General features: G+C 48.7%; 1 protein-coding gene across 9 annotated transcripts; it reads left to right on the top strand.

Annotated features, from left to right (window-relative positions):
- Window positions 1–16,497: 16,497 nt before the first annotated feature.
- On the top strand, window positions 16,498–46,140 carry TNK2 (tyrosine kinase non receptor 2; the record flags this gene model as incomplete). 9 transcript variants are annotated; one of them, XM_080696666.1, is made up of 15 exons in its annotated part: window positions 16,498–16,612; window positions 25,346–25,526; window positions 26,538–26,608; window positions 28,410–28,631; window positions 30,993–31,145; window positions 31,626–31,903; window positions 33,478–33,604; window positions 33,994–34,140; window positions 34,238–34,332; window positions 39,027–39,221; window positions 42,946–43,037; window positions 43,597–43,641; window positions 44,335–45,680; window positions 45,770–45,865; window positions 46,009–46,140. In XM_080696666.1, 14 exons carry the CDS (start codon window positions 25,364–25,366, stop codon window positions 46,138–46,140), a joined length of 3,162 nt encoding a protein of 1,053 aa, XP_080552792.1. The 9 variants fall into 9 exon arrangements, with proteins under 9 accessions (XP_080552792.1, XP_080552794.1, XP_080552796.1 ...); XM_080696668.1 differs by lacking the exon at window positions 16,498–16,612 and adding an exon at window positions 18,493–18,543; XM_080696667.1 differs by lacking the exon at window positions 16,498–16,612 and adding an exon at window positions 21,079–21,156.
- Window positions 46,141–58,653: the final 12,513 nt, after the last annotated feature.

The raw sequence follows: 58,653 nt of genomic DNA, 5'->3' as shown, positions 1-58,653 counted from the left end.
ATTTAACTTTTTTTTATTTTGTGGTACTGGGGATGGAATCCAGGGGCATTCAACCTCTGAGCTACACCCCCTGCCCTATTTTTATTCTTTATTTTGAAACAGGGTCTCACTAAGTTGCAGAGGGCCTCACTAAGTATCTGAGGCTGTCTGCAAACCACAATCCTCTGGTCTCAGCCTCCCGAATGCTGGGATTACAAGCATGCACCATTATGCCCAGCAACATTTAACTTTTAAGAAATTGTCATACTGATCATGTTAGCTTGTTAATTTTTATGAACCAGTTAAAATTTTATTTAAAAAGTTTTTTTCCCTTTGTTATTGGAGGATTGAACCTAGGAGTACCCTATCTCTGAACTGTACCCTGCACGTGGCTTAATTTTTTTTTTTTTTTGTCTTTGTTCAATCTGGTAGAAAAAAAAAGAAGAAGAAAAAGCTAAGTGTGGTGGCACACATTTGTGATCCTAGTACTTGGGAGGCTGAGACAGGAGGATTGCAGGTTTGAAGCCAGCCTCAGCAACTTAGTGAGACCCTGTTTCTGAATAAGAAATAAAATAGGTTGAGGGGTGCAGCCCAGAGGTAGAAGGCTTCTGGGTTCCAGCCTCAGTATCACAAAAGAAAAAAGAAAAGAAAAAAAGAAAAAATAGAGCCTGGCATGGTGGTACATGCTTGTGATCCCCAGTACTTGGGAGGCTGAGACAGGAGGATATGCAGGTTCGAGGACAGTCTCAGCAAATAGGGAGACTGAGACTGTCATTAATGTAGCAAGACCTCGTTTCAGTCCTCTGAGTTCAGTCCCCAGTACCCCCCATCAGATGACGTAGCATGTGCCTGTAGTTCAAGCTCTCAGGGGGCTGAGTCAGAAGGGTGGTTTGTGCCCAGGAGCTCAGAGCCAGCCTGAACAACATAGAAAAACCCCTGCTTGAACAACAACCATGAAAACCCAAAACTGTTTACCAGAATGGTTGAACAAAAGTCCGATACGGTGGCACGCCACTTGGGAGACTGGGACAGGAGGATCACAGGTTTGTGGCCATCCTGGCAACATAGTGAGGTCCTTAACAACTTAACAAGACCCTGTTTAAAAATAAAAAGGGCTGAGGGTATAGCTCAGAGGTAGAGTGCCCTTGAGTTCAATCCCCAGTACCAGAACAACACTAACAAAACCAAAGTGTGAACAATTTTATATACCTACCAACACTTTCTACAGTTAGTTTCCTTGATTTTGGATATTCTAATATATCAGTAGTGGAATCTGATTATGATTTAATTCATATTTTCATAGTGACTAATGTTGAATATCTTTTCATGTACTTATTTGCTTTATCTATGTCTTTGTTGACTTGTCTATTCAGATTGCTTTCCCAGTTTTAGTTGAGTGAGGTTTTTTTCACATTGAGTTTTGATAAGGTGTCTATATATTCTAGATATATACAATTTGCAAATCTTCCAGTTTGCATTTTAATTCTCTTAACAGTGTCTTTTGGAAGGGAAAATTTGAATTTTAATGAACTCCAATTTACCATTTTATGCTTTTATGAAATATACATTCCTTGTCATGTCTAAGGAATCTTTGCCTAATCCAGATTCACAGTTTTTTTCCTCCTGTGTTATCTTGTAACATTTTTATAGTTTTGAGTTTTGCAGTTAGGTGTACAGTTCATTTTGGGTTAACTTTTGCATGTGGTATAAGATATGACTCTTAAGTTCCTTTTTTTGCATTTGGAACACTAAATAGTTCCAACACCATTTGTTGAAAAGACTTGTCTCCACTGTTGCCTTGGAGTCTTTGTCAAGAATCTTTGTCAAAAATCCGTCATAGCTGGGTGTGGTAGCACATACATGTGGGAGGCAGAGACAGAAAGATAACAGGTTCAAAGCCATCCTCAGCAATTTAGTGAGACCCTGCTTCAGAATGTCTCTGGGTTTAATCCTCAGCTGTCCCCTACCCCAAATCAATTCTATATGTGTGGGCCTAATTTTGGGCTCTGGTTTCATTTATCTATTGGTCGATATCCCAACATCACACTGTCTGGATTACTATCGGTTTATAGTAAGTATTGAAATCAGGGTAAGATCTATTTTATTTTATCTTATTTTATTTTGTAGAACCCAGGGGCAGTCCACCTCCAAGCTACACCCCAGCCCTGTGTTTTATTTTTATTTTGAAACAGGGTCTTACTGAGTTGCAAAAGGGCCTCACTAAGTAGCTGAGGCTGTCCTCGAACCGCGATCCTCCTGTCTCAGCCTCCCACATGCTGGGATTACAAGCATGTGCCACCACACCTGGCTTGTTCTTTAATGTTTAAAAGCATTGTTTTTATGTGTGTATGTGTGATACTGAGGGTTGAACCAAGGGGCACTCTACCACTGGGCTATATCCTTCACCCTTTTTATTTAGAGACAGATGTCTCTAAATTGCCTGAGCTAAACTGGGCGTGATGGCGCACGCTTGTAATCCCAGAATTTGGGAGGCTGAGACAGGAGGATTGTGGTTTGCAGACAGCCTCAGCTACTTAGTGGGGCCATTTGCAACTCAGTTAGACCCTGTTTCAAAATTAAGGTTAAAAAATAGGACTGGGGGTGTAGCTCAGAGTCAAAATGCCCCTGGGTTCCATTCCCAGTAACACACACACACACACACACACACACACACACACACACACACACACGATTGCCTGAGCTAGCCTTGAACTTGGGATTTTAGTGTCTAAACCTCCCAAGTATGTTGGATTACAAGTGTGTGCCACTGTGCTCAGCCTTAAAAACGATTTTAATTTTGGTAATTATATGTCTGTCTATATCTATCTATCTATCTATCTATCTATCTATAAAACATGAAATTTTAACTTTTTTTTTTTTTGGTGGTACTGGGAATGGAACCCTTCTACCTCCAGGCTATATTCCCAGACCTATTTTATATCTTATTTGGAAACAGGGTCTCTTAAGCCAGCGAGGCTGGTTTTGAACCTGCGTGATCCTCCTGTGCTCCTGTGTCTGCCTCCCAAGGGCAGGGATTAGGGATTACAAGTGTGTGCCACCACGCCCAGTGAAATTTTAACCTTTTTAAAGTGTACAGTTCATATCGAAGTCAACCACTAAGCCAAGCATGGGAAGGAGAGATGGGGAGGGAATGGTGTGGGGATTGGGTAGGGGCTAACTGGGTGGTGTGTGCATGTAAGTCTACACAATTTTTTTACCCCATTATGATGTATGAATACAATGCACCAATAAAAAATTAAAAATAAATAAAAAATAAAAACAACTAAAAATAAAGTGTACAGTTCAGTAGTATTAAATACATTTATAATATCTTGCTATTATTAAATTTATAATATCATGCAACCATTGCCACCATCCATCTCAATTTTGTGCCTTTATTTTTTTAATGTACTGGGGATTGAACCCAGGGACATTCTGCATCTGAACTACATTCCCCTCCAGCCCCATTCTATTTTTAAATTTTGAAACAGGCTCTCAATAAGTTGCAGAGGATCTCACTAAGTTTCTAAGGCTGACCATGAACCTGTGATCCTCTTGTCTCAACCTCCCAAGTACTGAGATTACAGGTGTGCACCACCATGCTAGGCTAATTTTGTACCAATTAAGCAATAACTACCTCTTTCCTTCTTGTGAGCTCCTGACTACACAATTCTACTTGCTGTCTTTATGAATTTGCCTAATCTAGGTGCCTCACAGGCGTAGAATCAAACAGCATTTCGCATATATTTTGTGACTGGTTTGTTTAATTTAGCATTAGTTCATCTATGTTGTAGCATGTCAGAATTTTCTTCTTTTTAGAGGATGAATAAGCTGGGTGCAGTATATATGCCCGAAATCCCATTACTGGAAGACTGAGCCAGGATTGCAGATTCACAGCTTGCTTCAGCAACTTAGCATGGCCCTCTGCAATTTACTGAGACTCTGTTTCAAAATAATGTAAAATAAAATAAATAGGGCTGTGGGATGTATATCTTGGAGATAGAATGCCTCTGTACTCAATCCCCAGTACCACAAAAATAAAAATAAGAAACAGATGTGTTGCATGCCTGTAATCCTAGTATTTGGGATGATCAGACAGGAGGATTACAAGTTCAAGGACAGCCTCAGCAAGTGGTGAGAGTCTCATCAACTTAACAAGACCCTGTTTCAAAATAAAAAGCCAGGCATGGTGGCAAACGCTTGTAATCCCAGCGCTTGGGAGGCTGAGACAGGATTGCACAGGTTCGAGGCCAGCCTCAGCTACTTAGTGAGGTTCTCAGCAACTTAATGAGATCCTGTTTCCAAATAAAGTATAAAATAGGTCTGGGAGTATAGTCCAGAGGTAGAAAAGCCCCTGGGTTCTACTCTCAGTACTACAAAAAAAATTTTTTTAAATAAAATAAGGTAGGGCTGGGGGTATAGCTCAGAGGTAGAATGCCCCAGGTTCAATCCCTAGTACCACCAAACAAAACAGGCTGAATAATTAATTAAATTCTATGAATATACCCACTTCAGTTGTTCCCACCTTTTAGCTATTGCCAGTAATGCTGCTATAAGAAAAAAAATATAGATACATGTGTGTGTATATGTGTGTGTGTGTGTGTGTGTGTGTGTGTGTGTGTGTGTATTTGTGGTACTGGGGGATGGAACCCAGGGGCATTCTACCTCTGAGCTACACCCCTAGCCCTATTTTTTTTATTTTTTATTTTTTGGTGGTACTGGGGGTGGAACCTAGGGGCTTTTTACCTCCAGGCTATACTCCCAAACCTATTTTGTATTTTATTTGGAAACAGGGTCTCATTAAGTTGCTGAGAACCTCAGTAAGTAGTTGAGGCTGGCTTCGAACCTGTGTGATCCTCCTGTCTCAGCCTCCCAAGTGCTGGGATTACAAGCCTGCACCGCCATGCCCAGCCCGAGCCCTATTTTTTATTCGATATTTTGAAACAGGGTCTCACTGTGTTGCAAAGACCTCACTAAGTAGCTGAGGCTGTCCTTGAACCACGATTCTCCTGTTTCAGGCTCCTAAATGCTGGGATTACAAGCATGCACCACATGCTGGCTAAGATTATATTATTTTTAACATTTTAATTATCTTTTTTTTTTGTGGTACTGGGGATGGAATCCAAGGGCCTTCTACTTCCAAGCTACACCTCCAGACCTATTTAATAATTTATTTGGAATCAGGGTCTCACTAGTTTGCCGACAGCCTCACTAAGCTGCTAAGGCTGGCTTTGAACCGGGATCCTCCTGCCATGGCCTCCCAAGTACTGGGATTACAACCATGCACCACCATTCCTGTGTTAAGTTTCAATTTTCAGTTGTTTACTCCTAATGTGTATGTACTACTGATTTTTTTATATGGTGCTTGAATTCTGCAGCCTTGCTAAACTGACTTCAGCTCTTTTGTAGCTTCTATCAGATGTTCTACACAGATCTTATGTCATCTACTAATAAAGACAACTTTTTCTTATCTTTATGCCTATTATTTTTATTTCTTGTCTGGTTGTGTTGGCTAGGTCTTCTGGTACAATGTCAAATAGCAGAACAGATACCTTGTTCCTCATCTCTGGGAAGAGCATTAAGCCTACTGTTAGCTCTAGGTTTTTCTCCTTTTCCTACTTTGCTGAGTCTTTTGATGTTGGATTTCATCAAATGCTTTTTCTGTGTCTTTTGAAATAATTACTAAGTTTTTTCTTTTATTTCGTTTAAATGGTGAATTAAGTCAGTGTGGTGGCACATGCCCTAATAATCCCAGTTATTTAGGAGACTTAGACAGGAGAATCACAGATTTAAGGCCAGCCTCAGCAACACAAGAAGACTCTCAGCAAACAGCGACACCCTGTTTCAAAAACAAAAATAAAAAGGACTGAGGGTGAGCCGGGCATGGTGGCACACGCTTGTAATCCTAGCATTTGGGAGGCTGAGACAAGAGGATCTGGGTTCACAGCAGCTACTTAGTGAGACCCTTTGCAACTCAGTGAGACCTTGTTTCAAAATAAAGAATAAAAAACAGGGCTAGGGGTAGCTCAGAGGTAGAATGCACCTCAGTTCCATCCCCAGTACAAAAAAAAAAAAAAAAAAGACTGGGGGCAGAGGTAGAATGTTTTGGTTCAATCCCCAGTACTTAATAATAAAGGTGAATTACATAATTTTTCTTTTTTTTCAGAACTGGGAATTGAACACAGAGGCATTCTACCTCCAAGCTATACCCTCCAGCCCTATTTTTTATTCTTTATTTTGAAACAGGGTCTCACTAAGTTGTAGAGGGCCTCACTAAGTAGCTGAGGCTGGCTGCAAACCTGTAATTCTCCTGTCTCAGCCTCCCAAGTACTGGGATTACAAGCATGAGCCACCACATCCAGATCTGTACTTTGTTTTCTTTCTTTCTTTCTTTCTTTCTTTCTTTCTTTCTTTCTTTCTTTCTTTCTTTCTTTCTTTCTCTTTCTTCTCTCTCTCTCTCTCTCTCTCCTTCTTTCTCTCTTTCTTCATCATTTTTTCTTTTTTTTTTTGTGGTACAGGGGATGGAACCCAGAGACTTTCTACCTCTGGGCTACACTCCCAGACCTACTTTATATTTTACTTGGAAACAGGTCTTACTAAGTTGCTGAGAGCCTCACTAAGTAGCTGAGGCTGGCTTTGAACCTGAGCAATCCTCCTGTCTCAGCCTCCCAAGCGCCGGGAATACAAGCATGTGCTACCACACCTGGCTCTACTTGGTTTTCTTAATATAAAAAATAAACACTTTTTAAAATGTCTTACTCCTATGAAGACACTTTGGACCACCCCTGAAAACTGTAATGGGACCCTATAACTAATGGGAGGACATGGCACCTGCTTGGACTGATAGAGGTGGCCACCACACAGAGACGGCAGATGTAACAAATCAACTTAGATGTGTAATATGATGCCAAGAAAAATATCATATTTGTAGAATTAATCATGTTTTAAAGTTCATATGCAAATATTTAAAAATTAAGCAGTAAGTACCACAGCTGGGCATAGTGTTTCATGCCTGTAATCCAGTACTTAGGAGGCTGAGACAGGAGGATCACAGATAGGAGGGTTCAAGGACAGCCTCAGCAAGTAGTGAGACCCTCATTAACCTAGCAAGACCTTGTTTCAAAAAAAGGGGGGGGGCTGCAGGTGTAGCTCAGAGGTAGAATGCCCCTGGGTTTAATCCCCAGTACCACACAAAAAAGAAAATAAGCACCATGTAGGATCAATAAGGGAGTAATCTTTGTAACTACAAATGTGATGTAGGTATTATGAATAGTTAAACAGATCTCTGGAAATGAATGGAAAATTCTACCCTTTTTTTTTTTTTTTTTTTTTGGTATTGGGAGTAAAAACCCAGGGGCCTTCTACCTTCTATCTCTGGGCTACACTCCCAGACCTATTTTATACTTTTTTTTTTTTGGTGGTACTGGGGTTCCTGGAAACCCTTCTACCTCCGGGCTACACTCCCAGACCATATATATATATATATATATATATATATATATATATATTTTTTTTTTTTTTTTTTTTTTTTTTTAATTTGGAAACAGGGTCTCTTAAACCAGCAAGGCTGGCTTAGAACCTGTGTGATCCTCCTGTCTCCGCCTCCCAAGCGCTGGGATTACAAGTGTGCACCACCCTGGCTATTTTATACTTTTATTTGGAAACAGGCTCTCGCTAAGTTGCTGAGAGCCTCACTCAGTTGCTGAGGCTGGCTTTGAACCTGTGCAATCTTCCATTCTCAGCCTCCCAAGCGCTGGGATTATAAGTGTGTATTACCACATCTGGCTCTACCTGACTTTGATGTATTATTCTACAAGAGAGGGTAAAAGAGAGATCAGACATCTTTCCCTTTTATCTGCTTATCACTGGTTTTGAGCAATTTGATTATGATGTGCCTTGGTGAAGTTTTCATGTTTTTTGGGGGGTGGGGTTCTGGGGATGGAACCCAAGGGCACTTGACCTCCAAGCTACATCCCGTGCCCTATTTTTTTATTCATCATATTTGTCTGTGCTGGGGTTCATTGATCTTCAATCTGTGGGCTTACTTACACAGCTTTGACCCATTTTGAAAAAAATTTCAGCTATTATTTTTTCTGTTCCCAACTATCTCAAGAACCCCAGTTATACTTTTATTAGGTCACCTAAAGTTTTCTTGTTCATGGATACCCCCACCTTTCTTTCCCTCCCTCCTGTTACTGGGGATCGGCCAGTAACACATAGTTACTATGTGATTGGCCACACACATAGTAGGCAAGTCCTCTACCAGTGAGCTACATCCCCAGCACTTTTTATTTGGGGACAGGCTCTCACTGAGTTGCCCGGGCTGGCCTTGAATTTGGGACCCTCCTGGCCCATACTTTCAAATTGCAAGGATTTCAGGCATGTGCTACCATGCCCTGTTGCTTTGGTCATTTTTAAATTGCTTCTTTTCTCTCTTGTTTTAGTTTCTATTGTAGTGCCTTTATATTTCCAAGTTTTTCATCTGCAATCTTATCTGCTTTTCATTCCTTCCAGTGTATTTTTTAAACTTCATACATCATCTTTTTTTTTTTTTTTTTTTGCAGTACTGGGGATGGAACCCAGGGCCATCCTACCTCCAAGCTACACCCCCAGCCCTACTTTTTATTCTCTGTTCTGAAACAGGGTCTCAATAAGTTGTGGAGGGCCTCACTAAGTAGCTGAGGCTGGCTGTGAACCCACGATCCTCCTGCCTCAGGCTCTCTGGTTTTACAGGTGTGTGCCACAAGACTGCAGCTCATCATTTTTATTTTAGAAGTTTGATTTGAAGCTTAAAAAAATAATTGTTTCAATTTTTGACCATATGGAACATCATTATAGTAACAGTTTTAATCAAACTCAGGACCTGGCACATGCTAGGAAGTGTTCTATCCCTGAACCATACCCCCAGCCCATGTTTACTAATTCTAATATCTTGCTGATTTTAGATTGGTTTTGATTGATTACTTCATTTCCTTGTTATGAGCCATAGTTTCTTACTTTATTGCATGCCTGGCAATTTTTTTATTGGATGCCAGACAATGTGAATTTTACCTAATTTAATATTTTTGGGTTTCTGTCAATATTTTTGAGCTTTGTTCTGGAATGCATTTGAGTGGGTTGTATGTTATGATCTTTTTAGGTCTGTTTATAAGTTTTGTTAGGTGGAATTAGAACCATACTCAGACTAGGGCTAATCATTCCCTGCTGCACTTTTCCCAGCCTCTGAGTGTCAGGCATTGTTAACTTTTTTTTTGGTACTAGGGATGGAACACAGGGGCCTTCTACCTCCGGGCTATACCCCCAGACCTATTTGGTACTTTATTTGGAAACAAGGTCTCACAAAGGTACTGAGAGTCTCACTAAATAGCTGAGGCTGGTTTCAAACCTGCGCTATCCTCCTGTCTCAGCTTCCCAAGTACTGGGATCACAAGCGTGCACCACCACGCCTGGCCCCTTTCACTTCTAATTGGTTGGATGGTTCCTTTTCTCAGGATAGTTTCTTCATATTCATATCATAATCAGTGTTCCTCTGATCCTCAAGGAGAACCTTTTGCAGACCTCTGTTGTGCTCTATCTCTGACGCAGTGTTCTGTGAACTCTATTCACCTGAGTCTCCCTGGGCTCTTAACTCCATCTCCTCTGCTCAGGGGTGGGTTCAGCTGGGTTCTCTTCTCTGCGCCATAGTCTGTAATCTCACAGGTGTAGAGATCACTGGCCATTATTTCTCTCTTTCTCTGTGTACTGGGATTGAACATAGGGGCATTCTATCTCTGAGCTACATACACTTCACTTCCAGCCTGCCTGCCTGCCTGCCTTTTTTTTTTTTTTTTTTTTTTTTGTAGTACTGGAGATAGAACCCAGGGGCATTCTACCTCTGAGCTACACCCCAGCCCTAATTTTTATTCTTTATTTTGAAACTGGGTCTCACTGAGTTGCAGAGGACCTCACTAAGTTGCTGAGGCTGTCTGCGAACTGTAATCCTCCTGTCTCAGCCTCTCAAATGCTGGGATTATAAGCGTGTACCACCACGCCCAGCTCAGCTTTTTATTCTTTGTTTTGAAACGGGGCTTCACTAAGTTGCTGAGGCTGGCAGTGAACCTGCGATCCTCTGCCTCAGTCTCCCGAGTACTGGGAATCCAAGCATGAACCACCACACCCAGCTTTTTTGTTTCCCCTATACTTTTACTGGTGCATTATAGTCTCACACCATAACATTATTTTCTGATACCTGGTGTCCTCGAAACTATTTCTTGTATTTTGTCCATTTTTTTTGTTGTTGTTATGTTTCAGTCAGGAGGAGAAAGCTGATCCCTATTATTCCATCTTGGCCAGTAAATGAGGATTTGACTTTTCATTCCCTCATTCCCACTCCTTCCCATCTTTCATCCATCCACTCTTGTTTTACTAGGGATTGAACCCAGGGGCATTCAACTTCTTACCTATTGCCTATTTATTTGTTTGTTTGTTTGTTTATGTGGTACTGGGATTGAACCCAGAGGCATTTACATCTCAGTTATGTTCCTAGCCCCTTTTTAATTTTATTTCAAAACAGGGTCTCACTAGGTTATGAGAGTCCCACTATTGCTAATGCTGTTCTCAAACCTTCAATCCTCCTGTCCTAGCCTCCTGAGTACTGGGATTATAGGTATGCACCACCACACCCATCTTAAATTTATTTATTTATTCATTTTTTTGGTGGTACTGGGGATGGAACCCTGGGGCCTTCTACCTCTGGGCTATACTCCCAGGCCTATTTTATATTTATTGGAAATAGGGTCTCTTAAGCCAACTGAAGCTGGCTTCGAACCTGTGTGATCCTCCTGTCTCAGCCTCTCAAGCGCAGGGATTACAAGCATGTGCCACCATGCCTGGCCTTAAATTTTATTTTAATTAATTAATTAATATTTTTGGTGGTATTGGGGTTCCTGGAAACCCTTCTACCTCCAGGCTACACTCCCAGACCTATTTTGTATATTTTTATTTGGAAACAGCATCTCTTAAGCCAGCGCGGCTGGCTTTAAATCTGCACAATCCTCCTGTCTCTGCCTCCCAAGCGCGGGGATTACAAGTGTGCGCCACCACGCCTGGCCTTAAATTTTATAATTTTATTTTTTATTTTTGTGGTACTGTGAATTGAACCCAGAGTATTCTACCTCCGAGCTACACCCCCAGCTCTATTTTTATTTATTTATTTTATTTTTATTTTTATTTTTATTTTTATTTTTATTTTTATTTTTATTTTTTGGTGTGTGTGTGGGTCTGGGGATGGAACCCAGGGGCATTCAACCTCCGAGCTACACCCCCTGCCCTATTTTTTATTCTTTATTTTGAAACCAGGTCTCACTGAGTTGCAGAGGGCCTCACTAAGTAGCTGAGGCTGTCCGTGAACCGTGATCCTGGTCTCAGCCTCCCAAATGCTGGGATTACAAGTGTGCGCCACCACGCCCGGCTATTTATTTTTTAATTTGAAACAGGGTTTCACTAGGTTGAGAGAGTCTCACTACTTGCTGAGGCTGCCCTTGAACTTGCTATCTCCTTTCTCAGCCTCCCAATTACTGGGATTACAGAGGTGTATGTCACTATGCCCAGCTTTTATTGCAGGTTTTTTTTTTTTTTTTTTTTTGTACTGGGGATGGAACCCAGAGGCATTCTAGGTCTAAGCTATACCCATAGCCCTGTTTTTATTTATTTATTTATTTATTTATTTATTTATTTATTTATTTATTTATTTGGTAGTACTGGGGATGGAACCCTTCTACCTCCGGGCTACACTCCCAGACAATTTTATATTTTATTTGGAAACAGGGTCTCCTAAGCCAGCGTGGCTGACTTCGAACCTGCGCGATCCTCCTGTCTCTGCCCCCCAAATGCGGGGATTTACAAGCGTGTGCCACCACGCCCAGCTGTTTTATTTTATTTTTGAAACAGAGCCTCACTAAGTTGATGAGTCTCACTACTTGCTGAGTCTGACTTCAAACCTGTGATCCTTCCATCTCAGCCTTCCAAGTACTGAGGTTACAGCCAAGTACTACAATACCCGGTTAATTTTTAAATTTGAAACAGGGTCTCACTAGCTGGATGGGTGTGGTGGCTCACACTTGTAATCTCAGTATTTGAGAGGCTGAGATGGGAGGATCCCAGGTTTTTGGACAGCCTCAACAACTTAGTAAGGCCCTGTTTCAAAATAAAGAATAAACTGGAGTGATGATGCATGCTTGTAATCCTAGCATTTGGGAGGCTGAGACAGGAGGATCCGGGTTCATGGTCAGCCTCAGCTACTTAGTGAGGCCCTTTGCAACTCAGTGAGACCCTGTTTCAAAATAGAGGATAAAAAATAGGGCTGGGGATATAGCTCAGAGGTAGAATGCCCCTGGGTTCTATCCCCAGTACTGCCAAAAATAAATAAATAAATAAATAAATAAATAAATAAATAAATAAATAAATAGTAAAATAATGATGGAAGTATAGCTTAGAGGTAGAATCCCCCTGGGTTCAATCACAGAAAAAGATGACTTTTTTTTTGTGGTACTAGGGGTGGAACCCAGGAGCTTTTCTACCCCTGGGCTATAGTCCCAGACCTATTTTATACTTTATTTGGAAACAGGGTCTCACTAAGTTGCTGAGAGCCTCATTAAGTAGCTGAAGCTGGCTTTGAACCTGTGCGATCCTCCTGTCTCAGCCTCCCAAGTGCTGGGATTACAAATTTGTGCCACCACGTCTGGCTGTGACTCATGTTTTTAGCCCGGCATAGTGGCGCTTGCTTGTAATTCCAGTACTTGGGAGGCTGAGACAGGATTGTAGGTTTGAGAATAGCCTCAGCAAATAATGAGACCCTCATTAATCTAGTGAGATCTTATTTCCAAATAAAAATAAAATAGGCTTGGGGGTGTGGCTCAGAGGTAGAATGCCTCTGAGTTCAGTCCCTAGTAAACCACACACAAAATGATCATAATAATAATTAGATTAAGTGTGAGAATCTAATGAGTAAAAAATTCTTAGAATAATTTTCTTGCAATATTGGTATGTTTTCTGTATCCACTGACATTAATCAGACCTGGACAACCTTGAGAATTATCCTCTGAATAATAATACCCATAAAATGAAGCATCATGATCAACTTGAAGAGCAGATGTCCTACAACTCAGGGTTCTGGTGTCTCCTCACCACTGTTCTTTCCCCACTCCATCTCCAGGGCCCAACAATGGGCCCCTTCAGCTCTGGGCTCTTGCTGAGGGGGTGGGGGCAGGGTGAAGCCTGAGCCACTAGGACAGGGTGACCAGCTGGACAATCCCTGCCTAGTCCTAGAAGTGCTCTGGGAGTGCCTGGCTGCTGGGAGCCAGACTGCATCCTTCCTCTCACCTGCCTTCCTCCCTTCCCTGGATCCACTGCTCGGCCCTGTTGCCCTGATGGTGCCTGGGCAGGATGATGGGTGAGGGGCATTCTCTGCAGCTTGCCATCCCATCCCTGGCACCCTGCCACACATGGTGAACATGGACACGAGACCCAGATCGTGTGCGTGTGTGTGTGTTTGGGGATATTCCGGGAGCATGTTAAGTCTCTGTGTCTTAAATCTAGGTGCAGGGTGGGTATGCTGCTCTTTAGCTTTTGGAACATGAAAAGAGCTTTATACTGTTGAGATCAACTTGGTATAGGTAGGGGGTTCAGTACCAGTTATGCCATGTTGTTCTATCAGTCTTTCCCCTCCTCTGTAAAGTGACATCTTTTCCTCCAGTGGAGTTGGAGGAGGTCTAAGAGGGCCCTTCTGTCTGGTGTGTCTGTTCCTGCTTCTACACCTTGCTTTCTTACTGGGACACCCCCAGCCCACTCCTCCCTCTCAATAAGGCTCGGATGCCTGACAAACCCAGGGACTGATGCTGTCAATTCATGTGGCACCGTGTCCTAGCTATCTTCCTCTGCAGTTTGATGAAAAGGCTCCTTCTTAAAGGCTGGTTCAGAGCTCTCCTTCTGTCTGAGCAACTGGCTGAGTCATTCTAGGGTCTGAAATAGTTTTGTGGGAGAAAAGTAGCTTAGTGGGTCTGGCATTGGAGTGGCTGTAATGAGATTGACGGTCCCTTTTTCCATGAAGGTGCTAGCTTCTCTGGATTAGAAAGACTGGAAGACAGCTAGGCATGCTGGCACATGCTTGTAATCCCAGCAACTTTGGAGGCTGAGACATTAGGATCACAGGTTTGACACTAGCATGTAGTAACTTAGTGAGGCCCTGCTTCAAAATAGAAAATAAAATAGGAAATAGGGCTGCCATGTGCCTAAGAGGCAGAGCACCCCCAGGTTCAATCCCCAGCATCACCACCCAAAGAAAAGGGGGGGGGTGGTGAGGGCCAAAGCTAGGGCAGGGGGAGAGTAACTGGTTCCTGGTATCCTCTGGGGCAGTAAGGTGGAAGCGGGTCTCAGAAGAGGGAACACCTCTCTCCACTGTCTGTTGGTAAGCTGAAGGCTTTTCATCACTCTCATCCAGGTCCCTTGCCTGATTCTGGTTACGCTCTAGTGTACAACCCACAATAGAGGTGTGTACAAAGGGCTCCCTCAATAGAATTATGTGTTAATACAAGGGATTTCAGGAATGTTGACCTTTAAGGATTGGAGCATGGAAGGTAATTTAATTTTAAAAGTACTTTTGGCCATTTTCACTTGTACTATTATGTGCTTATACTATTTTTGATTATAAGTGTTAAGTAAAATAAAAAATTATGTGAGTAAAATAAAAAATATGTGAGTACGGCAGAGTGTGAAAATATACGAGAGAAGTCTGGTGCACGTGGCATGTAAAGTTTTAATGGCACGGCTCTCCAGGGGATCAGGGCGAGGCAACGTGGGGCCGGTGCACGTGTCTGAAGCTAGAGGACGTGGGCTCTCCTTTTCAAGGTACGCATCTCGCGAGATGGGGGTTTACTCGCAGGAACGCCCAATTCTCGCGGGGGTTTCGCCCCCCCCAGCCCTTGCAGAGGTCATGTGATGCAAAGTCACAGGAGTGCAGGACCCAACTTATCAATAAGCAGTCCTTTAGTTGGGCATGGTGGCACATTTGTAAGCCCAGTACTTGTGAGGCGGAGACAGGAGGATTTCAGGTTCAAAGCCAGCCTCAGCAACTTAGTGAGACCCTGTTTCCAAGTAAGAAATAAAATAGAAGGTATACCTCGGAGGCAGAAGGCCTCTCTCTGGGTGCCATCCTCAATACCACAAAAAATAAAAATAAAAAATATACACATTCCTGCCGGGCGTGGTGGCGCATGCTTGTAATCCCTGCACTTGGGAGGCAGAAACAGGAGGATTGCGCAGGTTCGAACCCAGTGGCGCGCACTGGCTTAGGAGACCCTGTTTCCAAATAAAAATGTAAAAATAGGTCTAGGAGTGTAGCCCGGAGGTAGAAGGGCTTCCAGGAGCCCCAGTACCACCAAAAAAAAACAAAAAAAAACAAACAAACAAAAAAACACATTCCTTTAACAAAACATCGGAATATGGTACAAATAATCATTTGGGGATAGGAAATGGAAAAGTACAGAAGAGATGACATTTGATTGGGGTCTTGGATGGTATGTAGGAGTTCATCTTGTAAACAGAGAGGTGTGTCAGACAGAGAATAGCTCTGAGACATTAAAATTACAGTGTATGTCTAGGGAAGGGCAAGCATTTGACTTGGCTGAGGTATAGAGACCTTCAAAATGAATGACGAGAGGTGGAGGTGGGGAAATAGGCAAGGAAGACCCTGAAGAGCCTTGTGTGGCCATGGAGTTTGGCTCAGCAGAGTTACTGAGCTGTGAGCAAGGAGGGACCTCGGGTCTGTGTTCAGATGACAGTAACAACAGCAGACAGCCATGTGCCCGATGCTGTGCGGAGTGAGCTTGTCATCATTCTCATTGACTCTTCATGGTAGCTCTGTGAAGGAGGTTCTGTTTATCCATGCTCTGCAGATGAGGAAATTGAGGCTTACAGGTTAAATGATTTGCCCAGATGTTGCCCAGCTAGAAAGTGACGAAGGAGGAGGAGTCACAGTTGGGAGTAGGGAGTGTGGCTTCTGGCCAGGTTGGGTTCATCTTGGTACAGGAGCCGGATTAGCAGAGTAGAAGGGGCGGTGAGCTCAGTTTGGACTGCAGGTGGTGGTACCTGTGCAGCCTCCTGATGGGGCTGCCCTGTAAATGTCTGTAAGGTGAATAGAGGACTGCAGGAGCTCTGGAATGGAGATAGAAAGAGGGGCCCCAGGAGGAGAGGGGTGGCCTGCAGGAAGTAGAACATCCTTCAGGAAGAGAAGGAAGGGGGAGGTCAAAAGCTTTAGAAATACCAACAGTTAAAAGGCAGGTTGAAGAGGCTTCAGGGCTGGACTCAGCCTGTGAGCCCGCACTGCCAACAAACAGCTCGGCCTTGCCTGCCCTCGGTGCTCAGCTGCCAAGCTCTCCTGGGAGGGAGTGGGCTCTGTGTCCTGGCGATGGAGAGGGTGTGGACAGCCCTGGTGTTTGTCTGAATCACTTGGCCCCTGTCCAGCCTCCTCCTCAGACCAGTGTGATGTCAGACCAGGCTGACCTGAAGGTGCGGGGTTGCCTGGTACAGTTCCCTCTGGGATGAGGTCCCGAGGGAAACCAGCCTGGCCTTGATCCAGAAGTTTGGGCCCTGCATAAAGAGAGGTGAGTTGAGGCTGACCTGATTTGGTGAGGCTGACATGGGGAGGCAGGATAATTCTCTGGTGCGGGAGGGAGCTATAAGCCCTCCTCTTTTCTCCAGTAATGTTATTCCTCTTGGCTTAGAGACCAGGGAGGCAGAGGTAGAAGGAAGCCAGCTTGGAGGTTGGGTTGGCATACATTCCCAAGAATACGGTAGATTGTTTTGGAAAAATCCTCTTTGCCGGAAATCACATGTCATGTTTGCTCCTCAGTATGAATCTGTCACTTCAGTAATGCTGTTGGAGAGGGGACTGGACAGCAGCGGTAGGCTGTCCCCAGCCACTCCTGACTCCCTTTGCTTAGCTCTTTGCTGCGGAGACAGAAAGGAGCAAGTGAAGACCACAGTGTGTGTGTACATGTGGGGTGGATTCCCCAACTCCTGTCATGCCACAACAGGAGGGTGTTGGGAGTAGGATTTCTGGTGGGCTGAGGCAGGGAGAAAGCAAGAAAGAGGAGTGGTTTAGATTGGATCCTTTATCTAACCAGAGCAAGAAGGGGTGGGTCTGGCCTTTTCCACCATTCTCAAGAACTTGAGGTTCTTGCAGTTGCTCCCAAGACTAGTTTCTGCTGTCGCTGTGGTTAAGATGCCAAGGAGCTTCAGCATGGTGTCCTGGACTCCCTGCCTGACAGCCCTCCCCCTCTCCCAAAGTGCTTTAGGGTGGAGAAGGGGCTGTGAGGAATGAGCCTGATGGGAACTCACCCATACCCTAATGGGGCCTCTGAGCCCTGAAGCTGAGTGGAGAGCAGGTGTCTCAGCATCCCTCCTTCCTCTGCCCCAACCCAGGGAAGGGAGAGGGTGCCTTGACCTCAGCTCTAAATACCTGGTAGGAGGGAGTCGGTGGCTGCTTCAGATGCCATTAGAGTGAGTTCGTGTGTGGCACCTTGGGCCCCGGGGGCTCTACAGTGGAACTTCCTGCCCTGGCTGGCGCTTTACCCCAGGGCTGGGCGAGGACCCCTGCGTGGGCGCGCGTTGGTGCAGCTCTTCCAACAGAGTCTGGGCTCCAGTCACTCTGAAGTCACAGAGATCAGTACGAGGCCTCCTGCACTCCAGGCGCATAACTTGTGCAGCCTTGAGGGGAGGGAGAGGTCCAGGCCAGTTGAGATGAAGCGGGCCAGGTGGGTGAGCTAGAGTCTCCTCCTCCATGGTGCAGGAGGCGTGGCTTCAGTGGATGAGTGAGGGGTGGGCTGGGGCGTGTTGGAGAGGAGCTGCGTGAGAGCCTGGCAGGTGGGCACCTGGCGTTTAGAAGCTGAGACAGGTGGAGGAATAGGTTTCAGGCCCCGGAATATCTAGAAGAAGGGGTCTCAGGTCAAGTCGACAGAGGCTAATTTCTGATTTTTTAAATGGACACCCTTCTGGAATATGGAGGTGCTTGGATCCTCGAGGACCCACTGGCGGCATAAGCCGTGGAGGGCGGCGGTGGACTGAGAGGAACTGTGGTTCTGTTTCTGTGATTAGTGAGAGGAACCTCTGCTCTGAGGGTCGTGGCTGGCACTGCTTGCTTGCCGGTTTGCCTTTTGCTGGCTGCGGGGGAGCATCCCTGCGGAGAAGCTGAGAGGCGTATTGGAGGCTGGGGACAGGATTGGGGGAGGGGACCGCTGCAGGCCCAGCAGGAGAAGCCGCTACCTCTCAGCTGAAGTGGACCTGAAGCTGTGGGATGAGGGCGTAGACTGGAGCGATTCCCTGCTGAGGCGCGTTAGCAGTCTGCCCTCTTGGTAGATGCTCAAGGCCCAGCCCCCTGGACGCAGGGCAGTGACGCTGCGCGGCTGGTGCTGCTGGAGGGGCGGGGGCTTCGGCGGGCGCTGGCTTCCCTCCCTGGAAGAACGCCGGGCTTTGGGCTCAATGGGAGAGAAATCTGCTTACCAGCGCCTGGCTGGGGGTGAAGGACAGGAGGTAATGGGGTCAGTTATGGGAGAGCCAGGTATCTGGGGCTTAGGCCCGAGACGCCCTGAATTCTGCAGCAGCCTCCCAGGAATAAGGAGTGTCTGTGATCCTGGGTACTAGGAGGCTGGGTAAAGATTGGTGTGTGTGTGTGTGTGTGTGTGTGTGTGTGTGTGTGTGTGTGTAAGGGGGGAGGTGTCAGTGGTGGTGAATTACTAATAATGGCATCAGCTTTTGTATGCAAAGGTCCCCTGGAACTCAAGCTGCTCTTTGGGTTTTCTGCAATGCCCCCTATAGAAACCTAGAAAGCACTGATGGGATTTGGGTTCAGTCTTTTTATGGGAACTGAGTCTATGTGTTCTGGACATTACTGTTTACTGGCCTTTTAAGTGTGCATGCATCTCAAGCCAAATATCTTTGTATGCTTTAGAAAATATGGTCACTGTGTTTATGGGGCTGCTTTCCTTCCCCTTGAGATCAAACACTTTTTTTCCTAGCCAGCAGAGGGCAGTAGCTGACAGGGGAAAGGGAATATGCTGGGGAGTTTTGAGGCGAATGGTTGGGGCTATTTTCCAGGGCTGGAATTAGGGTCCAGGAAGTGACCTGGCTCTGACCCCCACTGCTTCTCACAGCTTCCCAAGCTGAATTTTTGGGCAAGCTGCTAGGGCATGTTCTTGTTAGATACCCAAGGGAAGGGTCAGGCATGGGGTTCTGGTGGATTTGGGCTCATATTTCTGGGATGGCTAGAGTTTTTAATCTGACCATTCTGATCCAATGGCCCCATCTTGCAGTAAAAAAATAAATAAATAAATAACATTGCTCAAGTTGTCCCCTAACCCTAGGTCTCTGGATCTGATTCAGGGTGGTGCATGATGGAAGGCAGGCTATAGGCTTCTTGGTCCTGAGGGCATGTTCTCAGCCTTGTGGGGGAAAGTCAGTGTCCATGTCACTTCAGCCTGACCTTGTACTATCCATTAGCTCTGACCTGGCCCTCAGACTGGCTATTCATTGGGGCCTGAGGGAGGCTGCACCTGGCCGTCTCCACAGCTTTGTGGTAGATGACAGGGCAGTGGGAAGAAGGACTGATTGCTGCCACCTCTTCCTGTGCTTGTAAGAATAGGAAATGACTATCCCTGCAGGCACCCCCAGGGATCTCAAATCCTGGAAGAGTCCTCGGAAAGGGAGCCTGAGATGCTGACTCCCCCAAATTCTCTTAACTCCAGCTGCCTACCCTGCCAGCCAGCTGGGGTTCCCTGAGCTGGTGGCCAGCTGATGAGGGACAAGAGAGTAGTGTGTAAGAAACAGGGGCTTCTTAGGCATGGTGGGGAGGGGGGCTGGGGAGCAGAAGAGAACTTCCTGCAGCTGTCAGGTGTGTCTGGGGGCTGTAGTGAGGGGGGTGTAGGAGCAGCTGGTGCCCTTTGAGAAGGGGCAGAGGGACCATTTGTCAGCTCTAGGAACGTGGGGGGCCCACGGGGGCTTGGTGGAGCGTCTGCAGTCCTCTTAAGCTGAGTCTGTTGTCTGTGTAGGGAGTGTTATACAAGAGACATCCTGCAGCCTGGGATCCTGCATTGTTGGATGGGGTATCCAGCAGAAGTCTTGGGGTACATTTGTTTGAGGGGCTTTGGACCTTTGCCTTCTGGTCTGTGGAGGAGACACCCTGCATGTTTTGGTCAGTAAACAAGGCAATCCCCGGGTATGGGGCAGAGATCCTTATCCCCTCACACACACACCCCACCCTTGCTCTTGGATGGACTGCCCCATTCTGGCAGGCCGCCGGCCTCCTATTTCCGTCGGGCACCAGGGTAACAGGGCCACATTAGGGTCTGAGCCAGGAGACGCCCAGCCAAGGCTGGAACTTGGATGGGGGAGGGTCCCTGAAAGATCTATCTGCAGGGTCCAGAAAAGACCCTTAGGGCTCTAAATCCCCAATTCAAGATATATTCTAGCCCCGCAGCTCCAGACAAGGCTGTATGAGGGCATGTAGCCCCTCATCCATACTTGCTGTTTGAGTCACATAACCCCCCCCCCTCGAAATCTCAGGAGTTGTCTGCAACTGTAAGGGCAGCCTTGGAAGCCAGAGACAGGGGGCCTTGTGTACAGGGAGGCAGGGGGGCCAGCGCGGGTGGCTGGGAGGAAGAGTCCCCCCATTCCTGCCGTCCTCTTGGCAGTGATTCAGAAAGGTCCTTTTTCAGCCTGCTCAGCTGGGGAGGGAGCGAGGAGGGAGGGCGGGAGGGCGGGCAGGCAGGCAGTCGGGTGGGGGAGCCAGGGAGTTGGGTTGGAGCTGTGACCACTGCACTGGAGAGAAGACAAACAGGATAGAGGACCCAGGCTGTAGCCATCTGTGGAAATAGCCTGGTGTGCAAAAGGGTCACCCTGTTCTTCTGTCCCATTTCCTGTCCCCAAGTGTGGGGCTTGGGGGACTCCTAGAACAGGCCTCTGGCCAATATCCCATCTAGGCAGAGCATAAAACTCTGGAGCTGAGGCCCTTGTGCACCCACTTCCCTGGCCACAGCCCCAGTAATCTGCTCGGGGTTCAGCTCTGTGGAGATGCCGGCAGCTCGTCGGTTCCCTGGCCTAGAGCTCTCCTTTCCTCTCTTGGCCAGACTACGGCGACGTCTGTACACAGTGAGTGGGGCTGGGTGCCGGGTTTGACTGGCTGGGACGGGTCAGCTCCTTAATGCTGGCACTTCTACTAAGGGGTAGAGAGCAGGGCTGGGGGCGGCTGACGGGGCTGGGCTGAGTGGCCTTCCTTTCTTGGATTCGTTCTTGCCAGAATGTGTGTTAGGAAAGTATATGCAGGAGCCAGCTCAGTTGTGTGCTTACACACCACCCATGAAGCTGCATGTGTTAGACACAGGTGTACAGACTCTGCTAGGGCCCAGGCATATGCAGAACTGGAGACTGAGCCGGGGGAAGCTGCCGCAATGCTCTGAGCTTCACAGAGAAACTCGAGCTGGAGGGTCAGGCGGGGAGGGTGACCCATCCAGGGCTACCCTGGGCTTAGTAAGACGGGACTGGGACCTTGACTCCTTTCTCTTCACTGGGATCCCAGCGTTCTTCCCAGTCTTCCCACATACCCCCTACACAGTCACCCTGTTCCTGGGTTTGGGGAGTGTCCAGCTGAGCAGGGAAGTTTTTTAGCTTTGTTTCAGAGAAGAACAGGCCAGGCTGTGCTTTCTAAGTTGCTTCAGGAGGGGAGCCTCTGGATTCCCCCCAGCCCTGACCACTCAGGACATGGCTTTGAGCTGTTTTCAAGAGCCCAGAGGAGAGTAGGAATGGGGAGCCTGGAGCCCTGGACTAGTGGAGGGCTACAGGCTACTTGTTCTTGTGGAGGTAGGAGTCCCCAAGTTGAGGCTGAGCTCTGTAGCCAGTGGGATAATCATTTTGCTCCAGAGACCAGGTGGTGATGGTGGAAGTGCCGGCTGGCTCTGCCTGGCTGGGGTGCAGGAGAAGCTGCTCAGGCCTGTGATTTTCACACCATACCTCTGGGCTTTGTTCTGGGAAGCAGTAATGCCCCATCCAATTAAATCTCACACTCTCTTTTTTGTAAGCAGATGATTTTATTGAGGATAATGAATTAATACAGCTAAAATTTAAAACTGGCATATAGTAAGTATAGTTTTGAAATGTTGAGTTTTTATTATAACTCTCTTTAAAATTAATAAAAATATAATTCGTCAATGGTGTAAACAGTGAACATAATGCCAACCATAATATATAGGAGAAATGAAGAGAGACAGCGTAGTGTTCTGAATTCTAACGTAGCCATGTACTGGGTGCATAAGGAGGTACAGTGGCCTCCAGTAGGCCACTGTCAAGGCCACCTCTGCAGCGCTGACTGAGGGATGCTGCAGTAGAGGTGGGTTGCCTGCACTGGTGCTTTCCAAACAGTGGGCTTTTACTGTGTTCTGAGCAAAATAAAGTCCCGTTTTCCTTCTTATATAGTAGGTCCATTCCAGGATAATTCAGTGCATGTTAAAGCTACATATATAGTTTATAGGGTTTTTTTGGTGGCACTGGGGATTAAACCCAGGTGCATTCTACCTCTGAGCTATGCCCCAGCCCTATTTTATTTATTTGTTTATTTATTATTATTATTTTTTTTGTGGTACTGGGGGTGGAACCCAGGGGCTTTTCTACCTCCGGGCTATACTCCCAAACCTATTTTTTATACTTTATTTGGAAACAGGCTCTACTCCCAGACCTATTTTTTTTTTTATATATATACTTTATTTGGAAACAGGGTCTCACTTAGTTGCTGAGAGCCTCACTAAGTAGCTGAGGCTGACTTCGAACCTGTGCGATTCTCCTGTCTCAGCCCCCCTAGGGCTGGGATTACAAGCGTGCGCCACCACACATGGCTTATTTTATTTTATTTTATTTATTTATTTTTTTATTGGTGCATTATATTCTTACAACTTATTGGGGTAAAAAACTTGTGTGTACAAACATGTACTCATCGCTGATTTAACCCCTACCCAAATTTATTTTATTTTAAAAACCAGGTCTTGCTAGGTTGATGAGAGTCTCACTACTTGCTGGGGCTGTCCTTAAACCTGTGGTCCTGCTGTCTTAGCCTCCCAAGTACTGGGACTACAAGCATGTGCTACCACACTTGGACTTAAAAATATTTTCTTTCTTTTTTTTTTTTTTTTGTGGTGGTACTGGGGTTCCTGGAAGCCCTCCTACCTCCGGGCTACATTCCCAGACCCATTTTATACTTTTTATTTGGAAACAGGGTCTCTTAAGCCAGCATGGCTGGCTTCGAACCTGCGCGATCCTCCTGTCTCCACCTCCCAAGCGTGGGGATTACATGCATGCGCCACCATGCCCGGCTAAAAGTATTTTCTTATACATATATAAGATGGAATTAAGAATCTGGGTTTGGGCCAGGTGTGGTGGTGCATACTTGTAATCCCAGCATTTGGGAGGCTAAGACAGGAGGATCGTGGTTGGTGACCAACCTCAGCTACTTAGTGAGGCCCTTTGCAACTCAGCAAGACCCTGTTTCAAATTAAAGAATAAAAAATAGGGCTGGGGGTGGAGCTTGGAGGTAGAATGCCTCTGCATTCCATCCCCAGTACTGCCAAAAAAAAAAAAAAAAGAGTCTGGGTCTGGATGAATATAGACGTTTTCTACCTACATGAGTTGTGTGAGATTTGGGTCTGTGTTTGAAACAGTCACATGCATTGCAAGATAACTCATAATTTTGTCTACTGGCCACCCACTAAATGTCACTAGTGCCCCCAACAGTGTGATAATTAAAAAATGTCCCCTAGAGAGAAATAGGACAACCTTTCGAATAAAGGGTTACAGCTTTAGGTTTGGAAACCACCACTGGCCCCACTGCCTGGCCCTGTTGCTGTGGTGGAAGAGCCAGGGCTTGAACTGAGGCTGCTCTTTCCCATTTATCTCTCTTTGTACGGCCCTGCTGCCTGAGAAAGTCTGAGCTCCTGGCTCTGTGTTGGCAGGACCAAGGGGACCGTGGGGGCAGGACGCTCATGCTGGGCTGGCCGAGAGTGCCTGTTTCTCCCAGTGCATCTTACTGTGTTGAGAGACGGAGGTGAGACCACCTCTGTGTGGTGGCAGGAGGGGTAGCTTGGCCCCTAGCCAGACAGCTGCCTTTTGCTCTCGTCTGGCCTGGCTGAGCTGTCTTACTTGGACAGGAACGGGCTCGCTCTCCAGTTGGTCAAGCTGCTTATTTGAAGGTGCCACTTGCCCTTTTCTCTGGGCCTAAGAGTATAGGCCAGAGGTCACTCACTGGTACCCATTGGCAGATTATGGCTTGATGATATGTTTTGTTTTGGTAGCATTGTGGGTTGTGTGTATGTGTGTAGTGTGTGTGTATTTCACACTTGTACTAGTTGATATGATTTAGAAGAAGGATATAATGTTACATGAAAAAGAAGAGCAGAATAGTATGGGTAATGGTGAATATTTGTGTGTGGGTGGGGGGAAAGCAGTCTCAAAGGACACGTAAAGCATTAGTTGTAGCTGGCATTGGGGAAGAGGAGATAGGTGGCTATGCAGTAGGGGAGAGAACAAGACTCCAGTGTGCCTTTGAAACGTTTTACCTTTTCCAAAGAATTTAATGGCAAGATTTTATATATGAGTCTGGTATTGAAGAAATGGAAAGTTTTGGCAACACAGAGCCATAGTATCTTGTGAGAACCATTAGGAGTAGTTGAGCTCCCCCTCAACTGGGGTGTCTGAAGGCCCACCAGCACCCTCACCTTCCCTCTGTCTTACACTGGTGCCCTATAGGTACCCGGTGGTGGCCTGTGGAGTGGTCTTGGGATTGGTGGTAAAAGCTTGGGTGAGGTCAGGTACTTGAAGAAACTTTGTTTAGATCTTTCTGTGACGACGTTCTCTGATCTGAGGAGCCCATGAATGGGTCTCAGAGGACATTGTAGCCCCTGTAAATTTTTAAATTAAAATTTAAGAATAGGAGTATATATAGTTTCCCAAAGAGAAAATAGATAGGCTTATAACTCCCGGAGACTAAAGAGCAGGCAAGGAACCTGAGAGGGCAGAGAGGCTGATCACAGATGACTAGGCCTTTCATCAGATATTTGGGAGTAAGACCCTGACTCCTGACTGCTCCAGGGCTAGGGCTGCATCTCAGCTCTCCAAATTCTACCCTTGCTTCTGGCAGGAATAGGGGAAAGAAGTGGATATTGCTGTTTGGAGGAGCAAGAACATGGGTTCAGTCTTTCCAGGTGGCAGGATGCGGGTGACTTGGGGCATTGAGAGGCAGGTCCCCTGCCACCTCCCTGCATTCCTTGGTCCCTGAGCCATTCTTTCTTTCCCACAGCGGCTGGGGAGCAGCAGCATGCAGCCAGAGGAGGGCACAGGCTGGCTGCTGGAGCTACTGTCTGAGGTGCAGCTACAGCAGTACTTCCTTCGGCTCCGCGATGACCTCAATGTCACCCGTCTGTCCCATTTTGAGTATGTTAAGAACGAGGACTTGGAGAAGATTGGCATGGGCCGGCCTGGTATGTGGGACATTGGTCTTGCTTGTCTTTCCCCTCTGACCATTTCCCTTCTCTATCCTCAAGATGGCTGAGCACGTTAGAACCCCTTCCCATGATTCCGTGGGGCGGCAGCTGGGAAGGCTCTTTGCCAGAGGCCTTGAGGTGGGGCAGGAGGGACGTGAGTAGATGCTGTACACAGGATGCTGTAGGGACAACTTGCAGTTGTAATGATGAATCCAAATTGGATTCCAAATAATGAAATCCAGATCCATTTAAGGTGAATGGAGTCTTACTTAAAGCTCTGGGTACTCAAGATTAAATACACACCATTTTTGTTCGATCGGCTATTTATATTTCCGCCATCTCCCCCTCTTTTATAAGCATAGAATTGAGTCTGTTCTGTTTACTATTCTGAACACTAGTGGGATCAGTGCCCAGAGAGCTCTAGGAAGAATAGAAGATTAAAAGCACTCAGATGGTTTGCTAGTTCTCTTCATCTCTGTCTGTCTGTCTGTCTCTAGCTCTAACTTGAACCCATTTCTCTATATTTATCCTGAAAGTAGTGATTATAGCATCTAGAAGTCATGATGTTCTTCATAGAGCATTAGAAAGCTATCAACACATTTAACTTAAAATAGTTAGGGTAATAACGTACTAAATTAGACACCAACTTACGCTACTTTTGTCCTGGATGGTTGGTGTCTGGTGCCAGTAGCCTAAGAAAATTTTATAGAAATAAAACTCAAAATTGAGAAAATTCTCTTTGACCTTGATTTTTCTTGAGAGGTAGAGAAGATCACTACTCTTCAGTTTTGGTGGTTAAAGGCTCCATCTGTTTGAGAACCCTGCTAGAAGTAGAATGCAATGACTGCCTGGTTAATCAAAGCTCCGGTCCTGGGATTGGTTCGTTTCATCCTGCAGGGCAGTGTCTGGTGTTCTGCCCACCCCAGGGAAGTCTGTGGGGGGCAGCTGCCTCTCTGGGGATGGAAGCATGGCCATCTGATCGTACCAGGCTCTCCTCCCTCCATGCAGGCCAGCGGCGGCTGTGGGAGGCTGTGAAGAGAAGGAAGGCCATGTGTAAACGCAAGTCCTGGATGAGCAAGGTGGGTTCGTGAGTGGCAGGGGCAGGCAGCCTCAAAGGCCCCTTTCTGGGCAGGCGGAGAAACCTTTCCCTTCCCCAGCAGGCATAATCTCACTGTGTCCCCTCGTACTTTGTACAGACCTCCCTCCTCCGGCCCCTTATCAGGCAGAGCACTTGTGGAGCTGCCAGGCTAAGTGTCTGTCTCCACCAGAGACGGACACGTGAGCAGCCTGTGTGCAGCGAGGACTTCACAGCCCCTCTGGGTATGCCCAGAACAGGAACTCACAGACAAGTGCTGCTTGAGCCTGGCTCTGGCTGAGTGTTGGGGCCAGTGACCAGCCTGGGGTGGGGATGTGTCTGGACATCTTGCCTCGCTTCCTCTTCCCCACCCTTTCTGGTCTCTAGGTATCTTTGGTCATCTGGCTCTGCTAACAGCTTCCTTCCCCATAGCCTCCCCCACCACCTTGTCCTAATTTGGGTCTGTGGTGTGTGAGTCCTGGTCTGACTCAGTGGAACTTTGCCCATTGTCTGGAAGACAATGTGAAAGGAAGTGAGCCAGCCAGGGGCCTCCCTCCCCACTTCTGGCCTCAGGGCCCGTGGGGGTGGGCAGGGCAGAGCAGCTGGACTGGGATTGGGCAGGAGGGACTTCCTGGCTGCAGTCCTGCAGAGGGGCTGCCTCTTGGGATCCTGTGGCCTTTTCTGGGGACACAGTTCTGGTCCCTTGCCCAGGTTTCAGGAAAGGATGAGTGTATTGGGGCCCGTGAAGGCCAGGGAGTAGGCCAGTGTGGTGTGCCAGGATTCAGGGATTTTGGATTTCCCACCAGTTCACAATAGGTCTACGGGTGGTCAGTGACCCTCCAGACTTCAGTTGCATCTTCACAGTGCTAGCCCCATTGCCCAGCTCACCTTGCAGGCTGTGGGAGGGTTTCACTTGTATATAATGGCTTTGTAAGCTGAACATTGCTTGCTCGTAAGGAAGGCTAGTAACTGGGAAGAAGAATGTTGCAGAGGCTAAAAGAGGCCCTCAGATTTGAGATATCCCCTGACATGTAGATACAGTCCTGCCAGCTCTTAGGGGATGAGAAGAGTCTGCAGCCTGGAGCCAGGATTTTGGATGCCCCAGTAAAGGTGGCCAAGTTTACAGCCTTCTTCCTGTCCCTTGACCTGTGGCCCCTCCATCTCCAGAGTCTCCTTCAGTCTTCTTTTTTTCCCAACCTTCTCTCTCCTCCCCTCTCCCCCCTCTCCCTCCCCCTCCCTCTCTCTCTCTCTCTTGCTCCCCCCCCCCCCTTGGTTCAACCTCAGACTAAAATTATCCTCTCCCCTGGGCAGGATGAAGGGCAGCCGGCTCCCTAGGGAGGGTGGAGACAGACAGCACCAAATGGTCAACCCAGAGAAGGGGCCAGGGCTAAAAATGGACAGAGGTGTTTGTGGAGGGCCCCTCAGGCTCCTGCCCCATCTTGGAGGGTTAGGGCAGGAGTCTGCTGGGTAGGGGATACAGGAAGGGAGGGGTGGAGCAGGAGGACAGGGAGGAGACTCAGACCTGGGAGGCAAGGTGCCTGTCCCAACAGCTGGGGGCAACACTGCCATAGACTACATGCCAGTCAGTGTGTGTCACCCACCCTAAGGCGACTTTGAGGCCATGGGTCCTGGTTGGGGGTGTGCTCTGGAGGGAGTGTGGACTCCAGTCCAGCTGCGCTCTAGCAGTTTGGCAAAGCCAGGACCCATTTTCAGTGCAGCAGAAGACCTCCGGGTAGACTAGTGGGGTGGGACTGAACAATTGGTTCTGAGGCCCTAGGTTCCATCTCCTGGCTGCCTTTTAACAGGTGTTCAGTGGAAAACGGCTGGAGGCTGACTTCCCTCCTCATCACTCTCAGAGCACCTTCCGGAAGCCCTCGCCCACCCTGGGGGGCTCAGTGGGCGAGGGGCCCCTGCAGAGCCTCACCTGTCTCATCGGGGAGAAGGACCTGCGCCTCCTGGAGAAGCTGGGAGATGGCTCCTTTGGTGTGGTGCGCAGGGGCGAGTGGGATGCCCCTGCTGGGAAGACGGTGAGCTCTGCATCCCATGGGCAGCTGCGGGCGGGTGGCCTCCTTGAGACTGGTGGAGGATCCCCTCCCCTCTGCTGGGGTGTGAATGCAGCTGGGGACAGGTTGTTAAGTGGCTTATCCTGGAATCCATGCTCAGGTTTAAATAAGCATACTTGTTTTTTCAACTGTAAAAATTATTTATTTACTGTAAAAGTTTGACAACTGTGTGTGTGTGTGTGTGTGTGTGTGTGTGTGTGTGTGTGTGTGTGTGTGTGTGTGTGACTGGGGGTGGAACCTAGGAGCTTTTCTACCTCCTTCGGGCTACACTCCCAGACCTATTTTATACTTTATTTGGAAAAAGGGTCTCACTAAGTTGCTGAGAGCCTCACTCAGTAGCTGAGGCTGGCTTTAAACCCATGCGATCCTCCTGTCTTAGCCTCCCAAGCACTGGGATCACAAGCAGACGCCACCACACCCGGCAAGTTTGACAACTGACAAAAATTTTTAAAAATTGCCTGAAGCCAGGTGTGGTGGCACACACTTATAATTCTAGTACTTGGGAAGCTGAGACAGAAGGATTGAAGGTTCAAGGGCAGCCTTAGCAACTTAGCAAGACCCTGTTTGTTTGTTTGTTTGTTTTTTTTAAAAAGGGCCAGGCTTGATCATGCATGCTTGTAATCCCAGTACTTAGAAGGCTGAAATAGGAGGATTGTATAGGTTCGAGGCCAGCCTTAGCTACTTAGTGAGGCCCTCCACAATTTAATGAGACCCTGTTTCCAAATAAAATATAAAAATAGGTCTGGGAGTGTAACCCAGAGGTAGAAGGCCCCTGGGTACCATCCCTAGTACCATGAATAAAAAATAGAGGGGGGCCGGCTAGGGTTGTAGCGTGGAGGTAGAATGCCCCTGATTCAATCCCCAGGGGCATTCTACACACACACACACACACACACACACACACGCACACACACATTGCCTGTAATCCCATTACTCAGAGAAAGCAGAGTCAGCATTTCTGCCTCCTCCCTTCAGGTATATTGTTGGATTTAGTTAAAATTTAGTTGTTGTTGTTATTATTATTATTATTATTATTGTTATTGGTACTGGGAATGGAACCCAGGGACTTCCTACCTCTAGGCTACACTCCCAGACCTATTTTATATTTTGTTTGGAAACAGGGTCTCACTAAGTTGCTGGGAGCCTCACTAAGTAGCTGAGGCTGGCTTCGAACTTGTGATCCTCCTGTCTCAGCCTCCCAAGTACTGGGATTACAGGCGTGCGCCACCACACCTGGCTCTAGTTAAAATTTTGAAGATAAGCCAGGGGTGGTGAACACTTGTAATCCCAGTACACAGGAGGTTTTGAGACAGGAGGAGGATCGTAGGTTCAAGGACATCCTCAGCAAGTGGTAAGACTCTCATCAACCTAGTGAGACCCTGTTTCAAAATTAAAAATAATCCAGGTGTGGTCGTTTAACCATGTTTTACATATGCATAGAAGCATGAGAGCACCGTCTAGATGAGATGTGAGCATTGCCAGCGCCCCAGGAGGCTCCCCGAGGCCCCTACCACTCAGCATCCCTTTCCTCCACAGGAGGGCACTATTCCACTTCCAGCGCCTTAGATTAGTCTTTGGTGTTACACTTAAAGCATTTTCTTTCTGTACCAAAAACTTTTTTTTTCTGGTGCTGAGTATTGAACCCAGGGGCATTCTATCTCTGAGCTACCCCCCCACCCCTATTTTACTTTTTATATTGAAATGAGGTCTTGCTAAGTTGCAGAGGTGCCTCACTGAAGTTGCTGACGCTGGCAGAGAATCTGCACTCCTGTCTCAGCCTCCGGAATACTGGGATTACAAGTATATGCTACCATGCCCAGCTCCAAAAACACCTTTTTTTTTTTTTTTTTTTTGGTGGTACTGGGGTTCCTGGAAACCCTTCTACCTCCGGGCTACACTCCCAGACCTATTTTATGTTTTTTAAATTTTTATTTGGAAACAGGGTCTCTTAAGCCAGCACGGCTGGCTTTGAACCTGTGTGATCCTCCTGTCTCCGCCTCCCAAGCACAGGGATTACAAGCGTGCGCCACCATGCCCGGCTCTCCAAAAACACTTTTAATGTTCTGTCATAATATGTTAGTGTTTATCATACTGGTCATCTCATGCCTATGGTTGCTAATTAACCTGGGAATTCCCCCAGGAAGGGGAGGCCAGCTGTCTCCCCCTTCAGGTCACAGAGTGTGTAAGCCCAGGCCCTGGCCCTGAGCTCAGCCACCCCGATGAGCAGATCTGAGGCAGGGATCTTTGAGCTGAGTTGGAGGGAAGAGCAGGTTAACTCAGTGTTGGGACCAGGTGAGTCCTGACTCCAAATCCTGTTCTGGGCAGGTGAGTGTAGCTGTGAAGTGCCTGAAACCTGATGTGCTGAGCCAGCCGGAGGCCATGGATGACTTCATCCGGGAGGTCAATGCCATGCATTCACTTGACCACCGCAACCTCATTCGCCTCTACGGTGTGGTGCTCACACCGCCCATGAAGATGGTGAGTGCTGTTGGCAGGAGGATGCTAGGGGAAGGGAGCCGCCTGCAGATCTGGGTGTTCCCTTCCTTCTGCCTGTGTGTCATTGCTGTCCATCCTGACAGCGATCCAGCTGTGGTCCCTACCTGATGTGGTGAAGGGGCTCACAAGGGCCCAGGCCAGTGCTGTCTTCTTTGGATTTTGCTGGTCCTCATTGGCAGAAAGTTGTATCCATGGGAGATGCTGGCCCTTGGGTTAATTTTAGGAACTTCTAGCCTGAGCCTCTGTGCTGCTTCTCTTTGGGGCTGGGTTTCCCACATTGCCTGGAGGGAATGGCTTGAGAGACTGAAGGCCTCCTGGAGGTTCCCAGAGGACAGGTCAAGGGAAACATTGACTGTGGCTGTGACAGGCCTTCAGGAGAGGGACTGGGAGCCCAGCCTAGGTTGCTCCGGAAGGGGCAGGACTCTTTCAGACTTATTTCTTCCACCTTCTCTGTGGCCTCAGGTGACAGAGCTGGCACCCCTGGGATCCTTGTTGGACCGACTACGTAAGCACCAGGGGCACTTCCTCCTGGGGACTCTGAGCCGTTACGCTGTGCAGGTGGCTGAGGGCATGGGCTACCTGGAGTCCAAGCGCTTTATTCACCGTGACCTGGCTGCCCGAAATCTGCTGTTGGCTACCCGTGACCTGGTCAAGATTGGAGACTTTGGACTGATGCGAGCACTACCCCAGAATGACGACCACTACGTCATGCAGGAACATCGCAAGGTGCCCTTTGCCTGGTGAGGGGCAGGCGCTGCTGGTTCATAGTCCTGAACAGCACCCTAGTCCCCATAGACTCAGGCCTCAAGCTTCTGAGGCCTTCTGTATTCATCACAGCTTTTGGCTCTGCCTGGGTCTGTCCTTGTCTGTTCTGGGCCTGGAGCATCCTCTTTATGCATCTATCCAAGAATTCCCAAAGGGGTACTGGAAGGCACAGGGATAAATGCTGTAGGCTAAAGGTTATGCTACCCAGTAGGGTATTAAAAGGTTTTCTGTAGCACTAGATACTAAGTTCCTAAAATATCAGGAGGATGGCCATGCAAGACTGGTTAATAAACGTGTTCTAGGTAGAGCTAGTGGCAGGCAGAGCCAAACTGAACTGGGCCTTGCAGACTCTGACCAGGGCTCCTCACTTGTACATCATAGTGGTCCCTGGCTGTGTCCTGGTTTCTGTGTGGGCTTATTCTGTGCTGAGGTCATTGTGGTCCCCTGGTGCCATAGGCACCCAAAGAAGGGTTGTCTTTGGAACAGGAGGAATTGATCCAGTTTTGCTTAACACTTATATAATTCAAACTGCACATTCACTCTCGTTAATGACTGACTATATATGCTGGTGACCATCTATCCTGGATTATGCCTTTTGTCCTGGAGTAATTAATACCACCCCTTTCTGTATTCAAACATCCTGGTTTGGGTGGTAAATTATAAGGTCACCTTTTCGTGTACAGCTTTTTAAAGACAACCCTGCCGAGCCGAGGTCACCTGTACTTGGGAGGCTGAGACAGGAGGATCATAGGTTCAAGGATAGCCTCAGCAACTTATGCCCTCAGCAGGCTAGTGAGACCCTGTCTCAAAACAAATTAAAAAGGGCTGGGGCTATAGCTTGGAGGTAGAATGCCTCTGGGTTCAATCCCAGTACCACAAAAAATAAAACAGAGAAGAAGGGAGGAAGGAGACTGAAGTTCCATCCTGAGTGGCACAGCAGAGTCCCTTGAGAGACCCTTTGGTTTCCTCATTCTGTACCTCAGCCCACCCTGAGGCATCCCATTCTAACTTCGCTACAATAGTATTTCCCTCCCTCACCCAGGAGGGGGGCCCAGAGTAAGTGTGGATGTATTTTATAAAGACAGTGTGACTGTCTTCACCAAAACCCATTCTGGTTTTTCCCCAGGCTTTATCCGGATTTCCTACCCACATGTTCCTGCTGAAATGACCCAAATCCCAGGCTCTGACCCAAATCTGGAAATTGTCATCCTTCTACCAGATAGAAAACAGCCTGAGACCTTATTTTCCCTTTCCTGTGATGGAGCTTTTTGGCCTTCTCTTCCCTGGTCCCTGAGTGGGAGATCCCTCCTCTTCTTACCCCAGGCTACTTGTGAATAGGAAACCTGAACACAGACAAGCTCCTCAAGACTGTGCACCACATGGTCACGGAGTCCTGTCCCTGCCTGTGCACTTCATGCCATGCCCCGGTACCCACTGTTGAGCTTGGTTCGCAGGCAACAGTATATTTGTTGAATGAGTGCTTTACGTCCACTGGGCTGCTGCAGGTGCAGGTGCTCAGGAGGCTTCTCTTTGACTCTGTCTCTGCCAGGTGTGCCCCTGAGAGTCTGAAAACACGCACCTTCTCCCATGCCAGCGACACCTGGATGTTTGGGGTCACACTGTGGGAGATGTTCACCTATGGCCAGGAGCCCTGGATTGGCCTCAATGGCAGTCAGGTGAGGGCTGGGGATGTGCTCCCCATAGTGTGGGTGGAGAGTAAATCCTTCCTGGCTCCCAGCTGGCTTTGTTGGAACTGTCTCATCTGATGGGTTCGTTGCTTCACTTCCTTTTTCTGTACCACCCTTGGAGAGGGGACAAAAAGAAGGTTGCTGCCCCAGAGGGTCAGGGGAGGGAAGAGCTGGGGCTGGCTCTCATTCTCTAGCCTTTGCCACGTCCGACTCTTTTGAGGCCCCAGACATGGGGATAAGGGTCACGGTTCTGAGGCTGGCCTCTCCTAGCACAGCTCTTTGGAGGAGAGGCATGACAGCCAGCAGTTGTAGGATGGGTGGGAGGGAAAGTGGGACGTGAAGGGCTAAGTGCCCTGCCTATTCCATTCCACTCTCAGATCCTACATAAGATTGACAAGGAGGGGGAGCGCCTGCCGCGGCCTGAGGACTGTCCCCAGGACATCTACAATGTCATGGTCCAGTGCTGGGCTCACAAGCCAGAGGACAGGCCCACGTTTGTGGCCCTGCGGGACTTCCTGCTAGAGGTGAGGGGCAAGTTGGCCTACAGGAGCTGGTGAATCCAAGCAAGGGGCCACCTGAGGGTTAGCTCCAGGGTGGGCAGTGACCTGTGTCTGTCCCTAGGCCCAGCCCACTGATATGCGTGCCCTTCAGGACTTTGAGGAACCAGACAAGCTGCACATCCAGATGAATGATGTCATCACCGTCATCGAGGGCAGGTAGGGCTACGCCCTGCACTGGGTTTCCTTGAGGGGCTCCGTTGGCAGGGTGTGAGAACAGATCTCTTTAGCCTCCAGGTTCCTGGGCAGCACACAGGCTGGCGATGGGGCATGAGTGTTGGGGTGAGGGTGACAGGCCTGGCCAATCTCCTGAGTGAAAGGGGTCAGGACACGTGCTGCTGCTCTGGTGGGGTTTCCCTGCCCAACTCCACCTCTGTTACCTTTTCCCATTAGGCCCCAGCCCTGTCTGTGTAAATCTGGACCAAGCCACCATTATCCTGAGGGGTAGGCAGTGGCCGGCCTGCATTAGGTCACAGCAGAGCACTGAGCTCCTGAACTTTCTTCTTCACATCCTTCCTCTTCCTGCCTCTCCTGCTGCTCCAGTGTAAGAACTCTTGACTGCCCACCAGGTACCCTTCAGGCCCCCAGGCAGCCTTGTCCTGCCTACCCTCTTGTCAGCTTCCCATCCTCCCTGCTGAGCCCCCCCCCCCCTGCCAGCGGGGGCCAGGGGGGCGCTCAGGCTTCCAGGCCTACCCTCTTCTTGTCATTCTATCCTCTCTGTGTAGTCCTCTCCCAGGGCTTCCCAGTCTTGGGCCTCTCTCCATCATCTGCCTGGGTCATCTACCCCTTTCTTCCTAGTCACCCCTGACAGGGCCTGTCTGTTCCTGCCCCCCCCACACACACACACACCTTTGTGAGTTTATCTTGCAAGCAGTATCTCTGGAGTCAGGCCTCCTACCTGCAGCGCCTGCCTTGGAGGCCTCAGGCTCCATTGGTCCCACCTTCTGCCATCTGATCCCTAGGTGTCTGAGGAGCTAGTTAGGGCAGGGTGGCTGGAGATGCCCTCGGGGCAGGAAGTGATGTTAAGGACCAGGAAGAAGAGTAAGGTAGAGGGAATTCCCTGTGTTCCCTTCATCTGACTCAGAACCAAGCAGAGATGTAGGCAGGGGGCTGCTTTCTACAGACTCTTTTCTGCCTGGAAATTAAAGTTAAATTTTGTGCTTCCTGGGGGCTGGTGAGTCTCTGGGTCTGAGTCAAAGTGGTGGGTGGAGTAGGTCCTGGAAGCTGGATGTGTAGAACTTACCTGCACCTACTCTGGCCTCTGCCCGTCTGCTGTAGGTCCAGGCTTCCTTGCCTTTGGGTCCAGTCTGCGGAACCAAGAATAATATTCCAGTAGGTTGCAGGGGGTGAGTACAGATAGGGAGTTAGTGATGGTAGAAGAAAGCAGAAAACTGCTAGGAGAGACCCAGGATAGGGAGAAACAGTCTGTGGGTTTGGAGGTGAGATGGCAAGGAAAGCAGTTATAGGCCTGGCACTCTGGAGAGATCAGAAAATAGGAAGATTAAGGGCAGGGACCTTCTGGCAGTACCTGGCTGAGCCTTAAGCCAGAAGCCCAGTTCCTCCTCCAAGAGCCAGACAGCCTTGGGCCTGACCATCCCTCCTACACTCCAGTAGCCTCAGGTCTTTACCATCCCCATCTCTTGTCAGTCAGTCAGAGCCTGGGGGTGACTCAGGAGCTTCCGGCCTTTCCAGGGCGTGTATCTCTGGAGCTCTTGCCCTAGGTCTGCTGGTGACTAGGCAGGCTATGGGAGGGGCTGGAGGAGTGGTTTCTCCGGGGAGGCCTCCTGGATACATCCTGTCCCACCCTTCCCTCATAGGCTCTGGTTGGCTCCAGCTGCTGTTCTGACACTAGCTACTGCTACCACCAGTGTGGTTCAGCTCATAGGGCTCCTCCTCCTAGGCCACCAGCCCTGACTTGGACCACAGTGGCTGCTCTGGGTCCCTGGAGCTGCTCAGGAGGTGGGAGGTGAGGGGCAGGAGGCCACAACAGCCGGTGAGGCTTTGGGAGTGGGCCTGTGTGTCGGTGGTACCACAGCTTTAGTTCTGCCCCCTTACTTTCTCAGTTCCTGAATATCTGTTTGTTTGGCTGAGTCTGTCTCCATGTCTCCGGGTGCATGGGTCTTTGGGCTGTGGCTTATTTATGTGGGTCTCTTTTTCTCTGGCTCTCAGCCCTCTTCTTATGTGTGTTCTTCTCTTAGTGTTGGCCTTGCTGAAGTGGTTGCCAGCATGTTTCCTAGTTCCAAGCCTGGGAAGTCACTTGTCTCCAACTATGATTCTGTGGTGTCAATTCTTTTAGGATACCAGGCAGGGTACAGAGAGAAGATACGTGGTAGTTTGTGAACTGAATTGAGGAGGCTCTGTCGACTTGGAGGGACAGATGATGACTGGTCTTTCCTAGAGGGTTTTATTTGGAGGGTGGGATGGCTAGTAGTTCTATTGCATTTTGTTTCATATAGAAGTGGTGAAAGGGGCCAAAGGTGTTGAGATCTATTTGCAGGTCCTGAGCCTGGCCTGGCTCTGAAGCCTCTGCTTTTTGTGGCAGGTAGGGAAGGAAGGCACCAAATATCTGGATATCCCTTGGGGCCAGGGCACTTGGGACATTCAGAGAAAGGGCAGTTTGTGTGTTCAGCCATTTCTGGACCACCTTAACCAGAAAGGAATGAGGTGCTGAGCTATCTAGATCTGGGGCATCCTTGGGCAGCTCTCAGCTTACTCCACAGAGTTCTTTTCTGCCCCAGGTTCTTCCAGGAGTCCTGCGGGCAGCAGGAAGTAGAAACCTCATGCTGGAAGTGCTAGGCCCCCTTCTTACCCAGCACCTCCCTGTCTGTCTCTGCTTTAGTCATTGTGGCCCGCCGGCCTGGCCCTCCTATCACCTCTGGGCTGCTGGCACCTTAGCCCATCTTAGCTCAGAGGGCATATGTGGGCAATAAAATGTAGCATTGGTCATCCTGGAATGTCTATTTGAGCCTTGCCAAGGGAGAATCCTGCTTCTGAGAGTGCCTGGGTATAGGCGCAAGGGGCTCTCCTTCTTCTAGTAGCAAGCATGTTTTTGAAAAGTAATGTTGGGACCCGCCATGGGATTCTGACCTGGGCTGTACCTGTAATAAGGGCGGGTGGGCTTGGTGTCCTCTCTTGTGCTCAGAAGTGGGTCCAGAAGGATGTGTGTGTGTGTGTGTAAGGAGCTGGTAAAGAGAAAGGGGTGGAGGGAGTGATCTCCTGCTAGACCTGGCCTTGAACAGGAGTTCACTCTGCTTTGAACACTTTCTCTGCCTCCTTTGCACTTCTCACGCAAGTTAATGAGCACCTCTAAGGTGTGGAGAGCAGAGTCCAGTGGCCGCCCTAGGGTGGTGAGGGGCTGCCTGGAGAGGGAGTCGGTGGTGTTGGGGACAGCAGCAGCAGGGAACACAGCGCCAGGCTGCTGTGCTTTCTCCCCCACCAGCTTTCATGGGTGGCTTTGTGTGTGCAGTGGGGAAACTCTTTCTCCTCTTTGGAATGGCCCTGCTATTTTGGGATGGGTCTGTCCCTTCTTGGGGTGGTGTCCTCTTTTCTTCCTTCCTTTCCTGTCCTCCCCACCCTGAAGGCAGGGTATAATCACAGGGTTGCTGTGTCTGGTGGTGGGCTGGGTAGGCGGCCTTGTTTATGGGGAGGATGGCTGTGGAAGCTTGGTCCTCCTCCGGCCCCACTTCTCACCTCCCTAAAGACTGCTGCCCTTGTGGGGTGTGACCACTGGTCTCTGGGATGGGCTGAGGTATAGCTGGGCTGACCATATCACATCATGGGGCAGTGGGTCCAAGTGCAGACATCACCTCCTCCTCCATCTTCCCCAGCTCCTCTGCTCTGGCTGCAATGTGGAGGAGAGCCTTCTGTGTGGTTCTGGCTGTGGGGCAGGAGAAGTGAGGGTGGGGTAGTGAGGGAGCAGGCAGCTCGGTGCCACATGCGCTAGAGCAGTCTAAGACTGCCACCTCTGTGCCTGAGCCCCGAGTGACCACAGGGTCAGGGGTGAGCAATTCTAGCAGCAGGTGCAGGAGCCTCACAGCCTGCCAGTGTCCAAGGGACCTCTGTTCTCCCCACCCCCGCCCAGGCCGGGTGCAGGCTGCCTCAGCACAAGCTTTGGGTCTATAGTCAGGATGAGCGGCTGAGGCCCCGCTTTCCAGCCACATTGGGAGTTCTGAGTTTCTTATGAATCCCCTTGGTTTAAGACACGAGTAGAACTCCTGACGAGATGGGCAGTGTGGGTGTCAAGGGCTAGGGTCCGCCACCTCAAGGTGTGGGAGCACTTGGCTTGCCCCACGGGAGGTCTGCACATGGGAGGTGTTCTAATTGGAGGCCTGGCCCCAAGCTGATGCTCTCCTGGTGCTCCTTTGGACCGTTCCATCTCTTAACACTGGAAACCTGGCTCGAGAGTAAAATCTGGTGTCCAGAAGAGGCCTGGGGCCAGGCCTTGCCAGGGAAGGAGGGAGGCAAGGTGGTGCTATGAGAAGGTGCTGGCTTGGTAGTCTTAACTGGATTTGAATCCTGGGTCTACTGCCGTTGTTCTGGTAACCTTAGGCAAGTTATGTCACCTGTTGGAACATGTTTCCTTATTTGTGAACTGTAGGAAAAGCTGCCTGACCCACCTAGGGATCTAAGGCTATGAGCAAACAGCCAGGCCCTGTTCAGGGAGTGGCAGGTCATGGGGGCACTGCTGGGGGAGGTGGGCCAGTGAAGACTGCCTGGTCCTGAGCCCTTATCTCTTGTGCTCCCCTCTGCCAAGGACCAGGTTCCATGGATGAAGAGAGCTTGGTATGAGAAGGTCCTGCTGCCTGGGCTGCCTCCTCACACCAGGCGTTCATCATGTCATCTCTGTTGGGCAGGGCTGAGAACTACTGGTGGCGTGGGCAGAACACAAGGACGCTGTGTGTGGGACCCTTTCCTCGCAATGTGGTGACCTCTGTGGCTGGCCTGTCAGCCCATGACATCAGCCAGCCCCTGCAGAACAGCTTCATCCACACAGGGCATGGCGACAGCGACCCCCGCCACTGCTGGGGCTTCCCCGACAAGATCGATGAGTAAGTATCTGCACAGGACCACTCCCTGGTCCAGTCTGGGGCCCTCACCGCACCACATACAAGCTCTCACGGGTGTACCCCTTGTCTGTCTCCAGCCCCAGCCCCCCACTCCCATCCCTCCTGATCCATGTCTCACTCTGAGGAAGCCGTGGAACCCTAGAAAGCCCCAGCCTCATAGTCAGGACTCTTGATCAGAATGCCTTCTTTTCTGTTTGCATGTTTTGGGGCTTACTTATTCTGCAAAATGGACAGCCCCACCCCATCTGTTGGGTGTGTCCACCAAGGAGATAGGCTCATAAGTGTTATTTTGAGTTAGAAAGTACTGCTGAAAGCAGAGGTGACCAGAGATACTTCCAAAGGGCTGTTCCCGAGTCCCTTTCCCAGGCCAGTATGCCAGAAAGAGTTAAGGCCTTTCCATCAAGTGGGAATGTGGGTCCCTCCTTGAAGGTTCCTGACTTTTTTTTTTGCCTATATGAAAAGCTGTCAGGCAAGGAGAGACCCTCTGCCTCTTGGCTGTGGCAGGGACCTTGGAGACATGCTTTGGCAGCTGTCATGGGAGGGGTCACCGTGCCGTGCTGTGAAGCTCACACGCACTCTGTCCTCTTGACTCACGCTGACGTGGACACTGCCCCTCCCGCTGTGCACATATGACTCTGTGGTCAGTCGCTTTGCCTCTCCTGACAGTCTGCCACTTGCACAGGCACAGATGCACGTTCTTCCTGTACATGGGGTGTGTGGTTTGTTCTTTGGAGTCATTCCTCCTGAAGAGCACTTAACTCACGTATGGGGCCATTTGGTTTTCTCCCCTCTTTCTATGCTATTGTGTGGTGGTTTTTTTTTGGGGGGGGGTGTCTGGGGATGGAACCCAGGGGCATTCAACCTCCGAGCTACACCCCCTGCCCTATTTTTTATTCTTTATTTTGAAACGGGGTCTCACTGAGTTGCAGAGGGCCTCACTAAGTAGCTGAGGCTGTCCGCGAACCGCGATCCTCTGGTTCACAGCTACCACGCCCGGCTGTGCTGTTGTGTTTTTCTGCTCTTTCACTGTAATTGCCTCCCTCCCTCCATACTTTCTAGTTTAGGGGATGTGGTGATTATTGATACTTGTATGGAACTGGGCATGGTGGTGCAGCTATTTCACAACTTAGTGAGACCCTGTTTCAAAATAAAGAATAAAAAATACAGCCAGGTGTGGTGGCGCATGCTTGTAATCCCCGCGTTTGGGAGGCTGAGACAGGAGGATCGCACAGGTTCGAAGCCAGCCTCAGCTACTTAGTGAGGCTCTCAGCAACTTAGTGAGACCCTGTTTTCAAATAAAAATATAAAATAGGTCTGGGCTTATAGCCCAGAGGTAAAAGGCCTCTGGGTTCCACCCCCAGTACCACCCCCCCCCCAAAAAAAAATAGTCAAGTACCACCAAAAAAAAAAAAAAAAAAATAGGGTTGGGGGTATACCTCAGAGGTAGAATGCTTCTGGGTTCAATCCCCTTTCCCCCGGCCCCCCAAGGAAAAAAAATACTTGGTAAGGCCAGGCATGGTAGTGCATGCCTGTAATCCCAGTACTTGAGGAGCTGAGACAGAAGAATCATAGGTTTACAGCCACTCTCAGCAACTTAGGTCCTTAGCAACTTAAGTTCTAAGACACTTGTGAGACCCTGTTTTATAAAAAATAAAATAGGGCTAGAAGTATAGCACAGAGGTAGAACACCCCTAGGTTCAATGCCCAGTACCATACACACACGAGAAATGGTAGTAACCATGCTTGTAAGCCCAGAACCTCACCTGGACTCTGCTCAGCCTTGAAGACTGTACTGGTGCTTTGGCCCTGGAGCAGGTCCTTAGGAGTCGATGAGAGGTGAATGCGAGGCACTTTCTGCACGTTCTTTCTCTTGCCCTCCATATATCACTGCAGTTCTTGGCCTCATCATAGTCCTCATCATAGTCCTCATCATAGTCCTCATCATAGTCCTCCAGCTCTGCATGCAGTATTCACTTCTTTTCTCTTAGCCCCATACACTAGAACAGGGCTGGAGGCAGAGTGGAGCAGGGTGGGGGGCAGAATGTGGGTACAGAGAGGAGGGCCAAACTTGGGGGTGGGCTGGGGGCGAGGTCTCTGGGCCCACAGCATCCTCTTCCCCCTGCACTTCCCCTGCCACAGCTGTGGGGTAGAGGGGGTTCTTGTTGGTTGACAGCTTTTCTCTGTGGTCAGGAGCTCACAGGATGGATCTGCACTCAAGCTTGGTGGAAAGGTTACCAGGGCCATGGCCTTAACCTGTCCTGGCACGCTGATCTTGGGAAGATAGACCTTGGAAGTAGTTCAGGGGGAAAGCTCTCGAGACCATTGCATCTGAGTAGCAATTTCCTTTCTTCTATTGGAACCAGAGTCCTGAAAATGTGAGCCTGGTAGGTTAAGCCCTGGACTGTGCACAGGCCCAGACACGGGAGTGTTCTCCCGAGTCAGGGGAGCCAGCCCAAGGGAACTCCCTGTGGGGGACACATCAGAGGGAACAGCGGGTGACAGCACAGCCCCTCCTTCCTCACTCTGCTTGGAAGGGAGTTGTAGTCTCCAATAAGTAAAGGCTGTGAGATCACTTAGGGAAAAGTTAGGGTTTCTGGGAAAACACAGAAGAATTAGGCACTTCTTGGATTCCCTTTCCCACTATGGTGCTCCTGACAGCTCTTCCTGCCTGGTCTCTGTGTTTCTCTGCAGCCCTTTCTCTTGTTGACTTCTGAGAGGCATTGGGGGAGCAGGTTCACCTTCCATGCCCACATGCCAGAACACCAGGCTCTGAGAGGGCTCTGGGGCTCTTGCCTCACAAGGACTAGGCAAGGGCCTGCTGGAGCTAGGGCAGGAGAGTGCAGGCACCTCCAGGAGGAGGCCGGTGCCCTCTGCCCCACTCCTGCTGTGCTGTGCCCAGCCCAGCCCCATTCCTCTGGGCTTTACTCAGCCCCAGTGACTAAGTCACAGATACCAACAGTTGGCCTGGGAGCTGAGGGTGAATAGGGAGCAGGGCAGGTGTCCTAGCCTCTATCCCACCTCCTCCAGTCCAGCAAAAGTATTCCTCCTGGCCAGGGAGGCTGGAGTCCAGATGTTTCTGTCCCAGCCCTCCCATCAGGGCCTGCAGGGCAGAGGATCAGGTGCCAGCAGGTGGCTGCCTGGCATGGGTCAGGGTGCTGTGGGAGTCACTGAGGACCAGCTCTGCCCCCAGAGGATGTTGTTGGAGCCCCTGAAGCCCTGTTTTTCAGCCTGAGGTTAGGTGTCCTTTCTTTGCCCTTTCTCTGTGACAGTGTCTTCAGGTTACATAAGATCTATGCTTAGATCTAGAGAAGGGATCAAGATCTTTTTTCTTTTGTTTTGTTTGTGGTACTGGGGATTGAACCCAAGGACATTCTGCCTCTCAGCTACACCCCTAGCCCTTTTTGAAATAAGGTCTAGTTAGGTTTCTGAGAGTCTTGCTACATTGCTGAGGCTGTTTTTGAACCTGCGATCCTTCTGTCTCAGCCATCTAAGTACTGGGACAACGGGCATGTATCACCACACCTGACTATCAAGGTCTCCTGACTGGGAGTTGGGAGCCCTGCCTCCTCATCCAGATGTGCCAGCTCAGTTCCCTCTGAGAAGAGTGAGCTTTGAAGAGTTGTTCCCTAGACACTCAGGATTTTACTCTCTGCCAGAGCTTTCCTCACTACCTCTTTTCTACCCACTGATCTGCTCTCTCCCACAGATTGTATCTGGGAAACCCCATGGACCCTCCCGACCTGCTGAGTGTGGAACTGAGCACCTCACGACCCACCCAGCATCTAGGAAGGCTGAAAAGTAAGAGCCCCCCTCACCCTGGTTCCCTCACTTGTTGGCTACCCGGGAAGGGGCACTGTCTTCTCAGGCCACCCTGAGCCTGCTGTTCTACTCTGGAGACAGCTGGGTCAGGGCAGAGGATGGGACAGCTGTGTCCCTGGCTCGGGCTGGGCGTGGGGTGGAAGAAGGGAGGCAGCTGTATCCGCCGAGGTGGGCATCCTCGGGTTGGTCCTGCATCAGCTTCCTCCTCCTTCCTTACGGCCTGCTCAGATCCTGGCTTTCCTCACTTCCCCCTAATCCTGCTCTTCTCTCCTGAGCCAAAACACCCCACGAGCTCCACCTCAGCCAGGAACCTCATCCATCTCCCGGTTCCTGTCCCCATCCTGCTGCCCCGCTGTCTCCCATGTGCAGTTGGGTTTGTACATTCACTCGCTCCTATTCATCTCTCCCCCTTTGTATTCCCGCCCCTCCTCCCCTCTCTCTCCAAACTCTGTCCCCTGTTGGCTCTGTCTCCCTCCCTTGTCCCCATCTCCTGCGGTCACTCTCCTCTCCTCTCCTGTCCGCATGGCCTTTCTTTCAGGGGAGCCTCCACCTCGCCCACCTCAGCCTGCCATCTTCACTCAGAGTAAGTGGGGCTGCTCAGGGTGCCTTGGCCCCTGCCCCCGCCCCCTCTCTCCTCTCACCTCTCTCCTCTTGGAAGGTACAAAGCCCTGGTGGCTGGCTGGGCGGGAGGGGAAAGCGGGTGTGCTGTGAGTTTTTGCTGCTGATCTGGCCCAGCTTGCCTGCCTCCCCACCTGCACTCCCCAGTGCCTGAGTTTCTGACGCAGTTGTGTGGTCTAGTGCCCACCTCAGCCTCGCTCTGCCATAACCTGGTCCGGCCTCACTCCCTTTAGACCTGTAGAGGCTGTGTGTGGGCTTTTGTGGTGGCTGGGTGGGAGACCTGTGCTCCCTGAGGACAGCTCCTGTTGCCCACCTGTACTAACTGTATGCTGTAATGGAGGGGACATGGGGTTACTAACAGGACCCAGAAGCCAGGGTATTGGGGGTCTGCGTTGACGAGGAGCCTCAGAGGTAGGCAGGAGTAGGGCACTGCCTGCTGTGGCTCACAGCCACATAGAGGGCTGACCGCAGACAGAGCAGGTTCTGTCCTGTTGGATGGGGTGAGTCGTGCCCTCTTTGGCAGCTGAGGGCCAGCCTCTTGGGGCAGTGGGATGTTGGTGGGAGATATTTGGCTTTTTTTCCCCATACCCTACCTTCCATGTCTCCATGTCCCTGCCTTAACACTGCCTCCCTGCTGGGTTTTCCCTTTCTATCACAGAACCAACCTATGACCCTGTGAGCGAGGACCAAGACCCATTGTCTAGCGACCTCAAGAGGCTGGGCCTGCGAAAGTCAGGCCTTCCCCGAGGTCTGTGGCTGTCAAAACCCTCAGCCCGGGTACCAGGCACCAAGGCAGGCCGCAGCAGTGGGAGTGAAGTCACGCTCATTGACTTCGGCGAGGAGCCCGTGGTCCCGGCCCCACGGCCCTGTGCGCCCTCGCTGGCACAACTGGCCATGGACGCCTGCTCCTTGCTGGACAAAACGCCTCCCCAGAGCCCCACACGGGCATTACCGCGACCCTTGCATCCCACGCCTGTGGTAGACTGGGATGCACGCCCGCTGCCTCCGCCCCCGGCCTATGACGACGTGGCCCAAGACGAGGATGATTTTGAGGTCTGCTCCATCAATAGCACCCTGGTGGGTGTGGAGCTTTCCCCTGGGCCCAGCCAGGGGGAGACCAATTATGCCTTTGTGCCTGAGCAGGCGCGGCGCCCACCTCCCCTGGAGGACAACCTGTTCCTCCCACCCCAGGGTGGGGGAGAGCCACCCAACTCAGCCCAGACCGCAGAGATCTTCCAGGCACTGCAGCAGGAGTGTATGCGGCAGCTGCAGGTCCCAGCTGGCGCACTGACCCCCTCGCCCAGCCCCAGGGGTGATGACAAGCCCCAGGTGCCGCCCCGGGTGCCCATACCCCCGCGGCCCACACGCCCACGTGTTGAGCTGTCACCAGCCCCTTCAGGTGAGGAGGAGACAGGGCGATGGCCAGGGCCTGCCTCTCCTCCCCGGGTGCCTCCCCGGGAACCCTTGTCCCCCCAAGGCTCAAGGACCCCCAGCCCTTTGGTGGCACCTGGCAGCTCTCCACTGCCATCTCGGCTCTCCAGCTCACCCGGGAAGACCATGCCCACCACACAGAGCTTTGCCTCAGATCCTAAGTACGCTACGCCCCAGGTGATCCAGGCTCCGGGTCCACGGGCTGGTCCCTGCATCTTGCCCATCGTCCGCGATGGCAAGAAGGTCAGCAACACTCACTACTACCTGCTGCCCGAGCGCCCACCCTACCTGGAGCGCTACCAGCGTTTCCTGCGTGAGGCCCAGAGCCCCGAAGAGCCAGCCCCCCTGCCTGTGCCCCTGCTGCCCCCACCCAGCACCCCGGCTCCAGCCGCCCCCACAGCCACTGTACGGCCCATGCCCCAGGCCGCCTCAGACCCCAAGGCCAACTTCTCCACCAACAACAGCAACCCAGGCGCCCGGCCCCCAGCCCTAAGGGCCACTGCTCGACTGCCACAGAGGGGCTGCTCTGGGGATGGGCCGGAGGCTGGACGGCCAGCAGACAAGGTCCAGATGGTGAGTGCCTGGCCTGGCTTTGAGGTGGGGGAGGGCCCACGGGACCCAGAGGAATGGCCTGAGTGGTGCTGATGGGTGGGTGTGCCCAGCTGCAGGCCATGGTGCATGGGGTGACCACAGAGGAGTGCCAGGCGGCCCTGCAGAGCCACGGCTGGAGCGTGCAGAGGGCTGCCCAGTATCTGAAGGTACTGCCACCACCTGCTCACTTTGGTGCTCAGGGACCCTTGAAGCCTGGTTCTGCTCCCAGCCCCTGCCCCTGGCTCTGACCCTGCTCCCTGCCAGCCTGCCACTACCACTTCCCAGTCCCAGTGCGTTCCTCTGCCTTCAGGTGGAGCAGCTCTTTGGGCTGGGTCTGCGGCCACGAGTGGAGTGCCACAAAGTGCTGGAAATGTTTGACTGGAACTTGGAGCAAGCTGGCTGCCACCTTCTGGGCTCCTGCGGCCCTGCCCACCACAAGTGAGTGAGCCCCACCTCCCTGTCCCAGCACCGTGTCCCCGGAACATACCACAGGAGGAGAAGCCCAGCACCTGGAAGGCCACATGTGGTCAGGGAGACACAGGGCTCCCCGGCTATAAGAGGGGGGCTGGACAGGGGGCCCAGGAGGCAGGCAGTTTGGGTTGAAAATGATTCCTCCTAACTATTCATTTAGACATTTTAGCCACTTGTTTTTCACATGCATTGGTCAATGAAAGAAGGAATGTAAGCTCTGGGGGAAGCACAGTGACTCTACAGCTCCTCCACAGGGCCACCTCAGTGCCTTAGGCTCAGTGACTTAAACAAGTATTCTTCCCTTTTTTTTCTCATATTTGGCTTAAGGTAGTATTTAAAATGTCAATGTCAGGTGTGGTGGTACATGCCTGTAATCCCAGTACTTGTTTGTTTGTTTGTTGTTGTCGTTTTTTGGTGGTACTGGGGATGGAACCCTTCTACCTCCAGGCTATACTCCCAGGCCCATTTTATATTTTTTTATTTGGAAACAGGGTCTCTTAAGCCAGCACAGCTGGCTTTGAGCCTGCGCAATTCTCTTGTCTCCGCCTCCCAAGCACGGGGATTACAAGCGTGCGCCACCACTCCCGGTTTAATCCCAGTACTTGGGAGGCTGAGACAGGAGGATCACAGATTTGAGGACAGCCTCAGCAAGTAATAAGACTCTCATCAATTTATCAAAACCCTGTTTAAAAATTTAAAAAAGCCAGGCATGGTGGTACACTCCTGTAATCTCAGTACTTGGGAGGCTGAGACAGGAGGATCACAGGTTTGTTGACAGCTTCAGCTACTTAGTGAGGTCCTCCACAACTTAGTGAGACACTGTTTCAAAATAAGTAATAAAAAATTGGGCTGGGGGTATAGCTTGGAGGTAGAATGCCCCTGGTTTCAATCTCCAGAACCACAGATTTATAAAAAAAAAAAGGGAAGGAAGGAAGGAAGGAAGGAAGGAAGGATAAAATAGGGCTAGGGGTGTAGCTTGGGTAGAAATGCCCCTGGGTTCAATCCCTACAAAACAAGTCATTGTGTTTTTAAAGAAATGTCCAGCTCCCCTTAAAATAACTCTTCTTTCCTTAAAAAAGCTTATCTATGTGTATATCAAAATATACAGATATATATAATTAATAATGACGTGTTATACAAATATGTATATGGAGCTTATGAAGTCCAGAAGTAGTGAAATACGGGCAAACAGGTGAAGTAGGCCTTATCCCAGGAAGCGAGTGCTGGGATGTGGGGCTTGACTTGCAGGGTGTGGGAAGCAGACAGCCTTTGCTTCCCACGGACACCGTGGCCTCCTGCAAGTTTCTGAGTACTTGCTTCCTCGTCTGTGGTGTAGTCAGGAGCTCTTAGAAAGACAGGAGAAGCCAGGTGTGGTGGCGCACACTTGTAATCCCAATACTTGGGAGGCTGAGACAGGAGGATCAAAGGTTGGAGGACAGCCTTTGCAAGCAGTGAGACCCTCATCCTAGTGAGACCCTGTTTTGAAATAAGTAAAAACTGGTTTGGGCGTATAGCTTGGAAGTAGAATGCCTCTGGTTTCAATTCCCAATGCCACAAAAAGGAAGAGAGGGAAGAGGAAGGAAGGAGGGAGGAAGGGAGGGAAAGAGGGATAGGAGGAATAATGGCTTTGTCACACAGCACACACAGATCAGTCACTAAGCGTTAGTCTCCTGGTTATGCTTCCTAATTTTTCATCCAGATATCTTTAGGCTTTATTGTCCTTATCCTTTTTAAATACTCTTATTCAGAGTTTATTAAAGAAAGAAAAAAGACATCCCAGAACACTAAGTTCCAAAATTATTGCCTAGAACTACCAGTCCCCCTTTGCCTGGCACCAGAGGCAGTGGCTCACTGTGGCTGGGTGGCACCATGGAGTTTTCGTGTCCCTATAACCAGATCCTGTTGACGGAGGGACATTTTGTTTTTTTCCCATCCTCTAGGCGCTGAGAGGCGTCTGGAGCATAAGGGTCTGCCCTGAAGGAACCACTTGAGCCTGTCCATGTGCCAGGGTAGGGAGACACCCCACCCAGCCTGGACGACCTGCTGCTGCTCCCAGTGGATGGAGTGAAGCCTCGTTAGTGGGAGCCTGGGAGGGCTGCCTTGCCTGTGTCCCTCGCCACGCGCTGTCCCTGCACACTTTGGTTCAGACCTTGGAGCCGCAGCCAGGAGGGGAAGGAGCCCTGAGAAGGCAGGCCCTGTGTGCACCCCCTTGGCTCTGCCCTCGGCTGTCCCTGCGCTGGAGTGTGCCCCCAGGTCCCGCTCCGGGGAACCAGATGAGAGGAAGCAGGTGTGCCCTGGGCAGGAAGATGTGTTGGTTGCAAAGAAAGGTGGGCCAGCACCTTGCAGGCTGCCTAGGGGCTGGGCTCTTTTCCAGGGAGCCACTGGTAGGCAGTTGGGGTATCGGACAGAATGTGACTGGCCTCACCAGGGACATGTTATGGGGTTTGGCTGGTCTTAGGATCTTGTGCTTGGAAAAAGCCCAAGATGGCTCAGGAAGCAGAGAAGGGGTGCCAGACCATTTTCTGACAGGGACCAGGGCTTAAGGCCCCACAGTTGGAAGGAGACCAAGGGGCAGGTGCCCTGGAGGGACACCCGTGCTTCCCGTTTGACCCTAACTCTTCCCCTGTGCCATCTGTGTTGTTCCATCAGCCTCTGTCGCCAAAGTTGTTACCCTAGCTATCAATATCTGCTTCTTCCAGAGAAATAAAGTTAGTTTCTATTTTATGTTACTTACTTGTGCCTGCCTGTTTCTTTGCCTGTTGGTCTGCAGCTTGAGGCCGGAGTCTCCCCTGGCCACTGACATCTGTTCTGGGTTGCGGGCTTTGTAGCACCACCTGTAGGCAGAGTGGAGAAGTGCAGGCCTGGGAGGCAACCCTTCCCTGCTCCCCAAGTCACACCTGATAGGGTCCTCCCAGGGCTGTTGAGTTCCCATGTTATTGTTTCACGGATTTCTGTAAGGTGAGAAATACTGTAGGGGAGAATATAGCCCTCAGTTAACTGGCACTTAAGCCAGAAACTTCAGTAACAAGGAAGGCTTCAAAATATAAAAGTATTTTGCCAGGCATGTGGCATACGCTTGTAATCCCCATGCTTGGGAGGCTGAGACAGGATGATGGCACAGGTTCGAAGCCAACCTCAGCTACTAAGTGAGGCTCTCAGCAACTTAGGGAGACCCTGTTTCCAAATAAAATATAGAACAGGTCTGGGAGTATAGCCAGGAGGTAGAAGTCCTCTGACTTCCACCCCAGTAACATACACGCACACACCGTGTGTGTGTGTGTGTGTGTGTGTGTGTGTGTGTGTGTGTGTATGTATATTTGTATATATAATATATATGTGTGTATATATATAATGTATTTTAGGTTTTGTTGTTTGGTTTTTGTGGCACTGAGGATTGCGTGCTTTACCTGTGAACAACACCTCTAGCCCTATTTTTATTGTTTTTATTTTTTAATTTTTTGGTGGTACTGGGGTTCCTGGAAGCCCTTCTACCTCCGGGCTACACTCCCAGACCTATTTTTACATTTTTATTTGGAAATACGGTCTCCTAAGCCAGCATGCACAGCTGGCTTGGAACCTGCGCGATCCTCCTGTCTCTGCCTCCCAAGCGCGGGGATTACAAGCATGCACCACTATGCCCTGCTCTTATTTTTATTTTACTAAGTTGCTAAGGGCCTTGCTAACTTGCTGAGGCTGGCTGCAAATCTGTGATTCTCTTGTGTCAGCCTCCCAAATTCTTGAGATTACAGGTGTGTGCCACCACACTCAGCTGAAGTACTCTGATTTTGTTCTTCTGAATAACGTATTCATACAGTTCAAAACTCAAAAGGTACTAAAGCTTGTACAATGAAGTGTCCTACTCCAGATGTCCACTTCCCTCACCAAAGGCTGCCATTTTTATCTATTTCTGTGGGGTTTCTTTATCTTTTCTTTTCTTTTCTTTCTTTCTTTTTTTTTTTTGAAACGGGGTCTCACTGAGTTGCAAAGGGCCTCACTGAGTAGCTGAGCCTGTCCACGAACCATGATCCTCCTGTCTCAGCCTCCCAAATAGAAGCATGCACCACGCCTTTTTTTTTTTTTTTAATTAAGAGTATTTCAAAGAGTTCCACAGCAATTCTGAAAGAGCTTTTCCCCATTCTTGCTCAGGTTTACACATGGATGTCTGGGTTATCATAATCTGTTTGACCAGTCTCTCCTCTCCTCTCCTCTCCTCTCCTCTCCTCTCCTCTCCTCTCCTCTCCTCTCCTCTCCTCTTCTCTCTCTCCCTCCCTCCCTTCCTCCCTCCCCCTCTCTCCTTCCCTCTCTCCTCTCTCCTCTCTCTCGTGTGTGTGACTGGGGATTGAACCCAGGGGCATTATACCTCTTGAGCTACACCTCCCAGCCCTATTTTTTTTTTTTTTAATTTGAAAACAGGGTCTTGCTAGGTTGCTGAGAATCTCACTACTTGCTGAGGCTATCCTTGAACCTGCAACCCTCAGCCTCCTAAGTACTAGTGTACGCCACCACGCCTGGCTAACCAGTCTTTTTTTTTTTTTTTTTGTGGTACTGGAGCCCAGGGGCATTCTACCTCCAAGCTACAGTCCCAGCCCTATTTTTTATTCTTTACTTTGAAACAGGGTATCACTGAGTTAAAAAGGGCCGCACTAAGTAGTAGCTGAAGCTGTCCACATAAACCGTGAGCCTCCTGTTTCAGCCTCCCAAATGCTGGGATTACAAGCATGCGCCACTACATCTGGCTACCAGTCCTTTTTTTTTTTTTTTTAACTTGAGAAAAAAGGCTAACAGAATTTTTTATGTGTGTGTGGTACTGGGGTTCCTGGACGTCCTTCTGCCTCCAGGCTACACTCCCAGACCTATTTTATACTTTTTATTTGGGAACAGGGTCTCTTAAGCCAGTGGCTGGCTTCGAACCTGAGCGACCCTCCTGTCTCTGCCTCCCAAGCTCGGGGATTACAAGCGTGCTCCACGCCAGGCCAGAATTTATTTTTTTTTAAACTTAATTTTATTAGGTCATTTTTACCATGGGCTCCTTCTTCCTCCCTCCCTCCCTCCCTTTCTTTACTTCTTTCTTTCTTTCTTTCTTTCTTTCTTTCTTTCTTTCTTTCTTTCTTTCTTTCTTTCTTTCTGTGGTACTGGGGATGGAACACAGGGGCCTTCTACCTCTGGGCTACACTCCCAGACCTGTTTTATATTTTATTTGGAAACAGGATCTCTTAACCAGCTGAGGCTGGCTTCGAACCTGCGTGATCCTCCTGTCTCCGCCTCCCAAGCGCGGGGATTACAAGCGTGTGCCACCACGCCCGGCTAGAATTTATATTCATTAATAATTTACTAAGTATGGATCTAAAAGCACGAATACTGCTAAATGAATGTTTGTCGACCAAGGAGCCCCTCTATCTTCTCATTTTGAGAAAAGCCTGAACATCTCTAAAAGGCAGAATGGAAATGAAAATTAACTATAGTAGGTTGTGCCCTTAAACTGAGCTTGATTTTATATATTATCATAATGCATAGCAATTGGATGGATTTGCTGTTACGTATTTGCACATGGCGTCCATCATGTAGTCAGTTTCATTCCCTACAGCTGTGTTTTCTTATGTGGATCATATTGAATACCAGTCTCTTTTTTGATGAAAGGATACTTTGGTTGTTTCCAATATTTCGTGATTACAGACACTGCTGCAGTAACTCATGTGTGTGAGCCGGGCGTGGTGGCGTACGCTTGTAATCAATCCCAGCATTTGGGAGGCGGAGACAGGAGGATCGCAGTTTGCGGAAAGCCTCAGCTACTTAGTGAGGCCCTTTGCAACTCAGTGAGACCCTGTTTCAAAATAAAAAAGAGGACTGGGGGTGTAGCATGGAGGCAGAATGCCCCTGGGTCCCAGCCCCAGTACCACCAAAAAAAAAAAAAAATCATGTGCTACCTGTCCTAGTATTGGGGAAAGGTTTTAAAATGTATTAATGCACCAGTATTGGGAAAGATTTCCAATTGTGAAAATACATCATTTGTACTAAATAAAGCCAGGACTGGCAGGAAGAAGGGACTTGTAATTTACATTTCTGAAGAGAAGGAAAGAAAGCTGGAGCTAGGAAAGAGGTCTCTTTACATTTCTAAGGAGAGACAGATGGCCTAAGGGATGGGAAGAAATCACAGATCCCAGAGAAGCAATTTAACACATCTTGGCAGTATAACAAAAGGTGTAGAGGTCTGTGTTGGGAGATGGAGACAGCAGAAAACTGGGCTAGAGGTAGAACAGCATATCTACAGATCAAAGGACCTGCCGCAGACTTGATCAGGATAAAAACACTCAGTATACTGGGGTTCTTTGGTGAATTCATTCGAATTGCCCCCTTGTGCCACTCTCGGGCACAGGGCTGTAACTATCTCCTGTATTTCTATCTTTTTAATAAACTTCTTTAAATCTTCAGCAACTGTCCAAGCTATGCATATTTATTCTTAGCTTAGGACAAGAACTCGCATTATTTTTTTTTTTCTGTTTTTGGTCATTTTGGGTTTTGTTGTGGTTTGAGGGAAAGTGTGTCTGGGACCCTAGCAGGGGTCCCCGGGAACAGTTTCCCCACAACCATACTCTCCCAATCCATAACACTACCATGCCTGACTCCTTGCCTCATTTTTAAAAAGAGATTATTGGGCTGGGTATAGTGGTGCATGCTGTTATCTCAGTACTTGGGATACTAAGACAGGAGGATCACAGGTTCGAAGCCAGCCTCAGCTCCTTAGAAGGGTCCTCACCAAGTTAGTGAAAACCTGTTTCAAAATAAAAAATTAAATAGGTCAGCTGGGCATGGTGGCGCATGCTTGTAATCTCAGCACTTAGGAGGCTGAGATAGGATTTTCTAGGTTTGAAGCCAGCCTCGGCTACTTAGTGAGGCTTTCAGCAACTTAGTGAGAACCTGTTTCCAAATAAAATATAAAATAGGTCTGGGAGTATAGTCTAGAGGTAGAAAGTGTTATGGTGAAATATGTTTGGTGTGTGAGGGGAGAAATAATTCCCCCAACACAACCACACAAACAGAAAAACTGCAGGTTCTTGTCCTGAGCTAAGGATAAGTATACATAGCTCGGACACTTGCTGAAGATTTAAAGAAGTTTATTAAAAAGATAGAAATACAAAAGACAGTTAAAGCCCCATGCCATCCAGAAAATGGCACAGGGGGGCAATTCGAGTGAATTCACCAAAAGACCCCTGCATGCTGAGTGTTCTGACCAAGTCTGCTCAGGTCCTTTGATATGTAGATATGCTGCCCTATCTCTAGCCCAGCTTTCTGCTGTCTCCAGTCCAGCAGGATCTGCCCCTCGGAGGCAGGGGGGAGGGGGGGCGCGCAGCCCTGTTTCGGGGCACAGACCTCCACACCTTTTGTTATACTCCCAAGATGTGTTAAGTTGCTTCTCAGGGATCTGGGATTTCCTCCCATCCTTGAGGCAGTTTGTCTCTCTTTAGAAATGTAAAGAAGCCCTTTTCTCTGGCTTTCTTTACTTCTCTTTAGAAATGTAAAAAGGCCCTTTTTCCTGACACTCCTGGCTTTCTTTACTACAAACATATATTTTCAAAATTGGAAATCTTTTGCAATACATTAATACATTAATACATTTTGAAACCTCTTCCCAATACAAGTACAGAAAGCCTCTGGGTTCCATCCCAGCAACACACACACACACACACACACACACACACACACACACACAATCCGGGCATGGTGGTGCACACTTGTAATCCCAGCATATTTGGAAAGCTGAGACGGGAGGATCACGGTTTGAGGACAGCCTCAGCTACTACTTAATGAGGCCCTTTGGAATTCAATGAGACCCTGTTTCAAAATAAAGAATAATTAATAGGGCTGGGGGTGTAGCTCAGAGGTAGAATGCCCCTGGGTTCCATCCCCAGTACCGGGGGGGGGGGGGGGGGAATTGATCTAGGGGATGTAGCTTGGAGGTAGAATGCCCTTGGGTTCCATCCTCAGTACCACAAAGACAAATAAAAAATAAAATAAAATAATAAAATAAGCCTGGAAGTGTAGCTCAGGCCAAAGCAACTGGAGGTTTCTCAGGAGATGCGAAAATCCAACGTCCTTTGCTCGCTGGACTCCAATGCAGCCCATCAGCTCTTGCCAGCTTCTGAGTTTACTGAGAAGACCTGACGGGAAGATGCTGTGTGCCGACACGGGCATCACTTGGTGAGGATTTGTTGGGCACTGTGTCGCCAACCCTGATCACTGGACACAGCTGAATAGACACAGTCCGTGCCTCTGAGGAGGAGTTGACAGTACCAGGGCCTGACATCATAGCAAGATGATGAGGGCTGTTCACATACGTGCCTGAGGAGGTGCTCCCCAGAAGGACATTTTGCTGACTTGATGGGTCACAACAGGAAGGGGGGGTGGGTGGGGACAGTATGGCGGTGCTTTGCTGCCAGGGTGGGAGGCGTGAGCTGCCTGGGCTGGCAGCCCATTCTTTCCTTGTTTTGGGTGGGTTGGAGATGTCTCTCATGATCCTGGTGAGCAGGCAGGCCTGGATCATGAAGCTTCTGGTGTGAAGTGTGAAGCTCTGGACTTTGTAGACAAGGGAGACAGCAGAGAACATGCAAAGGGAGACATGTTCAGATCTTTAAGGAAGATGAGTCTTCTTAAAAGTGGGCAGCAACTTCAGTGCAGCCATAAGTGGAAGAAAGATGTAGCATGTCTTATGGCATCCTGGTAACAAAAAGATGTTTTTAATGTGAAGCAAGTGTGTGTGTGTGTGTGTGTGTGTGTGTGTGTGTGTGTGTATTTTACTGGGATTGAACCTCTGAGCTACACCTCCACCTCCAGCCCTTTTTACTTTGAAACAAGATATCATTAGGTTGTGGAGGGCTTCACTAAGTTGCTGAGGCTGGCCTCGAACAGGGATTACAGTATGGTGTGCCTCTGTGCCTGGCTTGATGCAAGTTAATTTTTACAGAACTTTGATCTTGGAGAATGAAGGAACTCCACTTCTGCAATCTTTGGTGAGAACAGCAGTTCTCAAAGGCCAGTCCAGGGCCACTGCTGGTCTTGCGTCAGGTTTTTGCTGGTCTGAGGTGAAATTATAAGAATAGGAGTCCTGCCACAGATTTTCTTTAAATGTTAGCTCTTCCCCAAACCACCTTTATTCTTCCTTTGTATTTGGCAGTGAAATGTCTAGTGTGATGACGGTAGTAACTAGATGGAAACTTTGTCCTGTGCTCTTCTGTGATGATGCTAATTCAGCAGCCCCCTCCGGTACTTGAATGATCCCTGAATTCTATCTTGAGAACACTGGGCAAGAACACTTTTGTGTTAGGCAACGCCACCTATTGACCAGAGGCGACATTGCATTCTCTCAGGCTCAATTTCAGAGTGGGAGGGACTTGTGTAAAGGACTTGCCCAATAAATCAAGTCCAAGTGCTGCTGGCCCAAGGCCATGGGTGCTTAAAGGGGACTCATCCCAGGGAATATTGGGTAGGTAACAAGTTTGTCTGCAATCTGTAGCCAAATAGGGCCAGCTAGGATCTAATGCCAGGAAAAGGGACTGGGTGGTAGGTTCTGAAGGCCACACCTACCGTGGGGAAAAAACCAGCAGCCCCTGGGCCACCTAGAAGGGTACAAAGGCCAGAGGAGGACACACAGTCACTCCCCAGGGAAGTCCTGGCATGACAAAGGGTATATTCTCCCTTTGGGAGAATACCTCCACTGTGTTCTTAGTTTTTTTTTTTTAATATAGTTTTTATTAATGCATTGTATTTATACATCATAATGGGGTAAAAAACTTGTGTAGACATAAATGCACACATCACCCAGCCAGCTCCCACCCAGTCCCCACTACACCCCCTCCCCATCCCTCCCTCCCATGCTTGGCTTAGTGGTTGACTACGATATGAATAAGTACATCCTGTGCTTTAAAGAGTTTCCTTCTTCCCCACTCCCATCCCCACAGTTAGGCTGCCTTATTTGGTCCTCTATAGGATCTCCATTTTCACCTGGAGTTTCTCCTATGACCCCTTTCACCTTAGCTTTCACATATTAGGGAAAGCATCCGATTCCTTACTTTTTGCGACTGACTAATCTCGCTTAGCATAATGTCCTCAAGATCCATCCATTTCCCTGTAAATATCGCAATTATATTTTTTTATGGCTGAGTAAAATTCCATTGTGTACATATCCCACAGTTTTGTAATCCATTCATCTGTTGATGGACTTCTTGGCTGGTTCCACAGTTTGGCTATAGTGAATTGTGCAGCTATGAACATAGATACACATGCATTAGTTTGGTAGTTTGGTTTCCTTTCTTTTGGGTAGATACCCAGGAGTGGTATTGATGGATCAAATGGTAGATTTGTTCCCATTCTTCTGAGGATCTTCCATACTGTTTTCTAAAGTGGTTGCACTAATTTGCAATCCCACCAACTATGTTTTAGAGTTCTCATTTCTCTGCACCCTCGCCAGCATTTGTTGTTGTTTGTGTTTTGAGTGATTGACATTTTAGTTGGAGTTAGGTGAAATCTCAGGGTAGTTTAGATTTGCATCTCTCTGATTGCCAGTGATGTTGAGCATTTTTTCATGCATTTATTGGCCATTTGAATTTCTTCTTTCATGAAATGTCTATTTAGTTCGCATGCCCATTTTTTGATTGGATGATTTTTTTTTTTTTAGTGTTTAGTTTCTTGAGTTCTCTGTATATTCTAGATATTAGTCCTCTATCAGAGGGGTAGGTGGCAAAAAATCTTCTCCCATTCTTTTGGCTCTCGATTGAGGTTCTTGACAGTTTCCTTTGCTGAACAGAAGCTCTTCAGTTTCATGCAATCCTACATATTGATTCATCTTTTAGTTTGTTGTGCCTTTGGGGTCTTGTTGAGAAAGTGTTTATCTGTGCCTATGTGTTGCAGTGTTGGACCTGTGCCCTCTTCTAGGAGCTTCAAGGTCTCTGGTTTTATTTCCAAGTCTTTGATCCATCTTGAGTTGACTCTTGTGCAGGGTGAGAAAGTGGGATTAATTTCCAATTTTCTGCATATGGTTAACCAGTTTTGCCAATACCATTTGTTGAACAGGCTATCTTTTTTCCAGTGTATGTTTTTGGCCCCTTTGTCAAAAATCAATTGGCTGAAAGTATGTGGACTTGTTTCTGGGTCTTCTATTCTGCCCCATTGGTCTATGTATCTGTTTTTGTGCCAGTACCATGCTGTTTTTATTATAATGGCTTTGTAGTATAGTTTGAAGTTAGGTATTGTGATTGATTCCTCCTGCATGGTTTTTGTTGCTGAGCACTACTTTGGCTATTCTGGGCATTTTGTTATTCCCAATAAATTTAAGGACTGATTTTTCTATGTGTATGAGGAATGATCTTGGAAGTTTAATGGACATTGTGTTGAATCTGTAGCTCACTTTTGGAAGGATGGCCATTTAATGATATTTATTCTGCCAATCCATGAACATGGAAGATCTTTTCATCTTCTAAGATCTTCTTCGATTTCTTTTTTCAATGTTTTATAATTTTCTTTGTAGAGGTCTTTTACCTCCTTGGTTAAGTTTATTCCTAAGTATTTTATTTTTTTGTGGGTGATCCTGAGTGGAAGTGTTTTCTGAATTTCTTTTTCAGTGGCTTTATGGTTGGTGTACAGAAAAGCTTCTGATTTTTTAAAATTGATTTTGTATCCAGACACTTTGCTGAATTTGTTGATCAGTTCTACAAGCCTTTTGGTTGAATTTGTTGGGTTTTCTAAATATCGTATCATGTCATCTACAAATAGTAAAAGTTTGAGTTCTTTTCCTAGTTGTGCTCCTTTGATTTCTTGCCTTATTGCTCTGGCTAGAGTCTCTAGTACTATATTGAAGAGAAGTGGTGATAATGGACATCCTTGTCTTGTTCCTGTTTTTAGGGGGAATTCTTGAAGTTTTTCCCCATTTAATATGATGTTGGCTGTGGGCTTATTGTAGATTGCCTTTATGATATTGGATATGTTCCTTCTATTCCAATTCTCACAGTGCTTTTATCATAAATGGATGTTGGATTTTATCAAATGCTTTTTCAGTGTCAGTTGAAATGATCATGTGATTTTTGTCTTTGGTTCTGTTTATACGATGTATTAAATGGATTGATTTTCATATGTTGAACCAGCCTTGCATCCCTGGGATGAACCCTACCTGGTCATGATGTATGATTTTTTTTATGTTTTTGAATGCATGTTGCTAGTATTTTGTTTAGCAGTTTTGCATTTAAATTCATCAAAGATATAGACCTGCAGTTTTCCTTCCTTGAACTGTCTTTATTTGGTTTTGGTATTAATGTGATGTTGGCTTCATAGAATGTATTTGGGAAAGTTTCGTTTTTTTGTTGTTGTTTTTTTTCCGTTTCACAAAATAGATTGAGGAGTATTGGTATTAGCTCTTCTATAAAGGTTTTATAGAATTCACTTGGGAAACCATCTGGTCCTGGACTTCTCTTTGATAGTAGGCTCTTTATTGCTGTTT

The sequence above is a fragment of the Muscardinus avellanarius genome (assembly GCF_963383645.1).
Source record: "Muscardinus avellanarius genome assembly, chromosome: 5".
Lineage (NCBI taxonomy): Eukaryota > Metazoa > Chordata > Mammalia > Rodentia > Gliridae > Muscardinus > Muscardinus avellanarius.
Note: the sequence above shows the minus strand (reverse complement) of the source record. Positions and strands in the feature narration are given on the sequence as shown.